The 72,089-nt window shown below is 36.1% G+C and overlaps 5 protein-coding genes across 5 annotated transcripts; 3 read left to right on the plus strand and 2 right to left on the minus strand.

Moving 5' to 3' along the window:
* Positions 1-458: 458 nt before the first annotated feature.
* Positions 459-9,226, minus strand: LOC109103122 (mitochondrial dicarboxylate carrier-like). The gene is made up of 11 exons (XM_042719512.1): positions 8,818-9,226; positions 6,158-6,277; positions 5,115-5,229; positions 3,799-3,847; positions 3,667-3,708; positions 3,546-3,589; positions 3,393-3,463; positions 3,050-3,142; positions 2,262-2,339; positions 2,105-2,161; positions 459-2,009 (listed from the first exon to the last, which is right to left on the minus strand). The coding sequence occupies exons 1-11, from the start codon at positions 8,905-8,907 to the stop codon at positions 1,908-1,910; spliced, it is 861 nt and encodes a 286-aa protein (XP_042575446.1). The 5' UTR covers positions 8,908-9,226; the 3' UTR covers positions 459-1,907.
* Positions 9,227-9,785: 559 nt separating this feature from the next.
* On the minus strand, positions 9,786-17,553 carry LOC122136450 (claudin-9-like). The gene is made up of 3 exons (XM_042719513.1): positions 17,467-17,553; positions 12,653-12,755; positions 9,786-11,728 (listed from the first exon to the last, which is right to left on the minus strand). Exon 3 carries the CDS (start codon positions 11,697-11,699, stop codon positions 11,046-11,048), a length of 654 nt encoding a protein of 217 aa, XP_042575447.1. The 5' UTR covers positions 11,700-11,728; positions 12,653-12,755; positions 17,467-17,553; the 3' UTR covers positions 9,786-11,045.
* Positions 14,521-18,147, plus strand: LOC109103124 (GTPase IMAP family member 3-like). Its single transcript, XM_042721136.1, has 3 exons — positions 14,521-14,565; positions 14,697-14,770; positions 17,234-18,147. The coding sequence occupies exons 2-3, from the start codon at positions 14,752-14,754 to the stop codon at positions 18,145-18,147; spliced, it is 933 nt and encodes a 310-aa protein (XP_042577070.1). The 5' UTR covers positions 14,521-14,565; positions 14,697-14,751.
* Positions 18,148-18,203: 56 nt separating this feature from the next.
* On the plus strand, positions 18,204-19,128 carry LOC122136451 (GTPase IMAP family member 9-like). The gene is made up of 2 exons (XM_042719514.1): positions 18,204-18,214; positions 18,317-19,128. Exon 2 carries the CDS (start codon positions 18,379-18,381, stop codon positions 18,721-18,723), a length of 345 nt encoding a protein of 114 aa, XP_042575448.1. The 5' UTR covers positions 18,204-18,214; positions 18,317-18,378; the 3' UTR covers positions 18,724-19,128.
* Positions 19,129-24,175: 5,047 nt separating this feature from the next.
* Positions 24,176-26,600, plus strand: LOC122136709 (GTPase IMAP family member 8-like; the record flags this gene model as incomplete). Its single annotated transcript, XM_042721137.1, has 2 exons — positions 24,176-25,052; positions 25,142-26,600. Coding segments are annotated over 2 exons (1,767 nt in total), but the record flags the coding sequence as incomplete, so codon positions are not given.
* Positions 26,601-72,089: the final 45,489 nt, after the last annotated feature.

Raw genomic sequence — 72,089 nt, forward strand, 5'->3', positions numbered from 1 at the left:
AGACATGTGCTGCAGTACTTTGGAGGTTTCGATCCGCACCAGTCACGTGATTGTAACCTGTGAAGCATTAACACATGAACGAAGAGATCCATGCCATTAACTTCCGGTTTGCTGCCCGGGACAAGTCAAGTCAAGTCACACTATTTGTACAGTGCTTTACAGTAGACCTACTGATTGTGTCAAAGCAGCTTTACAGTGTCAAACAGGAAAATAGCTTGTCAATAATGCTGTCAAGATCAGCCGCTTCAGACCTGTTACTGTCAGCTATTTTCAATGAAAAACAGTGCAAACCTGCTCAAAAAGTGCCTAAATGTCCACTGCATGGGTGTAACATATGCACACATTTCTTGTTTACTTCGAAACTCCTAATGTAAAAATTGCATGCTATAACCTGATCTTCTTGTGTTAGTACTTTTATTTCCATAAATTTTCACTTTAGACAAAATAATGAGACACAATTGCAGTTTAGACCAGTTTTATAGCTCACTTAGTTTAATATTTGCATTTTTCTCGAGACAGAGAGCAGCTCAATTCCATTCAGTTCAAGCATTTGATTTTCAAAAACCCTAAATTTCAATTAATAACCCTAAATTCCATTTTCAAACCCTAAATTACAAATACATTTCTATTATAAAAAACTGTTCGTACCCACATCTGCAAACCCTCGATGCACACAAGCTGCTCTGCGCTTTCACGCATGCGCACACATTCACTGCACGAGCGCGCCCTCTGCTGGACACCGATAGAGAAGGCTCCTCCAGTGTTCAATTTCATTCTTAGTGTAAAATCATCAAAAAAAGCCAGTTTTTAAGCATATACCAATATGGTAATTTACCAACTTAATCTAAAATATTAAGTTAAACTAAATTTGTGATAAATATTGTGTTATTACATGATTAGTTCAGGATAAATCCAGATATTCAGGACCCAACCACAAACAATTACTACTGAAGTCATTTGTGCAACTTATTCACTAAATGCCCTTATTACCTCAACACTAAAACAACTACAGTTGTATTTGCAGAAATTACAATAGATCAAGCATTATTCCAGTCACAGATGAGGCAAGGGTCCATGAGGTTTCCAGCAGAAATATTACAGAAAGAACATAAATATCACGAAAAAAAAATGAAAGTACAGCACCAAGTACAGAAGTCTGACTCATCTTTCACACTGCAAATACACTATTGAATCCACATCAGTCTGTTGTTTAATGTTTTGTTTTTCTTCTATGATGCTCCTCATTTTGGATTTAAAAGTAAAACTTGGTTGTATTCTGTCCCCTCATAAGTGCTGTGAATCAAATCTAGAAAATAGTCGAAGATACAGTATTTGTACAATTAAAACAGTTTAACACAATACATGCAGACTGAACGTAACCATTTAAAAACCTTAAAGCAGTATGGACCGTTCTGTTTGTGTGCATCTTGTGTCTTAAAGAAATAGTTCACACAGCAAAAACAATCTGTTAGAATTTACTCACCCTAACAAATCAGTTTAATCGAACAGTATTCAGAGGAAAACAAAAACACATGTTCAGCATAGAGAACACTGTCCAGGTTTAGAACAACGTGCAGGTGAGTAAACGAGTGAACTATTCCTTTAAAACATCTCGTCATGTTGCAAAAGAAGGATTTAAGAACAGCTTAATAATCAGAATCATTAATTCATGAACTAGAAAACACATCTATCCTGATAGACAACATCTATAATCTACAGCTCACCCTGAAGAGATGAGCGTACAGTCGTTCCTCTCCGGACGGGTTTGGCCCTCGGATAGTGATCAGTCATCTTTCGTTATGATGTATGCAGCATTGTGTGTAGTGTGAGATTTTCCAGAAATAATATTGTGGAAGCGAGTGCAGCTTGGAGAGGAGGCCAAAGGGACAAGGTCAAGAGGTCAAAGTTCAGCTGACCACCCGGATGCCGAAGTATTTCTTCAGCTGCTCCAGGAAGACGAACGTCAGGATCGTGTGAGGGATCAAGCGGATCCCGGCCGGAACTAAACCCTGTCGTGTGATTGGACGTCAGAAACATTGCCAAAATCATCAGTAATGAAAAAGAACATTTTATTAAAAAAAGTAAAATAAAGCAAATCTGGTACCTTGTAGAAGGCTAGTGGTCCCAGTCTGGCAGTTTCAGTCAGGCAGTGGATCACACCCTAATATACAAACATGAATTAGACAAATGAGCAATAAAAATGAGACAATGATCGGAGAGAGAGAGAGAGAGAGAGAGAGAGAGAGAGAGAGGAAACTCACTCTGTATTCTCCTTTAGAGTTCATTAATCTTGTCTTTATTACATCCAGCGGCTGGCAGAGGAATGTCGCACAACCTCCCTAAAGAGAGAAAGTCACGACATAAAAATTGATATTTAAATAAATTATATATTTTTTTAAAACATGAATAATGAAATTAAAATATCCATACATATTACATATATATATATATATTATATATAATATATATATATATATATATATATATATATATATATATATATATATATATATATATAAAACATTTACTATATGTACATATGTTATATATTTATTGATGACAAATGTAAATATAAATAAAAAAAATGTAAAACTATAAAATAAATAAATATAATTATATAAAATATAAAATATATATATATATATATATATATATATACACAGTTACATGATTTTTTTTTTTTTTTTTTACAGATGTTATATAAAATAAAATGTGTTGGCATAAAATGTAATATATATAAAAATTATAAAATATTTTGTAAATAATTATATAAAACATATGTTTTATAATATATAGAAAATGTATTTTATATATATATATATATATATATATATATATATATATATATATATAGATATATATATATATATATATATATATATAAATAAATAATTAAAATGCAAAACAGCTACACTTAAGTAAATATTAAGTAATTGCCAACAAATAATTACATATAAAGAAAGGTATTTTACTAATCAATAAAAACTAGTTGTCTAAGAAGGTAAGAAGAATTTTCTGTGATCGGCCAATCAGAGGCTTCGGTACTCACAGCGATGAAGCTGGACAGGAAGTGTGTGAGTATATTATCTCCCATGAGTCCTGTGCCCAACACCAGCTGCTTGGCCTGATCATAACATGCCAGCTGACACAAAGAGACACGCTCAGGATCATCTCATAATCATAAACACCTTCTGACAGATGCCTTCAGGGGTTTATTTATCAGTGTGTGTGGGAATCAACCCAGCTCCTGACAGAACATCTGGAGTTTTTACACATTTTATGCGCTTACTCTGGTGTAAGCTCATAGATCATTAAAAAAAAAACAATCTGATAATTTGATTAGCCATAATATTTAATAAATTGCAAACTAAATCAACAATCCTGCCCCTCACCTGTCCGACAGTGACCAGGGCTCCTCTGCTGGACGCCATAGTGGCTCCTGAGAACAGCTTCCTGGTTCCCTCTGAGAGAAACACATGTTCAGAGAGACACATGCAAACATCTGCAGAAGAGAATGACTGTGAGAGATCCCGAAATGTCTTCACCTTCCCGCCAGACCCTGAAGAGTCCGTCCAGCGCGTGTTTATAGCTGCGAGAGACACAGTTATGATTCAGATTAATCAGGTTAGGAGCGTCCGGAGGGATTTTAGATCTAGACTCACTCACTTTCTCCTCTGATCTGCAGGAAGCTTCATGTCATTCTGCATCCTGTGGAGATCAACAACACGAAACGCTCACACTCGGACAGATGAGACAGAAAAACAAACACGGCAGTAACACAAACCCCGCGATACACACCGAACGTTCACCATATCTGCCGGAGTCCCGATGAAACCGCCGGTGAAGCCTGTGGAGTACAGCGCAAAAGGTTTTTATCAATTTATGCATTCAACTTTAAATCATTAATTAAAATAAAATAGGTAAAACAACTAAAACTGATAAAAAAGAAAAAAAAAAAAGTAATTATTTAAAAAAAAATAAATAAATAAAACTTATATAGACAGCTTCACAAAGAAATAAATGAATTGTGACTTTTTATCACAATTCATGTTTTTTTTTCTTGCAGTTCTTAAAAATATGAGTTTTGAGAAAAAAAAACTCTGTTTACATATAAACGCGCAATTCTGAGAAAAAATTGATAACTGAAATATATAAACTGAGAATTGCATATAACATTAACTAACAATTCTGAGTTTACATCTTGCAATTCTGTTTTTGTAATAAAAAATATATGTAATTAAAAATGAAAAGGTAATCACACCTTTGTATCTAATAATATTTCTTGGAATTGCAAGTTTATATCTCAGAATTCAGATTTTTTTTTTCCTCAGAATTGAAGGTTATTTCTTGCAATTTCTGAAAAAAGTGAACTTTTTTTTTTATTTTTTATTCCATGTCAGAAAAAAAGTCTCTATTCTAGGGATGCACAATATTGGATTTTTGCCGATATCCGATATGCAAATATATTCCAACACATTTTGGCCGATATATTTCATTCTGTTTGTAAACACCACCAAGTGTCTCCTGTGCAGAAATTATAAGCAAATTATTTTAAATTTTGTTTTGTTTCTAACAAGAACCTAACACATTCTCAGTTTAAATGTCGAGATTCAAAACAGTGAATCTAATCATCATTCAGGCAAAACCGCTTCAAGAATGAGCCACACTGCTGACGTGAGCTAATCGCTAGCACACCTTGAGCACATGTGAGTTAATGTATTCCTCTTATCGGAAAGACATATCACCATAATTTTCATATCAGGCCGATGCCGATATTTACATTTAAAGCCATTATCGGCCGATTCCGATATTGGTCCGATAATATTGTGCATCCCTACTCCATTCATATGAATAAAGAGAGAGCACACAACAAAATTATTTAAAGTTTAACTAAAATAAAATAAAAATTGTAAAAAAAATAAAAAAAGAAAAAAAATAATAAATAAATAAAAAAATCATATGTAAAATGTCCAACACTACAGTTAATGCAGGTTGTCTAAATAAGTTTCATAGGCCGTTATTATGCTGTAAATCTAACTATGACACGGTCACATGACGCATGTTGTCATAAGGCTACTGGCGATATCCTGGTCTGTAACGCTGTGTGTTTTTACCTCCAAACGCGCCCAGCAGGACTTTCTGATAGAAAGGCATTGGTCCCTGACCGCCGCTGCCCATCATGTCTCTGACCGTCTCATAGATGGCAAACCTGGTGAGAGAATACGACATCTGCAGAGACACAGAGAGATTCATTAGCATTATATGCCTATTTCATCATCTTTGGTGTTCACATCTGACCCTAAACAATGTTTAGCCAGTACACACTAACAATCTTAATCTCACACTTAACCACGAGAGACGGACTTTAACCGAAGATCGGCTGTTTCGTGTGTTTCTGATATATTCAGGGCTGTATATTAACTGACAGTTAAAAAAAATTAAAAAAAACCATGTGCAATGCAACACTTTGCCTCACAATGTCCACTTTCAAAAAAGAAAACTGCTGTAAAATTGCTGAAGTAAGGTTTGTTTCTATTAAATGCATCACAGCTTCTGTCTTTCATGCTGTTACACAAAATCAAATGCCATTCATTTTCTAGAATAACTTTTAACCAGCTGCATTTGAGATACACTCGATTAATATTATTTCTTTGGAGAATATGTCCACCTATTTTTGTCTCATTTTGTAAAATACTGAAAGCTGTTTATTCGAACAAATTAAGTCTACAATAGTGGAAACATTTTCTGCATTGTCATGGTGAATGTGTTCATTTAGTCAGTTCTGCAGATCAGTTTCAATGTGTCATCTATGCAGTTTGGCAGCTTTTGTTTCCTTAGCATTGTGAGTTAAAGTGTGACAATGCATTTTCACCAATTAAACAATGTGGATCCGTTTGTGTCCGCTTCTTCACGACTCTCATGCTCAAAGCATGCATGACACAGCGGCAGATCCTGATCACATGACCTCTCTCTCGAAGCGAAAACCAGCATTAATTCAAGACAAAGTCTATAAGTGGGAAAGTGGCTTATTTCATAAATGTTGTTTGGTTGTCGTTGTGGAACAGAAGATCTTTCCAGAGCCGCTGCTGTGTAAATCACAGCTCATTACTCGCAGGATTCCCAGACACACTAAACTGATCTGAGATCAGGATCTGACCTGTCTGCAGAGCGAAGCGCTGAGGCCGTTGTAAAGCGCCAGCACACCGTCGTTCTTCACCACGTGCATCGCCATGCCAACCATCCTCATCTTCACCTCCTGCTGTGTCTGCAGGTGCACCTGTTCAACAACATCATCATCAATTCTATTATTATAACATCATCATACCAGCAATGAGAGAACATCTACAACAACTATTCAAAGGTGAGATTTTATAATGTTTAAGAGTCTCTTCTGCTCACCAAGGCTGCATTTATTTGATCAAAAAATACAGTAAAAGCAGTAAATATTATGAAATATTACTACAATTTAACAATTGTTTTCTATGTGATTATATGTTCAAATGTAATTTATTTTTGTGATCAAAGCTGAATTTTCAGCATCATTGCTCTAGTCTTTAGTGTAACATGATCCGTCAGAAATCATTCTAATAGGCTGATTTGCTGCTCAAGAAACATTTCCTATTATTATCAATGTTGAAAACAGTTGTGCTGCACAATATTTCTGTGGAAACCGGGATGCATTTTATTTTTCAGGATTCACAGATGAATAGAAAGTTCAAAAGAACAGCATTTATTTGAAATGGAAAACCTTTTGTAACATTATAAATGTCTTCAATGTCAATGTTGATCAACTCATGCAGCCTTGATGAGTAAGTGTGTGTAAAATTTGATTATACTATGTTCACTTGAGCATTAAATACATGTTGCAACATGCAACAGTTTGTAACAAAAGCTTAACGTTGACACAACACACACACACACACACTCTGCTGCTCTGTGGGATGTCTGCACAGAGGCCAACGATCTTATCACCAGCACGCCAACAATTTAGGCCAACAATAACTTCACATGTCTTTCTGTTCAAAGAGTGTAAATATTTAATAATGCAGCGCTGCGTGTGTAACTCTGTCTGGACTCACGCGGCTCTCGCGGTCTCTCATTAAACACACAGATCTCTGGAGGCCAGCCGGGTCACCTTCATGTCAAGCAGCACTTCAGAAGTGTTTTTGGCTTCAGTCAGTGTGTGTCTCTGTGTGTGTGTGTGTGTGTGGTTTTATGCCGCTTATCTCTGTTTTTTTGTTTTGGTTTTAGTGGCGAGCAGACGAAGCGGAGATAATTTGGCCTGTTATCACAGATAAACATGAGAGCACAGAGAAGCAAAGGGGACAAGCGTCTCAGCGATCAGAGCACTGATTGTTTAGTAGCTCATTCTTTTAATTCATTCATTCGTGTCTCATTCACTGCTAGAGCGTTCAGCCCACCTGATACTCGTCTTTCTGAAACTTTTGGGAGAAAAACTAAGTACAACTACACTCTTAAGAGCAGAAGAGCACTGAAGGACAAACAGAGACACAAAACACAAGTCAAAGGTAGTCAAAGTCCACCAAACCGGACTCAACTGGACACACACACACACACAGATGGCAGACATGTGCTGATCGCACACGTGTGTAACTCATGAGGAATCTGGACTAAAGCATGAACGGACTGCCAGCTCTCTCTCACATACACACATACTTTGATGATAGTGAACTGATTTCCTCTCCCACAGAGCAGCACAGAACCAGCTGATCCTAAAATACCACTGGCCTTTAATATAAACAACCACATGCAGGACATTTACAACCTTTCATTTAGAGGATGCATATAACACTTAACTATAACCCAACCAGCTCTATTATAAGACCAAATGACTGTATTTGTTTCTGTGAACTAGAACAAAGTTCTGGTTTGTAGAGTCCCTCAGTGTATTTTCAGGACTTTAGAAAGTGACCTCTGTCCTGTTAGAATGTGATTACACACTCATTCAATTGGTTTAGTTATTTAGGACATCACATGAGGCTGTGAAACTCTGTCCCAAACCAGATCACAAACTAGTATTCAATTATAGGCTTGTCAATGGAACACACTTCTTTCAAGGATTTGTATGCAGATAATAAAATGGTATAATTTTATTCTCCTGGATGTATAATATTCATTATAATTTAACAAGGCTGTTAGTGCACTTTTGAAAGGACAAACTACTTATCTGATTTATCACGTTAAAATATTCACCATAATTTGGAACAGACCAACTTATTTAAAGTAATATTATGCAGAATGGCCAAAAATATTCAGTAGCCTACAATTTCACGAGCTATTCTGTGCAGTAATATTAGGTTGATGTTATCAAAATTGTCAAATTCAAGAAATCTGACAAAATATTCATCACATTTTGACATGGCTGTCGGTAGATTTTGGAACAGCCATGCATTTTAAGGATTATTGTGTTGATATTGTGGAGTTGTATTTTAAGGATTATTTATTTTTAGCATAAAATATTCATTACAATTTGACAGGACTGTCAGGAGGTTTTGAAATTGAGAAATTACAAGCATTGTTAGTTTAATAGTGTTAAATTGGGCGAATATTATCGGAATCATCGGTCTGGCCGATATATTGCTCTCTCACTAATCATGAGAGCAATACTGCAATAAAAGAGCAGCCTGTAACATGTGTATGAATTGTCCAAATGAGGAACTTTTCCTTCTTTCTGCTTACTCAAACCCAAACACAAGTCATGTGCTGTGCTCTGGAGGCTGAGGATGAAGATGAGGCCGCTGATCGGTCACCAGCAATCCACTCAAACATCAGCCACCGAGAGCGCGCGCGTCTCACCTTGACCAGGTCCAGCGGGTGCGTGCAGCAGGCGGCTCCGCACGACGCGATCCCACCGAAATACCAGCGCGACATCCGTTTCTCCGTCATCTCTCCGGTTACCTTTAATTTCTCTCGCTGTCTGTCTGGTTGCACGCGACGCGCTCTATCCTGACCTGCACGTTGCGCACTGCGCGTGTGGAGGATCTCGCTAATCTACCGGTGATTCCGAAGAGCGCGAGACATCCTAAGTGCGTGGCGTGCGCGACCGGGGCGCGCGGACAAACAAAGTTCACGAGCAGCCAATTGCTCGCGCGGAATCTGGAACGGCCTCCCGGTGCGTCGGATCCACCTCCTATTGACACACACACACACACATCACAATGAACACAAAAAGAGAAAATCGAGCATCTAAATGCTCGGCGTTCATTGAGAAGGAGCTCTGGACTCTTAAAGAGACAGTAGCTGCAGTGATACTAGACAGAGAGCGCGGAATTACTGCACTGCCACTTTAAGACCAAACACTTCCTCATTCTTGCGCAACTCCAGAAGCGACACATTTGAGCTGTTGGGTAAAATGTTTAGATAGACTATAAACGTTTGTTCTTGAGACGTGTAGCCTGCTTATATTCTTATCCAACTGACTGAATGAGTATCTCTTTATAATGTCCATTTATGATGTATAATAAACATATATCATATCTAAATAATCTATATATATATAAAAAACATAAATATAAATAACAATAACGACAATAAAAAGTAGGTATATCCATTAATATTATCTATATGGCCCTATATCTATTTTTTTGCTTTTAAGGTGTTGAAACCATCCTCAAAACAACTTCAAAGTGATACATCCATAAACTAGTCAATAATTAATAATTATCTTTTAATATTTAACTGATGGGACTTTCTTTTTGTGATAGTGTTGTAGTTATCGTAAGAAACAGAGATTGAGAAATCTTTTTTTTTTTTTTTTTTTCGATGCCGTAGAAGAATCATTTTTGTTCATCAAAGAACCTTTCAGTTAACAGTACTTTCAAAAAAACGATTTTTTCATAATATAAAGAACCTGTTGGAACCTCATGGAACCATCAACAACAATAAAGAACCTTTATTTTTGAGAGGGTGGGATCCTGGAGGCTTGGGTTTGACTGTCTTCTTGTGGACTGTTGCAGTAATACAGCTACTGTGGCTGAATCATCTAGTCACTTCTTAGTAATTTCCCCCCTTAAAGCACCAGGGGTAACATGCCTGTAGGGGTCACTAATGTCTCTGAAGTACCGATGTTGATGAATTCCTCCTCCTCTTACGGTCTGTTTTCATGCAGGGCTTCTGAAGGAGTTCTGTGGGACACGAGATCATATTCCACACGTCCTCCAGCATGATGACATCATCAGAGCGACAGTGGACACTCTGTTTATTGTCCCTGTCCTGTGTTCTGCTATTGTGTCATGTGATCCCTGCCAACGTGTTAATGCACGCATGCAATGCATGTCCAGTCAACACACATCAACATGCAGTCAACCTACATTATTCTATTACATTTATTAGACAAATAATGCACCATAACACATCAGTAAATAAATCACATGAGATATAATCTTTCATTATACTGAGAATTGAAAAAAGACAAAAACAATATGTGAGGAAGTGATACAACAACAAAATCAGAGTAACCTAATTAATGACCTTCGTATAGCACATACAAAATCCTTCAGAAAGTCTTGGAAATTAATGATAGATTCAGATTTCTTAGTCCAATTGGCCTTTCTATAAATAAAAAACAATGTCATTTACCTTCATGTTGTTCTAAACCAATGTTATTTTGTTCTTGTAAACATAAGTAGAAATTATGAAAAAGCATCAGACAGCTCTTTTCCAGATGAAGACAAACTGTCAAGTTCCAATTTTAAAAGTGTCATAAGAGTATCATAACATCATCTATAACTGTTTCTGTGTGTTGTGAGCTGTACTGTATGTCTATGATGCACCACCTATGGGAGACCAAATACAAATGTCCATGAGAATGGATCAAAAAGAGCTGATTAAAAATCAAATCTAATAAAAAAAGCTATAATTATGCAAAATTCTCCTTTTGCGTTCCACAGAAAAAAAAAAAAAAAAAAAAAACATACAGTTTTTGCACATGACAGTGAGTAAATGATAATATTCCTGCATTTCTGCAGATTAAAGGAGAGCACTTGGACACGTTTTTTTTTCAGGCTGATGTCTTTTACGCTCTCTTACACAAAGACCTTCTCCGGTTTGCTCTCTGCTGTGGACGGAGGGTTTCCTTTGGCGCCTTTTCCGAAAACAGGCACGGCTGGAACTCCAGGGGAGGCGGAGCCTAAATACAGCAAAGCCCCGCCCACCAGCAGCAGCACGGTCACGCCCCATCCCAGGTAGAGCGCCGGTCCGAGTTCACGTTTAAGTGGCGCGGCGATATTTGGGTCGTAGAAATCGCGTATCACGACATACGCGGTCCAACACACCGGCAAAAGGAAGAAAAACGCAGCCGCGAGGAACAGTGCTGCACCGACCAGTACCAGCCGAGCTTTGGTCTCGTGCGCGTCACCCAGGCAGCGCGTGCACTTGAGCCCGGTCACGCTGAGCATGAGTGCCAGCAGACACAGGAGCAGCGACAGCACGCACAGGGTGCGGCACATCTGGGCGGAGCCTGAGAGGGCGAGGCCGGAGTCATAGACTTTACACTGCAGGCGGCCCAACTGTGACAGACACGTCATCCACAGCCCCTCCCACAGCACCTGAGACACCACCAGCTCATCCCCCACGAACGCTGACACACGCCACCAGGGGGCGACGCAGACCAGGATCCCGAACGCCCAGCCTGCCACGCCCAGGACCAGACCCATCACCTGAAGACCCGTGTTTGCCATGACTGATCGCCAACCGATGTTTATTCACTCTGGAGAAGACAATGCAGTTTTCAGCACAGGAATGATTGACTGATAGATTTTTTTTTTTTTTTTTGCATCCAGATTAGGTATGGAAAACAGTTGCAGTTTTCAGCACAGGAATGATTGATTGATTGATCGATTGATTGATTTTTATTTTTATTTTTATTTTACATCCTCTGTTAGGTTTGGAATTGAGTTTTTATGTTAATTAATTAATGTGATAAAAATAATATATATATATATATATATATATATATATTTAATATTTGAAATATTTATTTTATTTATTTATATAATGCACATTTATACAGTGATCTACAAAGAAATGAATAAACAATAAATTCTTAGTTTATTGCCTTACTGTTAAGTTTTCATCAATTTAGTTAATTATTTTCATAATAACAATAAAATTGTCCAACATCACTACTGTTATAAATATTTGAATTTAATAATTAGAAACTTTTTTAATGAATAGAATCAAAATTATTTTTGCATAATTATTATTAACTAGGGTGATTATTTCTATTAATTACAAACATCATAGCCACTAACTTTATTACAGAATTTTAAAAGTATGAATTTCACTATGACGGTTAAATAAGAAACTGCTTAATTAAACTACTACTGCTCAGTAACACCTAAAGTTCCATTAGTTAACACTAGTTAATGCATTAACTATCAATAATACATTTATTTCAATGTTGATGTCACATTTGTTAATGTCAGTTAATAAAATAAAACATTGTTAATTCATGTTATATTAAAAAATATTAATAGATACTGATTTAATTATAAATTGTTAATTTATTTTATTTTAAAAAATATTAATAGATACATATATATATATATATATATATATATATATATATAAACACTTCAGAGGTATAATTCAAAGAAAGGATTTTGCAAGATGAAGTTTCTTCAGTACTTACAGTGTCTGAGGACCGTCTGTGTGAGTGCTGTGCTGTTGTTGGACTCTCATCTTTGTTTGTAGAAACACTCTCTTTGTTCTCACATGTGGGAGTAAATCAGCATCTGAGTGCCAGAAAATATCATCTCATAATTATGTCCACACACACACACACACACACATGAACACACACAGCATAAATACAGCACGCACTTATGCAAACACCCACACACACAGAGACAGTCATGCAAACATGCACACTACAGATACATACAGTATACTGTATATTCATTAGAAAGCCACATAGCAACTCATAGACACAAATATGTTTTTCTGTTCACACCAAAGCAGTAGGTGGCAGTATGGAGTCATAGAGACTATCCAGCAAATTCAAAACTATTATCATTGTAGGAACTAACTGTAAAAGTTGTATACGTGACCTTTTTCAATCACATTCACATGCAGCTCAAAATTATTCTGATTATCAATCTTAAATATTTAGATGCCAATTTATCACTATTCACTTGTAACCCCCAAAAAAACTAGAATCTGTTGCTGAAATTTTATCTTACAGTGTTGTTGTGCTTGTTTAGGTGGCTCGCGATGAAAATAAAACTGTATTTAGTCCACTTTCTCTCTAAACGATGACTGATTTGCACACACACAGACACGAACACACACACACACACACACACACAAACCACACACACAATCAGAGCTGTAAGAAATACATTTACAGTTACAAATTACAATTTCAAATATTGATTGAAAAGAAAAATACTTCTTATCTCTAAAGTTTATGATCTAGTATTTTGCAGAGTTGGACGCAAGCAACTAACATTACAATGAGTTTGTACAGAGCAGTCGTTCAGTTTAGAATTGTAACGCACATTTTCTAACTGAACTAAATGATTTTTACTAAATGATTTAATTTAAAATGAAATAGCAAAAATTCCTGGGTATGAAAAGAAGGCATGTTTAAAACACAAAAGCATTTAGAGCTCCAGCTAATGACATGATCTGTTTCACAGGTGATTCTCAGGATCTGAGGACTGGGCTGCTGCTGGAAATGCAGCACTGAAATCTGTTACCAGTAAAGCTTTAATGGGAAGAAGGAGCAAGAAATCAAGTTTCAGTTAAAGCAACTGTTTTTCCTTGAATTATCAGTTTCATAATCATTCTAATGCTACACTGACTTCTTATGAGGTGAATGGCTTGCTTCTATGCCACGCTGTTTCTTTTCAATACATGAAAAATGTAAACAGAAAACATTTGGCTGAATTCATGACTGACAACCACATTCAGATCATCCGCACTGAGAGCATTATCAGCCCTGACAACATGATGAGAAGTGTGGATCTACAGCCTAACAGACCTCAGACGATTTACAAAAAACTAGTGTACCATCGAGAAACTAAAAAAAGAATATAAAAGAGAGAAAGAAAACAGGATATATTTTGTTACAGTTTGTTCAGTGTGTGTACAGTTTTGTTACAGTATGTGCTCATACATCTGTTCTCACAAAGTTAACTGACCTGAAAAACTACAAATAAGCATCCATTATTAAATCTATTCACAGTATTGATGTTTTGGAGTATTGTATTGGGGTTGACTGCTCATCTATTTGAAATAGGTCAGCTAGAATATTTTAAACTTACTTGTGAAAGGGTTAAAGAAGAGAAAATACATCTTATCTTTGAAGATTTATGTTATATTATTTCAAGATGCAACTGAATTCAATGCAACTTTGAATTCCAATGATTTTTTTTTTTTTTATATGTTTCATTTGTTTTTCTCCTCATTTGTATATGTATTTCTGTCTGTTTTTGGGAGATACAGAATTATTCTACCTTTGGTCTGATACATGACCTTTGAAACAGACTAATCTGACAAAGCACTGACAGACAACTAGACCAAAGGTCCAAGCAAACATTGGTAAGCCACAGACAAAAAAACAAAACAAAACACAGTTTTCTTTACTTTCAGGTGTCAGAATGCAGCCACTGGGCTGTCAGAAATTGTTTGGATTATGTTTGGAGTCAGTGTAGACACACTTCTTGTGTTAGTTTCACACAGACAAAGATGGCGGGACTGTGAACGACAAACAGAAACTGCGACATAATGGCACCAGCATATAAAGGTCAGTCTAATATAATACTCACAGGTTACAGCTAGTTTAATATCATTCGGAGAAATGAATTATGTACTGTGCTTTCTGCTTACGGTAGTTGACTGCACTAAGCAGAAATCAGAAAGTAAATCTAAGAAGTCTAAGCAAACATAGGTAGGTCACGGACAAACAAACATACAGCAGTTCTGCAAGTTATTCTTTCAGGTGTCACAATGGGTGACGCTGGCATTTGAGGAAGTGTAGACACATTTCTTGTTCCAGGTTCACACGGACAAATACGGAGAGACTTTGAATGACAAAAACAAACGGCAAGATACATAATGGCATCAGCATATAAAGGTCAGTCTAAATGAAATAACCTGATTTGATACTCACAGAATACAGATAGATACCATACTGATGAAATGAATTTTATACTGTGCTTTCAGTTTCTGGTAGTTGACAGCACTAAGCAAATCAGAATGTAAATAGTGAAGCTAATCTTCAGTAGTACTGAGTGGCCATGTTACAACCTTCATTGAGTACATTTAGAATGTGAATGTCTCTTAATACCTTTTCTAAAATATAGTATACAAGTCCAGAGTATCATGTTTAACATACAGTGTGATGTTATAATAGTGAGGTTATGTCCTCTGTATTCTGTGTCAAGTTGAATGGCCATGCTTAAACAAAAGGAATGTGACCCAGCTGGTCAAATGTTGTTTTACCGCCATGCACACTATGTGTACTCACACGCCACTAACCTGAAAAGTTAAAAATAACAATCCATTATATAATCTATTTAGAACTGACACTATTGATGTGTCTGTGTATTATATTGGTGTTTACAGGGATGTAAATGTTGGCTGCTCCTCTTTATGTGGCAGCTTGAAGATGGTGAACAATTAAAAATTTTATTTATAATTTTTACTTTTTGGATTGTTGTTGTTGGTTTTGATTATTTAGTTTAATGTATGAATTGTATCTCTAATTAAACAGAATTTATTAGGAACCATAAATCATATAGTACTGTAAGTATTTTAGAATGTCATTCTATAACTAAAGGGCACTTTTTCTGAAATTACATGGTATGTATGACACACAGATCTTTATCGGATTTCCATGCTTTTCAGTGTAAGCATAACTTACAGCTGTACGTACGTGTAGGTAAACGGAAACAATGTGCAACAATATTATGATATATTTAGTAAGTTGCCTATTATTGTAATAACACATCGGAATATAAGTATATGATGCAGTATATTTTTACACCATGTACTGGGTACTTATTGTATTATTACGAGATATATATTACATGACTGATACAAATAGTAAACTGTAGTATACTACAGTAGGCTATAATTTATTAATTATAGTAAAGTTTAAAACCACCAGTCTTTATAAAATGTTACCACAGTTTACTTAAGAATATATGCTATAGTATTTACTAGTGTTTCTTTATGTGGGATCATGGAGATTATAAAGTATGGGGAAATGATGTAACGAGTTTCTGGTATGATTTAGTTTAGAAATTTCCATATGAAAATTCACCTGATGAAAGAGCATTGCATTTGGTCATCTCAGCAGCGAGTCCGTCAGCAGCATTGTACCGTCGAGGTGCAATACAGTGGAAAACTATGTAAGTTACAGCTGTAAGTTATGCTTACACTGAAAATTCCGATCTGTGTGTCATACATACCATGTAATTTCAGAAAAGGTGCCCTTTAGTTATAAAATACTTTAGCAGGTTATTTCCCCCTTATTCCCCAAACGTTGCATATTGTTCCCTTACACCTACGAGTGTGGAGGTACTCTACAAATAGGTACGCTGTGAATTCTGTTTAATTACGCGGTACATTGCAGGCTGTAATCTAAAGCGTTACCGAAATGCTTCAAGTAGTGATACAGTTAATACAGCTAGCTAGCAGTTGGCTAGTCAACTAGTTGGTAGTTGTTTGGATAGTTAGTAGCTAATTAGTTTTAGCTAGTTAACAAGTTAATTTGCTAGTTTCAGTTTAGCTAGCTAGTTAACTAGCTGCCTAGTCAGTTGGTTGGATAGTTAACTATTTAGTTGGTTGGACTAACTTGTTTTTCACACATTTGTATGTGTATTTCTACCTTTTCGTCTACTTGAGACATAATTGTTTCACCTAAACAAATTACTTGTTAGTTAGTTGTTACTTATTTAGTTAACAAGCAATTTTAGTTAGTTAAATAGCTGGCTAGTTAACTATTTAGCTAGTTAGTTGGTTGGATAGTTAAACTAGTTCTTTGGTTGCATAGTTAATTACCTTGTCAGTTTTTGCTTTTTATCAAGACAGTTAAGTTTATATATTTAGATTAGTTAATTAGTTTTAGTTTAGCCGTCCCTTCTGTGTGAACACTGACACAGCACATGAGTGAATACATGTCCCTGGTTAAATTACAAAGAGAATACCTGGGAATAAAAAGCATCTAGAGCTCCAGGTAATGACATGATCTGTTTGCCTGCAGGTGATTCACAGGAGCTGAGGATTGTGCTGCTGGGAGTCTCTGGAGCTGGAAAGAGTTCAACAGCAAATGCAATACTGGGTCGAGAGGCATTTAAAGAGAGCAGAACCAGAGAGAGTGAGAAACAGACAGGAAGAGTAGAAGACAGAAACATCTCCATCATCGACACACCAGGATTCTTCAACACTCAACTGACCGATGAAGAGATGAAGAATGAGATGATGAAGAGTATGTACCTCTGTTATCCTGGTCCTCATCTGTTCCTGCTCGTCATCAACCTGAAGACCTTCAGAGAGGAGCAGAGGAACCTCGTGGAGCAAGTTCAGGAGAACTTTGGAGCTCAGGCTTTGAAGTTCACAATGGTGCTGTTTGTTGGTAGAGAAAAAATTCCAAATAGACAATGGAAGCTCCTTATGGATAGTAGAAGGTTTCAGGAGCTAGTCAGTCACTGCAGAGGACAATATCATGCATTCAACAGTAAAAATGACATTACTCCAACCCACATCACAAAACTTCTAGAGAGGATTGATGAAATCATCAAACAGAATGATGGCCAGCATTACGACATTGACATTTATTTAAGAGCTCCAATAAAGTGCAGAAAAGGAAAGATGAAAAAAGAGAGAGAAATAAAAGTTCAAGAGACGAAACAAGAGCAGATACAAATAGCACGGGATACGATTCACATGCACCCTGTAAAGGAAAAGGGCACAAGAAATGTTGTGACTAAAAAGAAAGATTTTATTTCTCATGTGACAAAAATTGAGAGAACTGAATTATATGTAGACAGACACTCTCGAGATCCACAAGAACAGAAGAATGATGAAGAAGAGGTGGTCAAAACATCAGCAAAAGCACTGAGAAACTGCTTTGAACACAAGGGAGAAACAAATACAGTCCAGAAACCAGAAGAATAAGAAGGAGGAAGTGTGTGTGGAAGGAAGAAAAGACAGAGAGAGAAAGAAATACATCCAACCCAAATAGGTGAGAACAGTTTATTACACTTTTCCCAAATATCATGACACACTTCTGAAAAATTAAACTTTTGTCTTATTTTTTTCTGTTCTAAAACTATCTGGGCCTCAGTCTCAGAGTGCATCCAGAGCAGACACACAAAACCTGCTCAGTGCACAGATCTCAGGATCGTGATGGTGGGGAAAACTGGAGCTGGAAAAAGTGCAACTGGAAACACCATCCTGGGACAGAAAACATTTGAAGAAGAACTTTCTACTGAATCTGTGACTGTGAAATGCCAACAGCATCAGCAGACAGTAGAAGGTCGAAGCATCTCAGTGATAGACACTCCAGGACTGTTTGATACGTCAATCAGTGAAGAACGACTGAAGCATGAATTAGTGAAGTGTGTAGAAATGTCTGTTCCTGGTCCTCATGCGTTTCTGCTGGTCATCAGACTGGACGTGAGATTCACAGAAGAAGAGAAAAACACAGTTAAATGGATTCAGAAGAACTTTGGAGAAGAAGCTGCACGTTAACCATCGTTCTGTTTCACTAGAGGTGATCAGTTAAAAACATCCATAGAGGAGTTTCTAATCAAAAACAAGCAGATTGGAGAGCTAGTTGAACAGTGTAAAGAACGTTATCATGTGTTCAATAACACAAAAGAAGAAAATCGATCACAGGTCACTGAACTGCTGGAGAAGATCCACAGAATGGTGAAGGAGAACGGAGGAGAGCATTACACAAATGAGATGTACCAGGAAGCTCAGCGAAAAATAGAGGAAGAAGAGAAGAGGAAGAGAGAAGAAGAGGAGAGACAGAAGTTGGAAGAGCAGGAAAAGATAAGAGAAGAGGAAAGAAATAGGCTGAAAAAGGTGGCCTTAACAGGTGTAGTAGTTGGTGCAGGAGCAGCAGTTGTAGTTGGTGGAGGGACACTTGGTCTATTTGGAGCAGCAGCTGCAGGAGGTGCAGCTCTGACCTCTGTTGTTAAAGGAGAGACACTATCTGAAGCTGTAATGGCAGGAGCAGCAGCTGCTGGAAATGCAGCACTGAAATCTGTTACTAGTGGAGCATCAATACCTGCAGCTTTAATGGGAGCGACGAGCAAGAAATCAAGTTTCTTTTAAAGCAACTCATTTTCCTAGAAACATCAGTTTAATCATTTTAATGCTACACTGACTTCTTATGAGGTGAATGGCTTCTTTTTCTTTTGCCATGCTCTTAAAATGTAAACATACAAATGACTTATATAATGAATTTATGAATTCATGTTTAAACAAAATAAATAAAAAAGCCATTACTTCACTAGCCAGCTAGACTTGAATGATCACATATTCTGCTCAGTTACCAGAAATACAATGCATGTGATGTAATTTCCAGCTGCTAGTGCACTTGATGCGTCCACTTGTTGTTTCATTCTTACAGGAGAAACACTTGCACTGGGAGCATTATCAGACAACATGATGAGAAGCTGTAGATTTTCCAACCTAACAGTCTTCAGGAGATTTACAAAAAAAAAACTTGTATAAATGGTATCAACAAGAAAATAAAACCAGAATATATTATATCATGTTCCAGTAAGAAAGTGTTTAGTGAATGTGGTGCACAGTAGATTTGAGACTCAGTCTTACGCAATCACTTGTGACTTGATAGTTTAAACATGTGGCACGTTGTTCTCTTTGCATTAAAATAATATTATTTATTAATTAATCATATTTTGAGTATTGTAATGTGATCAAATTGATTGTCATCCAATTATTTCTGTAATCAGCATGTATTGTATGAAAGCATAACATATAAGATAAATACATCTTGAGGTTAACTGAAATTTTTTTATAATTGTCCTCATTTTCCTTCTTGGGCTTTAGCTTTTCTAAGATTAAAAAATGACTTCCTGCAAAAACAAAGGTCATTTACTTAACTTCATATTTTCTAAACCTGTTTGAGTTTCTTTTCTCCATGGAAGGCAAAAGGAGATATTTTTCATGACTATCCAAGCAGCTCTTTTTCATTTATCAAAGGATATATATATATATATATATATATTACAGGCCTATGGTTTTCTGAGTTCAAACACTGAGCAAACCTTACTCTAGGTAACTTCTGAGGTAAGAGACTGCACATACTCAAGAGGCCTCGATCAAAAACCTACTTTGGCATGTTCTTTATACTGGCAGGTGTCAGATATTCAGCCAATGGGTGGAGATGACTGATTTTTTTTTTATTTTGTTTTAAGTATGAAGCAGTATAGCCACTTCCAGTTTTGCTCATTTGAGTTTAGAAAGTCAGAAGGAAGAGACTCTAGACGACGAAACTGCAAGAGACACAATGGCATCAAAACATAAAGGTTAGTCTGAAAAAAACTAATATGAACAGCCAGTTTAATACAATTTTGAGAATTGAATTATGCTGTGTTTTTGGTATCTGACCACACCAAGGCCTTTAAGGTTATGAGAAAGTTACAGGCAGGTGAGTTTGATCAAGGTTGGAGTTGAACTGCAGGAAGGTGGACGTCGAGGGCCAGAGCTGAGAACCCCTGCATTAGTGTATATAGTATACTGAATAAAATATGATATGATGTTGCCAAAATAATGGTGACGCTATGTCTTTTGTGTGAAGCTTGAACAACCATTTCTAATTAAAAGGAATGTGACAGAGCCTGTTAGCTGCTAAAAAAAATGTTGTTTTAACCTCTCTCATAATTAGTCACTGTTAACTAACCTGAAAACCTAAAACAAAAAGTAAACAGGGCTCTAAGAATTGGCAGCTTACATACTGCCCAACCCTACCAGCTGGTCTTAGTTACACTAAAACCAATCATCCATCACTAAATAAATTCAGTGCTGATAAACTTACCACTGTTTCATAGACAAGGCTTAAGTCTAGTCCCAGACTAAAATGCATGGCTGGACTGTTTTAACTGAAAGGAACTTGCACAGACTGATCTTAAAATATGTTGGTGCCATTGTTTTGTCTCAAGATGCACACAAGTAATGTTATTTTCTGAGGCATGTTTATTAAAGGTACTTATGGTGCACTTGAAGTTTTGAAAATTGAGCTGCTAGCAAAAACTTAAGAGATTTAGGCAGGACAGAGGGGCTGCTGCTGTATATATTTGAGTGGCTCCTCCCGTAACAGATGTAATCTCACTCCAAACTTTTGATAAAACTTGAGAGCCCTGGTTGTTAGTTAGCAGTATGTTACTTTGCTAGTTGTTAGTCAGCAGTATGTTAGTTGTTAGTTAGCAGTGTTAGTCAGCTGTTTACTAGTCTTGCTATCCCATCTGTGAATACTGATACAGGTAGAGCACTGGATGGAGAACAATTTCGCTCAGACTGTTTCAAGATACAAAGCAAAATATCTTGACAAAATGCACTAGTGAACAAGTGTTTCTAGTGAAATAGCAAAAGATATCTGGGACTGAAAAACTGGCATGTTAGAATCAAAGAAGCATCTAAGAACTTAATGACATGATCTGTTTGCCTGCAGGTGATTCACAGGAGCTGAGGATTGTGCTGCTGGGAGTCTCTGGAGCTGGAAAGAGTTCAACAGCAAATGCAATACTGGGTCGAGAGGCATTTAAAGAGAGCAGAACCAGAGAGAGTGAGAAACAGACAGGAAGAGTAGAAGACAGAAACATCTCCATCATCGACACGCCAGGATTCTTCAAAGGAGATATTTTCATGACTATCCAAGCAGCTCTTTTTCATTTATCAAAGGATTTATATATATTGCAGCCTATGGTTTTCTGAGTTCAAACACTGAGCAAACCTTACTCTAGTTAACTTCTGAGGTAAGAGACTGCACCTACTCAAGAGGCCTCGATCAACAGCATACTTTGGCACGTTCTTTATACTGGCAGGTGTCAAATAGTCAGCCAATGGGTGGAGATGACTGATTTTTTATTTTATTTTTTTATTTTTTTTTAAGTATGATGCAGTAGAGCCACTTCCAGTTTTGCTCATTTGAGTTTAGAAAGTCAGAAGGAAGAGACTCTAAACGACGAAACTGCAAGAGACATAATGGCATCAAAACATAAAGGTTAGTCTGAAAAAACCTAATATGAACAGCCAGTTTAATACAGTTTTGAGAAATGAATTATACTGTTTTTTTTGGTATCTGACCACACCAAGGCCTTTAAGGTTATGAGAAAGTTACAGACAGGTGAGTTTGATCAAGGTTGGAGTTGAACTGCAGGAAGGTGGACGTCGAGGGCCAGAGCTGAGAACCCCTGCATTAGTGTATATAGTATACTGAATAGAATATGATATGATGTTGCCAAAATAATGGTGAGGCTAAGTCTTTTGTGTGGAGCTTGAACAACCATCTCTAATTAAAAGGAATGTGACAGAGCCTGTTAGCTGCTAAAACATGTTGTTTTAACCTCTCTCATAATTACTCACTGTTAACTAACCTGAAAACCTAAAACAAAAAGTAAACAGGGCTCTAAGAATTGACAGCTTACTTACTGCACAACCCTACCAGCTGGTCTTAGTTACACTAAAACCAATCATCCATCACTAAATAAATTCAGTGCTGATAAACTTACCCTGCTTCACAGACAAGGCTTAAGTCTAGTCCCAGACTAAAATGCATGGCTGGATTGTTTTAACTGAAAGAAACTTGCACAGACTGATCTTAAAATATGTTGATGCCATTGTTTTGTCTCAAGATGCACACAAGTAATGTTATTTTCTGAGGCATGTTTATTAAAGGTACTTATGGTGCACTTGAAGTTTGGAAAATTGAGCTGCTAGCAAAAACTTAAGAGATTTAGGCAGGGCAGAGGGGCCGCTGCTGTATATATTTGAGTGGCTCCTCCCCTAACAGATGTAATCTCACTCCAAACTTTTGATAAAACTTGAGAGCCCTGGTTGTTAGTTAGCAGCATGTTACTTTGCTAGTTGTTTGTCAGCAGTAAGTTAGTTGTTAGTTAGCTGTGTTAGTTAGCTGTTTACTAGTCTTGCTATCCCAGAGGTGGGACTTTCACGTCACAAGCAAGTCTTCAAGTCATATCCCAAGTCCTCAAAGGGTTAAAGTTAATGAGATAATTAAGTGACTAATTAAATGATGATTGTGCATTGGTTATGAACACCTGCTGTTAACAATCAACATCACTGAAGAAAAGAGAAACACAAGAACTACAACTGACTTTAAGCACAGCCTTGGATGAAATCAATTGGAAGAAAAAAAAAAAAAAAAAAAACGTTTCCACCATAATTGTGGTCAGTATTTGCTTCAGTTGTGCTCTTGAGCCTTTTAAGAGTTTTGATAAATTTGCTTCAAAGCAAGTGCACTACTGTTTTACAACAAACATTTGTGTAATGCTGAAACAAATCTTGAACTAGCAGGTAACTTATGCTTTTGATGACTGTTTGATCTTGATTTAAATTTATTTAAAAAAAAAAAAAGTGATTTTTATTATGCAAATGTCACCTTAATATTTCAATATTAAGAAACATAATTGTTTAGGATTAGGCATTATTATGAACATTTATCATATGATCCTCAATAGTGGTGACAAATAATTATTCATACTGCAGTGCATTATGGGAGTTTTTCATGTAGTGCAATATGAAGCATTTTGTTGATTGTCACCATTGTAGATATTCAAATGCTGGTTCTTGATATCTGTGTGTCAAAAAGCACTGGAGTTCTAATTGTTGTATGTGCTACACAGATTTAGAATTCATTCTCTGTAAATATTAGAGTAGTACTTTTTATGTGTGTTGTAATTTCACTGGGATGATTATTCTTAACCTAAACTTATGAAAAAAAAAACATTATTTTGAATATAATCGTATATATCACTGATCTCTCTTCTCTACAACATCACATACAAAAAAGCATCTAAGAACTTAATGACATGATCTGTTTGCCTGCAGGTGATTCACAGGAGCTGAGGATTGTGCTGCTGGGAGTCTCTGGAGCTGGAAAGAGTTCAACAGCAAATGCAATACTGGGTCGAGAGGCATTTAAAGAGAGCAGCAGACCAGAGAGAGTGAGAAACAGACAGGAAGAGTAGAAGACAGAAACATCTCCATCATCGACACGCCAGGATTCTTCAACTCTCAACTGACCGATGAAGAGATGAAGAATGAGATGATGAAGAGTATGTACCTCTGTTATCCTGGTCCTCATCTGTTCCTGCTCGTCATCAACCTGAAGACCTTCAGAGAGGAGCAGAGGAACCTCGTGGAGCAAATTCAGGAGAACTTTGGAGCTCAGGCTTTGAAGTTCACAATGGTGCTGTTTGTTGGTAGAGAACAAATGTCGAAAAGAGAGCTGACAGTCTTTACATTTACTCTAAAGTTTCAGGAACTAGTCAGGCACTGCCAAAGTAAATATCATGTGATCAACAGTAAAAATGAGACAAATCAAACTCACATCACAGAGCTTCTAGAGAAGATTGATGAAATCATCAAACAGAATAATGACCAGCATTATGATAATGAGATTTACTTACAGTATCCAACAAAGAAAGAAAGTAATAAACAAGGAAAGAAGAAGGACAGAACAAATGTGCAAGAGACAAAACAACAGCAGGTAATAGTACAGGACGTGATACGCAACTACCCTGTAAAGGAAAAGGACACAACAAATGTTGTGACTGAAAAGAAAGATTTTATTTCTCATGTGACAAAAACTGAGAGAACTGAATTATATGTAGACAGACACTCTAGAGATCCACAAGAAAAGAAAAATAATGAAGAAGAGGTGGTCAAACCATCAGCAAAATCACTGAGAAACTACTTTGAACACAAGGGAGAAACAAATACAGTCCAGAAACCAGAAAAATACAGAAGAAGAAAATGTGACCAGAAGAAACAACAGACAGAGACAGAACAACATCCAACCCAAACAGGTAAGAACAGTTTATTACACTTTCCCCAAATAACATGACACACTTCTGAAAAACTAAATTAAACTTATTTACTTGTTTATCAGACTCAGTCTCAGAGTGCATCCAGAGCAGACACACAAAACCTGCTCAGTGCACAGATCTCAGGATCGTGATGGTGGGGAAAACTGGAGCTGGAAAGAGTGCAACTGGAAACACCATCCTGGGACAGAAAACATTTAAAGAAGAACTTTCTACTGAATCTGTGACTGTGAAATGCCAACAGCATCAGCAGACAGTAGAAGGTCGAATCATCTCAGTGATAGACACTCCAGGACTGTTTGATACGTCAATCAGTGAAGAACAACTGAAGAATGAATTAGTGAAGTGTGTAGAAATGTCTGTTCCTGGTCCTCACGTGTTTCTGCTGGTCATTAGACTGGACGTGAGATTCACAGATGAAGAGAAAAACACAGTCAAATGGATTCAGAAGAACTTTGGAGAAGAAGCTGCACGTTACACCATCGTTCTGTTCACTAGAGGAGATCAGTTAAAAACATCCATAGAGGAGTTTCTAATCAAAAACAAGCAGATTCAAGAGCTAGCTGAACAGTGTAAAGAACGTTATCATGTGTTCAATAACGCAAAAGAAGAAAATCGATCACAGGTCACTGAACTGCTGGAGAAGATCCACAGAATGGTGAAGGAGAACGGAGGAGAGCATTACACAAATGAGATGTACCAGGAAGCTCAGCGAAAAATAAGGCTGAAAAAGGTTAAAGATGCAGCATTAGTGGGAACAGCTGTAGCAGCAGGTGTAGGAGCAGCAGTTGTAGGAGGTGCAATGTTGATTGCTGCTCCTAATCAAGTGGCTCTACGTGCAGCTGTAATGACAGGAACAGCTGCTGGAGCTGCTGCAATGGCTGCTGCTAATGGAACACCACTATCTGAAGCTATAATCAAAGAATTTAAAGCAGTATATGAGCCCAAGAAGGAGAAATGAAATGCTAAAAACTACATTAAAGGAAGGGATGCCAACCTTTGAGTTCAGTTTGGAGTGAGAAAGGTATCGAGTATATTGAGTTCTGGTCATTTTGAACCAGAGAAGATCTATTTCTTAAAAATGCTAATAACTGTTTTCACATTGGACTTATACCTACTGACTATGTTCACACAGGGTATAACAACTTCTCCCCAACATTTTTGTGAATCAACCCCCTTCCCCTAAATATTGGACTTTTTGTCATCTTATTTTCTTTCAGTTAGCACAGATTTGTATCTCTTTTTTGAACTGATTCAGGAGAGTTTTGAAGCTCAAGCCATGAGGTTCACAATTGTTCTGTTTATTGGAAGAGAAAAAAATATTAAATTAAAATTTAGTAGAAAATTTCTGGATCTAGTTAGTCACTGCATGAATAGCTATTATGTGATCAACAGTGTTTCTTCCCAGTTAGATTTGTAGGGGCAAAAGGGGAGTAACATTTTAAAGTAAAGGTTTGAACCATTCTCAGTTCCAGCACTCAGTACACAAAGTAAGATGCCAGTAAATGTACAGGTGCATCTCAATTTTTTTTTCTAACTTATTTCAAAAAGTGAAACTTTCGTACATTCTAGATCCATTACATGTAAAGTAAAACATTTCAAAAGTTTTTTGTTTTAATTTTGATGATGAAAGTCAAAAATCCAGTATCTCAAAATTTTAGAATATTTCCTGAGATCATCCAAAAAAGGATATGCAAAACATAAAAGTTCAAGTTATGTAATGTTATGTTTAATATGTTCATTCATGCACTCAGTACTTGGTCGCGGCTCCTTTAGCACAAACTCCAGCATCAGTGAGGAATGGCATGGAAGCGATCAGCCTGTGGCTCTGCTGAGGAACTATTGAGCCTTCAGCTTGATTGTTGGATTGACTGTTTCTCATCTTTCTCTTGAAATTATCCCATAGATTCCACATGGGCTTCAGGTCAGGCATGTTGGCTGGCCAATCAAGCACAGTAATATCATGGTCAGCAAACCACTTGGAAATGGTTTTGGCACTGTGTGCAGGTGCTAAAGTCCTGTTGGAAAATGAAATCAGCATCTCCATAAAGCTTGTCAGCAGATAGAAGCATAAAGTGCTCCAAAATCTTCTGGTAGATGGCTGCATTGACTTTGGACTTGATAAAAGACCAACGCCAGCAGACATCACAGCACCCCAAATCATCACTGACATCAGAAACTTCACACTGGACTTCAAGCAGCTTGGATTCTGTGCCTCTCCAGTCTTCCTCCAGATTCCAGACCTTGATTTCCAAATGAAATGCAAAAAAAATATATTTTATCTGAAAAGAGGACTTTGGACCACCGAGCAACAGTTCATAAAAATAAATAAATAAATAAATAAATAAATAAATAATAATACTTAAACAGCTACAATAACTACAAGAGGGCTACTTAAAATCAGAGCAGCTGAGCATAGCTTTTGTTGGCAGGTATGTGAAGTACAGAATATATATAATTGTTTTACTCCATAAAATGCAAGCATATGATGATTAGATGAAATAAAAATCATACACTATCTTATAATATTCTGCTAAGAGCTGTAAATGTGACAAAAGTAACTACTTTTTATGTACTATGTTGAGAAAAGATGGTCAGAAAAGGAGGTCAAGTCAATTTTATTTGTAAAGTGCTTTTCAAACAATGCACGTTGTTTCAAAGCAGCTTTACAGAAAATCATGATGTTAATGTTTATAATATCTTAATGTCTTCATGTCTGTTAGCAGATTAGAGCTGGAGGATGGTAATATAGATACATTTTGCAATAATACAAGCAATCAAGCTGTTGAGATTTGCTATATTACATACTGTATGGCCCTATATGTGAGTGAACTATATGTATGCAGATTTGGTAATTACAGTATATCTATCTATTTATACCCCACGTCATTTCCCTGTATAAATGCATTTGGACCTCTTTAGACTCATTAAACTCTTTGAAAACATTTGGCTGAATTCACATTTCTTATGATACCCAGATGCATTTACTGATTACGTTCACACAGTTATTTAAGAGAAAGACAAGGACAAAAGTAACAAATGAACTACTGCGCACGTGTGATCTGAGCAATGAGTCGGATTTGAGCAGTAATGCAGTGTGAACACAGACCATACTGACCTTTTATAAACCCAACACAGGTGTTTTTTCATGAAAGTGCAGACATGCTTAAAATGAGCTTCAGCTCTAGCAATGTCTAGCAATTTCACGTCTAAATTTAGACCTATAAAACTACACTCTCAGAAAAAAAAAAGGTACAAAAGCTGTCACTAGGACGGTCCCTTTTTAAAAAGCACAGCTTTGTACCTAAAGAGTCCATACTGGTACCTTAAAGGTACAAATTAGTACCTAAAGTGTACATATTAGTACCTAAAATGTACAAAAGTGTGCCTTTTGAAAAGGTAACACCTCTGTGACAGCTTACCTTTTTTTTCTGAGAGTGTATGCAGGCCAGAGTGAGTGTATTGAATAGTTTCAGTTTCAACACTCTGCAGCTAAGACAGAAGAGGGTGCCAGCATTGACGTGCATTGCTTGTTTTTAGACTGGTTAGTGAAGTAAATGACAAGTGACACGAGAACGGTGGTGGAAAAGAGAGACACGCGTAAAAGCTTCAAAGTCAGAAACGACTGTTGGAAGAGCAACAGGAATGGCAGATCCGTGTCTCCAAACAAGTATAATTGAGACGGCTGGAGCTTCAAGTGCCATTGGGCTTCCAGTGCTTCTACTGGGAGTCAGCTTTGCACTCGCTTACGGTGCACTGGGGGGAACCGACCTCTCCCTGGTTTTTAGGGGGCTTCAGTGCGTTGGCATCTTCAGAGGCGGTTTGGCTGTGATCACATTAGCGGCTCTCGGGAGGATGGCGGCGGCTGAAGCGGTGAAGGTCGCCGGGGTTGACGGTGTGGCTGCCGGAGCTTTAGCAGCAGCTGCTGGTGTGACTCTATCTGCGTTTATATCAGCGATTGTAGCTGCGTTAACAGCCCAGAGTATAAGAGCAAGACTGGAGACAGCTGTCAACAACTTCATCACCTGCATGATCCGTACAGAAGGATGGATTCGTCTGTTTGCGATGGGAATGTCATTGTTGTTTGGGCAAAAAAACAGAAATAGAGGACTGGAAGAGGATGCAGATTCTGAGGTGAATAGTGAGGACGAAAATGAGAGAGAAAGAAAGAAAAGAAGAAGAAGAAAAAGAAAAATAAGAAAAAACACTGACTTCTTTAAAGAACACCATTTAGAGATCACATATGGAGAGTTTCATGACTTTGTTCAAATGTATTTTTAAGTGTGAACACTATAGATGACAATCTTGAAGGTGGTTTTGACTGTTATCTTGCTTTCCTTCGCTGTCTTTAACTTCAGTTTAATATGTAAACTACAATGCTTCACATGCAGAATTAAGATGGATGTCTTGTTTCTTCAAACTAAGATCAACTTTCACAAACTAAATAACCGTTTAATCAAAACATGATGGTTCAAACTACTGAAGTGTCTTCTATTGACTACATATCCAACTCAAGATATAGAATTATTGAAAAACATGTTAAATACATCATACAACTCTGTTTTTCTTCACATTTCTGTAGCATTTATTTGAGCACACATTTATCATATTTATGAAGGCCATTTCATGATTATGGTGTTGAAATATTTTAACTTGAAATAGATTGATTGCACTGTTTCTGTTCATAGAATTACATTTAATTTGATTACATTTCTAAAATTTCCATAAAATTTCTCAGGATGCCACAACTGAAACCGCTGTATGTTCTTTACTCTACAGTATATAATAAACAGCCAGTGGCTGGTGTTGCATGCTAATTAGAGTGAAGCAGATTTAATTTGTCTTATTCAGATCATACAATCAGACAAAAGCGAGAAAATTAATGACAAGATCAAACTGGTAGAGACATAATGGCATCGTCATATAAAGGTCAGTGTAAATTAAATAACCAGTTATGATATTTATAGCTAGTTTCATAGAATACTAATATTTATATTTTTACAGTGTGCTTTTTGTTTCTGGTATTGAAAGCACTCAAAGATAAAACAAAGTAAAAAGGGAAGGAACGCCTTATTAGTACTTAATGGTCTGAATTTTATACTGCATCATAATGTTAGCATAAAAGTTCAAAGTATGATGTTGCCAACACAATGAAAGTCCTGTAGCTCAGCTGGTAAAGGACACTGCTGTGGGTTTGATTACAAAGTAACAAATACAGGCAAAATGAATTCCCTGCATGGACTGTAAATTACTTTGGATTAAATGACCTGCTTAATGCAAAAAAAAAAAATGAGCATGTGTTGTCCATCTCCAGTTTAAACAACCTTTTCACAATGCTTTAATACAGTATATATATAGTTTAGTGTTTAATGTTCCTCATTAAATAATTTCATTTAGACTGTGTGTAAATAATAGCTGGTGCGTCTCAGTGAGAGTTTCACTCTGTAACCCTGATGTTGAATTACTGTGCATGTTTTATTTTTTTTTTTTTTACAAGGGTTTTTTGGGAAATTTTTTTTTTTGTTTTTTTGTTTTATGTGTTTTTTTTTATGTGACACTTTTTGAATATTGTTGGCTGACAAATAGCTAACTTCAGTTATGATTAACAACACATTGCTGGATCCTTGTGTATCTAATCTCTATGGTTTTGCATTAAGTTCTTTATTTGTGTTCCCTTCATATACACTGTAAAAAATTGTTGTAAAAAGCAGCCATATTCTGACAGTAACATGTTTTTTCATTATAACAATAAAAAAAAAAAAGTATTTTGGGAAAAATTTATTGTTTTCAAGAAAGTAGCCTTCTCCAGTGCCCTGAATTAACAGTGTTCAGATTTGACACTCAGAGACTGTTTCAAATCACACCCTACACCAGGGATCGTCAAATCTGGACCACGAGATCCACTTTCCTGCAGAGTTTAGCTCTAACCCTAATCAAACACACCTGAGCATGCTAATCAATGTCTTTGGGATCATTAGAAAATCACAGGCAGGTGACTTTGATTGGGGTTGGAGCTAAACTCTGGAGCGTATTGGATCTCCAGGGCAAGATTTGAGGAACCCTGCCCTACACCCTCATTCACTATTCCCTATTCCCTACATGAGTTTACTAATACAGTCCACCTGACAGAGAGAATGACAACTAATGAGTGAATTCAGACACTGATGAACAGCTGCTGTTAACGAACAGAATCACTGAAGAAAAGAGAAAAATGTAACTACAACTGATAATCAGCCACAGCCTCAGATGAAATCAACTGAATCAGAAAGCAAATCTGCAACCGGTGAAGTGGGAAGGTGTTGTGTCCTGAAGAGGTGGTGTCCGCCTTAGCCCTGCAACGTAAGTGTGAACACTCACTTAAAAAGGTTTCAAGTAATAATCGTACTGAGCTTAGGAGAGCACCTGCCCAAGTTGTGTTATAACCCAATGAATGAGGGGCTCACGCAGTCCAGGGATTAACGGGAGTCCAAACCACTGACGACTTTACTTTTTAACGTTGTTCATGACAGGGAAAATATAGTTGGCCAGCCAAAAACCGGCCATCCCGACGCGGGTTTCCGGGAATGGAAAAACAGCAGCTTGGACAGGCTGCTAACATTTCTTGTGGGGGGGCCCACGGTAAGGATGAGGCGACAGAGGTTTCAGTTTTGGTTGAGCGATGCTTATAGGCGGAAGCAGTATTTTGATTGTAATATGGAGGGGAGGACGAGAAAGTCAGAGAGTTTGTATTTACGTTAGACTGCCAGGGACGAGGAACGTACTGTTGAACATCGTTGTAGTTCCTGGGCTTAGTCAACTCGATGGTTAGCTGCATTCTCTTGCGTGTAATATCTCACTTCAAAGTTATCTGGTACTGGGAGCTGTTAACAGACAAAGGATGTGAATTAAAATAGGGACATGAATAAATTCATGAGCATCTCACAATCTGAGGTTACTGTCAGGTCTTGTTACAAAAATGATTTTAGCATGCATCAAATTCTGTAATTATGAAACATAGAATTCGACATATTTCAATGCTTTAAAATAGACTGAGAGCCGAAGTGATATTAAATGCTAGTCTTATAGGAAGGTTATCAGATGAATCGTGACCCAGAACTAAGAAGCAAGAGGAAACATGAACACGTGCAATGTGTTTTATTGTATTAATGGTAAATTTTTGTTTTATATAATCAAAGTGCAGAGCTCCCAAGACAAAGAGCCCAATAGCAATCTGTAAGGTTCACGCAACATCCAGAGGGGGGGCGTGAACACCTATAAATCAATGTAGATGACAGTTGTTCACTCATTTACTGCAGGACTTTCACATTTCACCATTAATGCAGTGTTAGAGGAAGCCTATTGCAACATATCAAATATATAATAATCGTTCACGAGACTCACCAGTATATAGAATATGTAAGTCTTTTGTTTTCTGTAGTCACATCTTTATCAACTATCAGCTTTCACTCTCTGCACAACCCAACCGACAGGCGTCCCCTGGAATGAAAAGACACGCGATTTCGTTAAGAGATGCGAAGGGAACTCAGAGACCAAACAACAATGCAGCTGTTAGAGGGTGTGAGATTACAACACACATCTGACACCTCCGCTGCGCTGTGCTGATGATTTGCTTTTGCGAAGATCGGAGGGGGGTGGTCAGTCATTGACATCCAGAACCTCGTATAGCGAAACCGCCAAACACGTTTTTTTGTCGGGCTGAAATGGAAAATGAAGACTCTATAGTCAAGAATTTATTTGCTGAATTTTTATTTCTATAATTGGTTGTCTTATTTAGCATGATTTATGATGTGTATTGTTTTAAATGAAACATAGGGCCCCTCTTAACGCAGGAAAACTGAATAACACAAGCCTCTGCAGACTAGAAAACATAAAACATAAAAAGAAGCTTTTGACTGTCTTTATAATTAACATATATATAACATGCAATATTTATCTATCACTATCTATAGGCATTTGGATCAGACTGAGGCGTTGGAACAAACCATCTTTATTTCCGCAGCAATCTCAGTGGTTTTGATGGTCCGTACAGTAAGCGGTTAAGGTGGCTCCATCAAAGTCTAAACCAGCCCACAGATTTCATAGCAACAGTACGCGAGATGAGGCTACCAGAACCAGACGAACATCCGGGAGCTGATGTATTAGTGATAATCTCTATAATCTCCTGTAAGCCATTATCAAATACACATTTAAATACAGACTCTAATGCCACACTTTAAAATATAGACACACTAGATCATGTTTTGCATTATGACTCTTATGATACTATTTCAGTTATTGGGTCGTTTTTCTAAATTTACAATAATTCAAAACTAAATTTTAAAAGTAAGTTAAAAATGATATATTATATTATATTGAAATATTTTTATTTTATTTATAAAATCTTAGGTTCTATATAGACTCATCGGTCCACTTAAACAGTTACACCTCTGTAAACCTAAATCAACAACAATAATTGGTTTCTGGGTTAAAAAGCAGCACTACTTAGTAAAATTCAGCAGCAACACCAGTGTTTATATTCAGTATATTGAAAAATCAAGACAAATTGAGCATTATTCATTTAAAAATTGTGTCGAAAAAAGCTGAAACAGTGGCATTGCTCAGCTGCTGTTCTTAAATCTTTACTTCTATCGTTTGTTGCCCTCAGCAGTAAATCAGAGTTACTGAAACTTGACATAATTCAAATACTAAAATCTCATTTTACCCCTGTACAAATAAAAAAAGTTTTAAAAACTGATAGATAGATAGATAGATAGATAAGATAGATAGATAGATAGATAGATAGATAGATAGATTATATAATCAACTGACTTACCATAGAGCGCTCGCTTACACTGTCGACATGAAGACACAGCTAAAAATAATTACAAACAGAGAATAAGGCCATATTTTCAGTGCAGCTTGTATCGTGAAGTCTGGCAGTAAATAGAATGACTATCCCTTGGTGTAATATATATATGTATCTTTCTGAGGCTGTTTAATCTATTATTTTTAACTGTTTTATGCCATAAACAGGTTATGGCCTCTACTGTAATCAGGTATCAAAGGTGCCTGATTAGAGGCCAATAATGCAAGATTGACAGCATACGGGACGGAGTGACTGGAAAGAAGATATATATATACTGTCCAGCAACAAACTTCATACACTGTGCTTTATGTCTTTCGTATCACTCTACGCTCTCTTTCTTGTCACATAATGGAATAATTTTTAAAGTCAAATCAGCTATTTCACAGCAATTTTATCAATGCATTTGTGAAATAATAAGAAGAATAAAGAACAGTCAACTGCTCATTATAGTAAAATAAACCCCTTTAGGGGTGATACAAGTTTGTGTCACTGGGATGTGACCATCCTGTTCAGGCTTTATTTTGCAATAATGAACAGTTAGTATTTCCTTCCTCAAGGAATTTTTCCTTCCTTAATCAATTAAATACGAGAACACCTTCATGCTGGAGTTTGGCCTAGCCCAACTGAAACATGCTGTAAAGATCCCCGACAACGATTAATGATTCACACCCTGATACTGCTGGGAACTCGATGAGCATTTTTACAATATATGCCTTTATTCTACGGTTTCTACTGCCAACCACGGTAAGAGGGCCTAATCTTATCACTGCTTATTAGTTATGCATCCTTGTTCATCAGAACTAATACTCAGTGTTGAGAAGGTTACTTGCAAAATAATAATAATAGCTTTTTTTTTTTTTTTTTTTTTATTTTTAGTTTTTTTTTTTTTTTTTTTTTTATTTTTAGTTTTAGTAAATGTAATTTTTTTTTTTTCTTTATTTGCTTTTTTTTTTTTTTTTTTTTTTTTTTTTTTTTTTTTTTTTTTTTTTTTACCTTTTCCCCCCACACACTTTTTTTTTTTTTTTTTTTTTTGGTCACAGCATACAAGTCAACCTTTTTAAATGACAATAGGACAGTGGCGATTTCTTAAATTACTACAAGTATAATGACCTAACATACATACTGTTTCTCCTGTTTAAAACCACAAGTACCACCGATCTGCTCTGCATCACGCACATGAAAGAACATGACTCTGTGAGAAAAGATTCCACTAATATCATTTATAAAATCAATATGATTGTTTTATATATATATATATATAGATATATATATTAAAATATTATATATATATATATATATAATATATAAAGTATATACTATATATATATATGATAACAAAGTAAAACACGCTATTTTAGTGTTTCCCTGCCTTAAAACACTATAGCCAATATACTTATATATATATATATATATATATATATATATATAATATATATTAGAATATAGATATAGACGATAGAATATAGATATATATAGATCTCTATATAATTCTATGCTCAAGAAAGAAGAAAAATGCATTTTCATGCCCCAGAAAATACATTTAGAAATACATTTTGGTATATTGAATGCCGAGATACCAAAGAAGAAACCTCCGTATAGTTAAAAAATATCTTTCATTGCGCTACACTGTGTGTTGCCACATTATTCAGATATAGTTTCGACATACCACAGTATATTGCAATTGTTTTAATTGCGAAAGCTGGGATTACGAAAGACTCCACACGTTAATATTGTATGTTGTTTATTAGGAAGTAAGTGGCTTATTAAGAAAGACTCCACGTTATATTGTAGTTGTTTTAAGCATTTATGAGCCAAATATTTATAGCAGATATAAGCTAAGAAAGAAATGAAACATGTTAGATAAGGCTTTGCTGTTTTTTTTTTTTAAAGAAAAAAAGGATGTAGGCTGTAGAATGTCCTGTGATTGCTAAACGTCAGCCGCAGAGAGGCATCAAAGAAGAAAGTCCTGCAGAGCTAGCCTTCTCATGAGTGAGCTTCCTAAGGGAATTTCCAGCACCATATGACATCACAAGACATTGCCGAATACACCTGCTGTCTATAAGGGACTGAAGTGCAATGCAGAAAACCAGATGCTGGTTCTGTTGAACAGCTTCTCAGGTGCCAGCGGCCTTGCCATTGATGCCTCTAAACAACCGAGCTTGCAAATTCTAGATCTTTGTTTTTACATTAGTATTTTGTTTGTAACATATTTATATATACAATAAACTTAACTATAACTAAGAAGCTCACCTGCCAAAAGCACTCTGATTCTAAACTTGTGCAGAACAGACCACCGGTAGAAGTCTTCTGTGATCTATTTTGTATGTAAATGTGTATTCTTATGAGATAGGACAGAACTTGACTTGGCTTTACCTAACCCTCGGTAGAAGAATAAATCAAATACGTAAAAGGCTATAGGAAATTCAGCACCATGAAAGAGATATATCTATATATATATATATATATATATATATATATATATATAATTATATATACTATATAGATATATATATAGAGTTGAACAATCATATTGCAAAATTTACTGATTGTCCATCATCTAAGCAGAATGATCTGAAACTTGGTAAAGAAAAACTGCATACACATGTGCATGCCCTCACGACTAGAAATGACTGATTAACTATGCGTGATGAGATGTTTTTAGAGATGGTATCTGATCCATAGATTCTGCTGAAAAGAAATATGAGCCACGCCACGTTTCCCTTACTAAAATTTTAAATTCAAATTCAAATATTAATGAATCTATGAAGATCTCTCGTATCCAGTTCTCTTATCAGAGACATTTCATTACAACATACTTTTGCTTTCTAGCGCGAATAGTACACTAATAATATCTAATAATATTATCACCCTTATTTTATCATCGGCGTAATTCCCGTATCAGTTTTAAAACTCAAGAACTCCAGCCTGGCTAACATATTGATCATTATGGTGTTCTTTCTTTTCTCAGCTCTCTCTACATGACCTTGCATTACTACTCCCAGCCACTGATTTCGTTGAACTTATGAGATTGTTTTAAAAATGTAGTTATTAAATTGCGTTGTTTGTTGTTTTTGTTAACTTCACTTCAAAAGAGTATTAAATAATACAGAAAATCTGTATATCAGTGATGTCTGATTTGATTATTGAGGACACAATACATCAGTAAGTAGATCGGGTCTTCTGCTTCAAATGGGAATGGCATTGATATCTGGGGCTGCGGGCACAAAGAAAGAAATAGAGGAGCCGAAACACATGAAAAAAATAACGGCTAAGAATGAGGAAGCGAAGGATATACTGAGGTGATAGTGGGACAAATCGAGAGCAAAAGAAAGAAGGAGATTAAGAGGAGATAAAAGAAACAGTGACTTATTATTTAAAGAACACATTCCCAGACGATCAGTTTTAGGACTTCCCTGTGTATTTATAAGTGATGGACACTAGATGGCGGTTACACTACACTAGATTGACTATCTTGAAGGCTGGTTTTTATGATAGGCTGTTCAAGACATATTTCAAACTTATACTCTCGCACACACTACAAAGTACTCTCTCATACTCTAACACTAATATACTGGCTCTCACACACTATCAAACTCTCTGTCGTACACTAACACTACTATACTGTCTCACACACACTCTCACATCAAAACTCTCGTACACTAACACTTTATATAACCTGACCCCCTTACAGCCCCCTTTCTAGAAATGCAATTGAGGAATGGCTTTCAGCGTGGCGGTCGAAAGTATATGATCGGCAACCACACCCACATGCACTCTTCTGCAAGCAATGGATGCAGGCATGCGGAGACAACGGAGGTGGGATCAATCCAAGGGTGGATTCGGCACACAAGGTGATATTTTCCCCGATGCCTAGGCCCGCGGACGACACGCCTGTGATGTTGACGAGGTCTTGTGGCCAGATCCGAACAGAAGGCGGGACTCCATAAGCCCCCCCAGCCAGTCCCCCACCACAGACGCACACACACAGAACAAGTATATGTTTTTTTTTCCACCAATAGCAATTTATCCAGTAATTGTTTTTTTTTTTTTTTTTTTTTTTTTACTTTTTTTTTGTTGCTAAATTTGATGATTTGTGATTCTATTTTCTTTCTGTAAGGATGATTGTTTTTTTTTTTTTTTTTTGTAAAAACTCTTGTTTGATTACTGCAGAAATTCTACTTTTGAGTTTTACAGAAGACTGCGTCTGAGAAAATGACAATAAAAGCCCATCAGTGTGTTGCTGGTGATATGAAAGAGTAATTCAAATAGTGCTTGTGTGTATGGTTTTGTTGCAAGAATTTCATTTTTAGAAAGGAGTGTTAAGTTTTGATTGCAGTGTTTCATTTTGGCATTGATGTGAGTTGTTAATCTCCAAATGCTGTCTGATTGGCTTGTTTGTACAGTTTTGACATAATAAGCCAAATTCTGCAAAATGTGTGTAAGCAATAGGCAAAAACTGTAATTTCATATTTAGTAATATTCGCTTTTTTTATTTTTGTAATGGGGAGTTACTACTTCCTTATCCGATTTGAGGAAGCACTGCCTCCATTGCCTACTAGGAGATAATATCTGTTTGATTACATTTAAATATCTTCACCTTATACAATTTATAATTTTACTTACAGTTTACTTGGCTTTATTGCCATATTTATGTTATTTAGTTAAATCATGAGTTTATTATTTATTTAGTGTACCAGCATGTACATTGAGAAAAAAAGGATGGAGATGTCAATCATCATACTAGTCACCTATCTCTGAAATTAGAAAACTTTATTACTTTATTTTCTTCTTCTTTTTCCCTATAACCTAAGAAAAAAAAAGTGAAAAATATTTTGTATTTGCTAAAATATTTCTTAAGAATAATTAGAATTGTTGTGAAAATAATATTCTTAAAAATCATCGTAAATATCCTCCTAAAGGGGTCATATTATGCTGCTTAAAATATTTTTTTTTGTGTGTATTTGGTGTAATGAAATGTGTTTATTTGGTTTAAGGTTCAAAAAACACATTATTTTCCACATAATGTACATTATTGTTTCTACTCTACACCCTGCCTTCTGAAACGTGTAGATTTTTACAAAGCTCATCGTTCTGAAAAGCGAGGTGTGCTGTGATTGGCCAGCTATCCAACACATTGTGATTTCGTTCTGCCCCTCAACATATACCGTTATGGCGTGTTAGAACACCGGCATGATAAGACAAAAACAATAAAACCCATTACAAACGAGGCAGTTGTTGCATCCAGTGGGGACATAATTACTGATTATAATGACTTATACTGCCTTTTTACGCGTTGCGTTGCATATCACGCCGCGTTAACATAAAACCATTTCTGCATTTGTGATCGAAGAAACAACAAACAACAAGTGCTACTCTACACTGCTCAAAATTCACGTTTGAATCATCATTGGCAAATCCTTTACATATGTAAACCTACTTACATGCTGTGAGTCAGAAGCGCCAGACTGTCCTTGAACAGAGTGAGGAATGGCCAGCGGCTTGAATGAGCGGCAGCCAGTGGCTATAATGAGGAATGGCCGGCGGATTCGACGAAGGAGTGGCCGGGGGTTGAGGCAACCACATGTGACGACCCCGGGTTGGACTCCGCTTCGTCCATGGTGAGCGCAAAGTTTATGTATTTCTTCAGCAACCAGCACAGATCAGCTCTAGGCATGACAAAGTGGATATCATGCTCTTTTGGAAGACCAAACAAAGTAGTTTCGCTTTCACAATGAAACTCACAGCTTCTCCATGAAATGGTGTTGGCGGCAATAGCGAGAATAAAAGGTATGCCTTCTTTCTTTGCGTGAACATTTGGGCGGCGTTTTGCAAATCTTCCGCAGTGTTAGAACTAGCCATTTCGGGGGGGCGTGGACAAGTCTTAACTTTTATAAAGAATATCTCTTTGTATTTGAGACTTTAGTCTTTGCAACTTTACAGATCTTCTTTATGCACCAAGAGCTTGTAACACTCCTTAGAGAAAGGAAAAAAATTTAAATCGCATCATATGACCCCTTTAAAGTTAGATTTACAATTAGTCTCAAATCCCCAAAGGTAAGATGTTCAATTAATTTACTGGGCTATTTCTAATTAATTGTGGTAATTAAGTGTTGAGGGAAGATGCCCCATAAATGTGCATTTACTTTTATGTAAGACCACCCCATCTTTAGAAATGATTAAAAGCTATTTAATAGACTTACATTAAAATGCAATGGCATGTGCTCAGTTTCAAGTGAATAGTGTGATTCTACATATGAATCATGTATAATAATTTCCGTGTCTGTTACATCAGGGCAAACGGACTCTATAATTGAGCCAATTGGGAATTAACTTCAATGAGTGGAATCTGGTCGAGGCAGAATGTAAGGATTTTTAAGCAAATTGTAGCCATGCGAGAGTTGATTGGCTAGACACGCCTGCTGATTCAGTCCAATTTAATGCTAATCACACAGTGATCACACAGATAAATACTTCAAAAGATCTGAGAAAGTTTCCAAATCAGCTCTCTGGTTCAAACGGATCCTGCTTTAATCCTGCTAGATAAGCTATGGATTCTAACAACAGCAAAGGAGGATGTAGCTATTGCAAGGCCAAACTGCCAATAATAACTGCACATGCAAGTGTCATAAAAATATCCCCAAAACTACACTTCAAGCGACAGCTATACGGGTGGCTCAAGTGGCAGCTAGAGGGGTGGCTCAAGTGGTTGCTAAAGAGACTATGGAACCTGATCATACTCCCCTTGAAGTAGAAGATCCTGACTGCTGTGATGATGGATGTTTTTGTGGAATATGGAGCTGTATTGTGGAAGCATTTTCTTGCTGGTGAGTATCATTAGCTTTACAATGTCTCTTTTGCTCCCATTTCATAATTTTCCTTCACGGATTGGATCCAAATTTTATTTTAAAATGTGTAAAAAAAAAAAAATAATAATATAATAAATTAAAAAAAAATACAAAAGTATTTTTCCAGTGTATTTGGAAGCATCACAAATGTTGATATTGGATGTTTTATAGTGAATCTTTTTTTTTCTTCTTCTTCTTCTTCTTCTTCCATGTAGTCTTGAGTAAACAGGTTTCTGAAGATGATGCAGTCATTCAACATCCTCCAACACAACCAACAGCACTACAAACTACAATCAACATCAGGACATCTTTAGTCTCATTATGAAACGATTGTTAAACATCATAAAGCAAGTGAATTCTGTACATAAATACAGTTCCAGCCAGAAGATCAAAATGAACTAAATATCAAGTCAATGAAAATAAATTATTTCCATAGATTATTGATTTACAAATGAAGATTTAAGGGGTAGGAGTATATAAGTTTTACTTCTTCCTACTCCGTTTTGTACATGTAAATCGTTTTCTTTTTTGTTTTGTTTTGTATTTTAATTGTATTTACATGTTCAAAATAAAGAAAGAAAGAAAGAACGAACGAAAGAAAATGACCATCTATCTATCTATCTATCTATCTATCTATCTATCTATCTATCTATCTATCTATCTATCTATCTATCTATCTATCTATCTATCTGTCTATCTCAGAGTTTAATTTTGAATAGCTGCCTAGGGCTATGCAACATATGATCAATGTGTAGACACAATTAATTTGTCTAACTTCTTTGGTGGTGAAATAATAAAGACAGGTCAAAAACCTGTTGAGGAAGATATTCAACATGTCTGTCAAGTCATCCCAGTCTGTGAACGTCCCTTAAACGTCCCTTTTCATAGTTTCTGTAACATCTGAGTTTTTCATTTTCTACCTTCAAAAAACATTTATTTACTCATTTAATTGATTCATTCACTGATCAGTCGTTTTATATTATTTTTTCCATTGATGTTTAATCATTGTGTGGTTTCAATTAATATTTGACCACATTTAAGAGAATGTCTCCATTTTGAATCTTTAACATCACAGAATGATGTTGTGAAGCAGTAATTTTACTTTGGTTTTGGGATAATAACACCTGTTGGATTTGTGTTGTACAGTAAAATCTAATTATATTTCAGGCTTACTTAAAAAAAAAAAACAATGCTAGTTAGTATAGTTTGTATAGTACACTTGTAAACTAAAAAAGAACTGTAGGGAGTACTTGATAATTTACTTTATTTTTAATCTTGCCTTATATAGCTACTCAGAATGACTAACTCCCAGAGTGCATTGAGGCATTAATAATTATGTAATTGTTTACTGTTGTTTTTTTTTTTTTGTCAATTTTATTTGCTGTCTAAGTAGTAGTAGCACAACAAAAGAGCAAATGAAATAGTTATTGTTACAATTTCTAATAATAAAACGGAATTGTTACAATTGTTGTGTTTTGCGTGCTGAATGTTGAAGTTTGTGTTTGACTCAAGCATGGTCTATTGCAAGATATTGCCACAAATATTATAAAAACAAAGTATTCACAAAGTATTTATGAATAACAATTGAATTGCAAAATATTATTAATCAACATGACAAATGCAATAGCGAATTATTTAATTAGAAGTTAAGTCACCTATTAACAGCAACTTATATATTATGTCCCTTTCTTTGAAAGCAAATGACTGTGATTTCTTGTTGCATCAATAGGAAGAGAAGTATAACAATTCAAATGAAGTTCCACAATTCAACATTCAAGATGACTTTGGGAAACAAGTGAATGCAACTAAAGAGAGAAATGCAGACGTGGAGGAAATGAGTACAAAGTCTATTAAGAATCGCCCCACCTCAAAAACTATTTCCTTCTCTTCTTCTTCTGTTGTTTTGTTGCACATTGGCAATATATTAGTGCACTGCTGCCTCTCACTGGTGTATTAAAGGGGTCTATGATGCTTTTTTAAAGATAATTATTTGTGTATTTGGGGTGTAACAGAATATGTTGACATGCTTTAAAATAATTAATGTTCAAAAAACACATTATTGTTTACAAATACTTTACATTATTGTAGGTCCTCTATCCCAAACTCTCTCAAACGGGTCATTTTCTACAAAGTCCCTCCTTTCTGACAACCGGAGTCTGCTCTGATTGCCAACTGACGACCCAGTTGTGATTGGCTGAACACCGCAATCTCAGGAAAATGTAATGCCCCTTTCCATAATTAGAGCTTCAACTTTCAAAATAAATGTAAAAACAGTTAATAATGTCCTTAGTTTTACCATCAGTTCAAGCTTGAAAGGAGAACAGAGTTGCGTGACAGACACAGTGATGAAAGCTCTTATATATTTGCAGTATACAAGCCACAGACGAGTGCACTGCTGCCTCTCACTGTGTGACCCTGTCTCTCTCTCTCTCAATAGTATGTTCCTGCACAACCGGAGGCTGCAGTTTCAGGACCGCAGATCTAGGACCGCAGTTCTAGGACCCTAGACATGCAAAACTCCGCATTTCAACAGTCAACAGCAAATACTGAAACTTAAAACAAAACATACTTACAGTAGGTTACTCAGAAGCGCCAGATTGTTGTAGCAAAGTCAGAATGACCTCCTCTTCTAGCTTCACGAAACGGTCATCTATAAAATGCGTTCCTGTTCTGTTGTAAGTAATCTTAAAGATTCCTAAATGCATCTCCTTTGGAAGGCCAAATAAAGTGCTTTTGCCTTCTCCTAGATACATACAGCATCTCTGGACATGGCTGCTTCAACACTAACTGTGGTTACTGAAACCACGCCTTCTTTCTTTGCGTGAACATTTGGGCTGCATTACGCAAATATTTCTACATAGTGACGTAGAGATGTGGGGGCGTGTTTGAATGAGTCGTTTCAGGGGGGCGTAGCAGAGTCTTAACTTTGATATAGAATATCTCTTTGGTTTTGAGACTTTAGTCTTTGCAACTTCACAGATCTTCTTTATTCACCAAGAGCTTGTAACACTCCAAAGAGAAAGGAACATTTGAAATCGCATCATATGACCCCTTTAATTTCATTGGTTCCTTTGTGGCTACTTGAATATTTTAAGTAAGCTTGACTCAAAGCAGTAAGTTGTTTTATTCGCCTTGAAATTAGCTAACTTAATAAAAGTAAAGGCACAACAAACTAAGTAAATATAATTAATTAAGGTAATCTATTGGATTTTACAGTGTGGTCAAAAAGTCAGATTTTGTTTGGCTGTTGTAACTGAGTTATAGGAGACAGACAAGCAAAAAGAAAAAAAAAAAAAGTATTGTTTTTCCTGAATCACTGAGTTAATCTTGCATTATTGATTATAGCAGTCCTATGATTCTTCAGTATAGGATTTCCAGCATTTTCAATACAATCTGATGGGTTTCTTAAAAGTTGTTTGTTCAAAAGTCTTTGAAAAGTGTCTTATATTTAGACACGCAAACATCAATCTGTGAATCTCAACAACGGTGACAATTAAAAAAGCATGTTGCAGTGCATTTTTCTTGGTGCCACCTATCAAAATTCATCCATGGCTCCCATGATTCATTGCAGCATGAATAAATTATTAGCTGAATTGTCTTAGTAATTTTCTTTTATTCTTACTATTTTATTTTTGTTTTTTATTTTACTTTGTAGTTTTTTTATGTTTAGACTTGTAGTTGTTTTTCTGAAATGTTTGTCACCGTTGTTGAGATTCCTACACTGATTCTTGATGTATGTGTGTAAAAATTCAAGGGTCGAGAGTGTGACTAAAGCAAATGTTGACCACTATAATGGTGATCTAAAAATTGTGATTTTTGTCTTTGGTGATTCTGCTTGTTAATATCTGTTGTCTTTATTAATGATCAATCATCACTCAAATAATCACTTGAGTATTTTATTAACTTTAACTCTGCTTCAGTGTTAATTTAACACTCTTGTTTTAACACTTTCACACTCTTGAGTGTTTTCTCATATGTACTCCCGGGAGAGTTCATTTCACTATGGATTTTTTGCTGTGAACTAAGATTAATCAATAAATTCTGCTCATTTTATTCTAAAGACCACCCAATTTGCCCAATGATGGAAGCCAATGGTGTGGGTGAAGATATAAAGTGTGTAGGTCTTTTACTTGCGCTTTTGCAAAATTCACTTAATTTATCAGGATTTAGGTTTAATTTTAGTCTAGCTTTGTTTAATCTGACTCCAGTTTCAAGTGATCATTAAATTTAGGCTGTATTTCTAAATAAAAACTGAGCACAAATATTGATTATGTAGAAGCATGTTGGAATTGTTCTGCAAACTGGTTAAGCAGGACATCTGGAAAGTTTCTGTTGGTTATTTGGTTGGTTAAGGAACTCAGCCCCATAATTATCATATACAGTACAAAGAAAAACAAAAACAATTATCCTATAAAGGAAAACATAAATCCATACACACCCCATACGCACCTTTTTTTTCCTGTAAATCAGAGCTATTCACAGCACTGTTTCTGTTTCGCCCAAGGTGACCCAAGACATGAAGATAATGCATAACTATAAAGGGAAGGTTAGTTTGGATTGTTAATTTGGTTTATGTTCAGTGGCAGCATCCCCCGAAGGATTTCTTAATGATATTCCTGTTTTTTGATATTTGATATTCCTGTTTTTTGATATTGATATTCCTGTTGATATTCCAGTGTCACTTTCATTAACATTGAAAAATAAACATTAAAAACCTTAAAATAATAATAATAATAATAATAATAATAATAATAATAATAATAATAAAATGTTCCTAATATGTTGGGGGGGGGCAATTAGGCGCGATTAGGTACAGTGCGCATTAGCGTTCATTTTAAGTTGTATCAACAGCTAACACGATGGAGGACTATTTAATACCAAGTGAAAAGACCACAAATTGCAGACATTTTGCAGAATAGCTCAGAATAACACAAGTCGACAGTCACAGGCCCTTACACTAGTGTGTCTTCCTTTTAAAATGGCATTTTAAAAAGAAAACGATCATTGTCTACACTTGCGTTTTCACTGCAACGTTCTCGGTCTACACTACACAACCGAAAACGCATGACACACGACCATTCATACAGGTACCACCATAGATATATATATACATATCTATGGATTCAACAATGTGCATGATATTATTGTTTACACGGTTGTCAAGGATGCGCAGAGTGAACGTGGGCAGCCATGCCACACTGGTGTAAACATAGTCTCAGTCTGAAGTTCAGGATGGAGGCTCTGTTATCACACAGAGTAGCAACTATTAAAAATTTTATGAATTGTCAGCACTTTATCTACTGTAAAAAAAGAAAAAGAAAAAATTTGAATTTACAATGTTTTCCTGCCAGTTGGAGTAATAATAATAATAATTATTATTGTTATAATTATTGTGTCATATTTGCCAGTTGGCATTAAAAGCTATATTACTTATAATAACAGTGGTATATGAGAAGTTTAATAATACAGAAAAAAGGTAAAATGTGCCTTTTTAAAAACTGCTGTATAAAAAGCACAAGGTGGCTGAATTTACATGCTTAGCTGAAGCTTAGGCTTCCATTACTTTCTCTCAATTTAAATTGTTTTTTTAGCACCCTTTTCCTGTGAAAATGTTTTTGTGATTTGATTTATTCAAAAAAATTATTATACATTATTTGTTATTGTGTATAGAATCATGTTCCTGCTCAAGAAAATATGAGTCGCTGTGGAAGGTGAAAGAGTTTATTGGTAGGGTAAGGGGTGTGCTGGAGAGCAGAGCCTTCGAGTAACACTGAAGCAGTGTTAAAGTTAATGAGATAATTATGTGATTAATTAAGTGATTGAGCATTAGTGATGAACAGCTGCTGTTAACAAACAGAATCACTGAAGAAAAGAGAAACACAAGAACTACAACTGACTTCAGCCATAGCCTTAGATGAAATCAACTGAAATAAAAGACAACATAAAATCTCTAAAGATCTCAGCAGAGGAGGATTAAACAACTCCACAAACAGCATCACCAACTTCACACATTACTAAACAGTTTGAATTTTTGTTTGTCATGCGTCTAAAAATGTATTTTTTAAGAATTAACAGAGATTTAGATGTTAATGTTTATTGAAAAAACACAATATGAAGTCACCATTGTGGAGATAAGTGTTTACTTTAGTTTGGCTCATGACCCTTGACTTTTCAGCAAAGGTTTTTCTCTGGTTGCTATAACTGAGTTTATGAAACCCATTTTTTATGGTAAGAAAAAACAGCAGAAAATGTTCAGATTATAATAACCATTTTTGGGGATTTTTCATTGTCATGTGGTAGCCATGATCACTGATGTCAACAGTGGTAATATAGTTTGATATTGATTAAAACAACATTTTAAATAAATAATATGAAGAGCTTTAAAAACACTTCACACACCAGTTAAGAACATCTGTACAATTTAAACACATAGACATCAAAAATCAGCAAAGGAATCTCAACAATGGTGATGATCATCAGACAGATTCATGCTGCATTGCATTCTGGGTGCACCAATCATAACTCATCCATGGCTCCCAGCATGCATTGCAACATGAATAAATTATGCAGCTGCATTTTTAGTTTTGTTATTTTTTTGTTGTGACTTAAAACTCATATAAAAATTATCTGAATATTTTGTCACCATTGCTGAGATTCACATGCTGATTCATCATGTCTATGATCGCCAGAATCAAAACTTCCTTATGAGCCATATTTATACAAGTCGTTTATACATTTTAGTGGTGGAAATTATGATTCTTTCAAGAGATTTGTTCATTTTCAGTTCGTTCACCAAAGTGATTCGTTCAGTGACCATTTCTTCATATTACACAAAATACGCCAGCAGGTGGCGAAAAAGAGTGTCTTATGTGTTGTCTTAAGGCAACGAACGTTCACGAACGATAAGATCTCTCGATTTCGTTCAGACTCATATGAAACTCGTTCAGTGAAGGGCGTATTAGTTCACTACATTCAACAAATCACATGCTTAGTCACATCTCATACTCGAAGGCTATTGGCTCGAGGTTGAGTAACTCTTTGACAGGATGAAACAGTTCACAGAGCTACGGTTCATCGAGCTGCGCATGCGCTGCTAATAGGCGCCGCGCTGCTGTGGAGGGAGGAATGTCAGTGAACGAGAAATATGAGTCAGTGGATTACATGAACGAGAACGAGTCGTTCACCTAAAAGATTCGTTCAAAAAGAACGATTCGTTCACGAACGACACATCACTAATAAATTTTTTCTCACATTTATATAACTGCAACAACATTGAAAACATGAAAGCACTACAGTTTTGGACAAACTGCAATCAGATACATGCCTTTACCATAAATACCTTGCCATTACATACATGTTCAATACACAAAATTGAGACAGCCAAAGAGAAACTTCAATTTAAAAAATCAAGTGTCAAGATGCAACTAACGCAACCACTATTCACAAAAATGGTAAGTTGAAGAAAGGTGCATGAAGCTGGTGATGCTGTTTGTGGAGATGATTAATCATTTTCTGCTGAGATTTTGAGAGATTTGATGTCTTCTTTTATTTCAGTTGATTTAATCTAAGGCTGTTGCTGAAATCATTTGTAGTTCTTGTTTCTCTTTTCTTCAGTGATTCTGCTTTTTAACAGCAGCTGTTCATCACTAATGCTCAATCACTTAATTATCTCATTAACTTTAACACTGCTTCAGTGTTACTTTAACACTCTTTTAGAGTGGGACCATATATACTCAGAGCAGTGTTAATTTAACACTCGGGAATTTACTATGTAACTGTTTGAAGCAATCAGTTTCAAGAGGAATTCTGAGATGACCGTGGCTTGCTGTACTGTCTCTGGCTGTGTGGGGCTCTTAAAGCAAATAATTGTGGTCTTTTTTTCTAAATATCCAGTTGTAGGGTGAAGATCACGACCATATACCATGCCTCCTGCAAAATTACATAAAATATATATATATATATATATTTATAAATCAGTCATAAAGTGGGGACTGGACCTCATTGCCAGTCTATGATTATCTTCTAATCATAATGTGTCAGCACAACTTACATATCCATGCCCCTCAATATTTTTCATACAAGGAAACTGGTAAATCTCCTTTTTGATCTCAGCTGTTGGGCTTTACAAAGAAACAAGTGATTATCATTTAATACTTCTACTCACTTTTCCCCTAACCTCTCCATCAAATGAGTAACAATCAACTGCACCATCTGACGTCGCTCCTTTAGGCTTAAGTGTTTGTCCCTTCCTAAGGATACTATTAATGCTAATACTCCAGATTTTTTGAGTATTTCTTGTATATTCTGCAAAAAGAAGAATGTACAGACACACAAACATAATAAAATAATTGCCTAGAATTCAAATTTAAGTGTAGCACAAGTCGTAAATTACAAATGCGGAGTTGCTTGTTGTTCCCGTTTAACAGATTTCCACTATTGTCTCAGCTGGTGTTGGTGGTTCATTCCTTACAGGTTGATTGGGACATTATTGATTGTTGATGAGGCTATGGCCCAGAGACTGTTCAAAGGAAAAAAAAAAACATGGAGTAAATATCAAGCATTGTTATCAACAATGACTAAAAATTACAGTTATGTGTACCTGTATAAAAGATTCTTCAGTGTATCTATGGAGAATTTGTCTCACACTTCCCAATTCTCGTACATGTGCATTTACCCAACACAGCTTCTCACTGGACTAAGCTGGTGTGAGCTGCCGCTGCACTACATACTGGACCGAGAAGTTAAATGGTCCGTGTGGTTCAAATGAACTCCATTGGCTCATTTAGGATTTGCCATATAGAAATGTTTTTGTTTACACGGTCGTCACTATAATCACTAGTGTGACCTAACTGTCAGAACGGGTCTGGAAGCCTCCATTAACTAAAATAATATTGCCAACAACTTAAACCTGGCGTAATGGTAGATTATTTATTACATTACTTATGTATGCCTATATGCATTTCACCACACATCACTAACGTTGAGCCACTGTAATACATCTTAAAACAGTCTTGTTGGTCTTTCTGTCAATTTTTAAATTACTTTATTACTGCTAGTGACCTAACTGAGACAGCTATTAATTTACAATTGAGCTCATTCTCCAGAGTACTGACTAAAGGGAACAGTATACTGTCATAACCCTGGTTCTCTGAAACAGAGTGGAAAGATCCACCTGTGGGTAGGGCATCCGTACCTGACCTCTGCAGAAGCATCCAATTGCACCAAGTCTGGCTAGACAGACAGAAGCATGTAGCCAATGCTCGGTAAGACTCACCCCCTTACCTGAGATTATATAAGGCCTGCATGCGTTGCTGTCCTCCAGTAAGTATATTCACTTCTCATGTGGCAAGTGGGGCAAAGCTAGATCACTCCACTCAATGTTTCGGAGAATCGGGGTTACGACAGTAGCCCAATTGTTCTCTTTCACAATCTCGTGTTAGAGATCCACCTATGGGAGAGACATGGACAGCTCTCTGATTGCACAATACACTCACAGTTAGGTTTTGCACACCAGAGAAGGATGGTCATCCCAAGGAGGCCTGACACATCCCATTATCATACACATGACAGGTATTTAAAAAAAAAAACACATGCTTGGTGACATGAATGTGTATGGTCTTTGTTTTTTTTCTACAAGGTGTAAATTGGAAATGAAAATGGGATGTAACAAGGAGGGGCTACAAAGACCCCACTCCTAAAACAGAATGTGCTACCGAGGTTGTGGTGACATCCAGTCGGTAGTAACACACAAACGTGTGGTGGGGAGAAACCCAGATGGCGGCAGAGCAGATATCCTGCAATGACACTCTCCTGAACAAAGCCCAAGAGTTGGCTAAACCTCTTGTAGAGTGAGCTCTGATGGTCTCCTGGGGGTTGTACTCCCATATTGATTCATATAACAAAGCTATAGCCTCTACAAGCCAATGTGAGAGGCGTTGCTTCGATATGGGACTCCCCCTGTGAGGGGGTACCCATGAAATAAAGAGCTGGTCACTCTTCCTAAAATAATAGGTCATGGGCATACATGTCCTTAAGGCACGAACAGGCACAGAGCATTCAGCCTCTGATCCTCTGTAGAGGAAAAAGGAGGAGGCTGAAAAGTGGTCAGCTCCAACACCTCTGGTGTGAAACTGGATTAGGATTAATGAAAACCTTATCCCCACTAAGAGAGAATTTAATACATGAGGAATGCACCAAGAATGCATGTAGCTCACTGACACATTTAGCTGATGCGAAGGTAAAGAGCAAAGCCGTCTTGAAAGACAGGAGCTTTAGGGAAATACTTCCCAGGGGCTCAAAAGGATATTGCAACAGAGCCTCCACCACCATGGAGAGGTCCCATTCAGAAACAGTTCTCCTGCTGTCTGGCAAGGAATGACTGGCACCCTTCATAAATCTGCAGATTAGAAGATGCTGTCCGACTGTTGAGCCCTTAAAGCCCACATGACAGGCAGAAATAGCTGCCAGGTAGACCTTAATTGTGGAAAAAGACCTGCCTTTATCCATAAGGTCTTGTAAGAAACACAAAATATCACAAATAAACTCCTGGGAGAGTTAATTTAAAACTGGGCTTTTTGCTGTGTAACTGAATATAAAACTTTAGCTATATGCTGTGGGACCTTCATTTTAGGGATCAAATAGTTTTTGTGGCTCCACTTGAATTTTATTCAGTGGGAAAGGGGCCAAAATGGCTCTTTTGATGTTTAAGGTTGCGGATCCCTGGTTTAAATGATCAGCCTTCGGGGGTCTCCTCAAAATGCGGGGCCCCAGGCAAGTGCCTGCTACAGAGACTCATATTATCTTTAGCATAAACATGACCCTGTACATGAGACAAATAATTTATAATATATTTTTTAAGTGAATCACAAGTTTATAAACATTTCCTCAAATGTAGAAAAATGTTTTGTTACTTATAGTGTTGCTTTCGTCAACGAAAATTATGACTAAATATCGTCGTCAACGAACCTTTATCATGTGACGAAAACAAGACGCAACGTAAATGCTGGTCATGTGACGATGACTAAAATTAAGTGTATAATGTAATATCGTTGACGAATAACAGTGAGACTAAATGTGGTTTACAAAATAAAAACTATGCTAAAATTTCTCTTAATTTTCGTTGACCAAAAAGAGATGAAACAAAGTAACGAAATGTTTTTTATTTATTGTTTATTGTTTATTATTTTTTTTTTTTATTTTTTATTTTTTCTGTTTCTTGTTTCTCAGTGGGGAGAGACGTCAATTGTTAATTTCTCAAGTCTCGCGGGATTTATTAGACGACAACAAACAAAGTTACGTGGGATTTATACTTTCTCCTGGCTCCACTGACTGCAAGCGCACCTTCCCAAATGGACGAGGCTTTTATACTTGTCGCGTTCACCGTTGTACTATTCTTTGAAACGACAGGGGAGCAATGAGGAGTAATTGTCCTCTAAAACCGTCGAGAATCACCGGTGAGAAGAAGTCATTTGCCAGTACAAGTCTTGTGATGAATGAGTTGATGAATTAATAATTTCTTTATGTACAAACTTAAAACAATCTTAAACTACTGGCTGTATTACGCATCAAACACAAGACAACTTTAAGCAAATAGTGTATAATTAATATCTAAATGAATTCTAATTCTATTTTATACAATAAAAATAAAATGTACTTCAAATAAGAAGCCTTGTACAAACTATGCAAACATTTTATTTCCAAAAAAAAAAAAAAATCTGTCAAAAAGCACCTGATGGAGTTTGAACTTCACATTAAACTGCTTCTGTTTCACACAAACGTCGACACAGATGTGCATGTTTGGCTAGAATCGCCCTGAACTCATGCATGCTCGGATGTGGAGCTATGCGGAAAGTTACAAAAAATGCTGTGCACTCCGGCAGACGAATAGTTCGCGCGCACTCAAAGCTGAACTTCCAGCAACACCGCAATGATTTCATATTTTCCGCACTCACCCAAGCGAAATTGGGGACGCATCGAGTATAAATCAACCTTGACACACAGAAAAGGGACCAATGGCCGGCCAGCCGGGGTTCGTCTTTGGGAGAAAAATGAGCAGATTATTATTATTATTATTGTTGTTGTTTTTATTTATTTTATTTAAATTTCTGTGTGTACGTCTAACATGTTTGGTTGGTAAAAAAAAATGTAAATTCAAATCAGAGAGTCTTACGTGTCTGGAATGGATGTATTCTTGAGTCTATAAGGTAGCAATAATATAATAAGACAACCTTGTTTGAAATGGGTTTGGCTAAAAGAAAATTTTGGTTTCGTCTATACTTGTAGGTACTTGTACTATATTGACTGGGTTAAATAGAATTGCATTACTACAAAGAGATTTAAATACCATTTTCATTGACTAAAACTAGACTAAATGTCATCAGTTTTCGTCGACTATAACTAGACTAGATTAAAAAGAGCATGAACGTGACTAAAACGAATAAAAACTAAAATGACAGCTTCACACAAAGACTAGACTAAGACTAAAATTAAAACAGGCCGCCGAAAACAACACTAGTTACTAACATAAACCAAACAAAGAATCCAAACTAACCTTCCCTTTACAGTTATGTATTATCTTCATGTCACCTAGGGTGAAACAGAAACACAGTGCTGGGAAGAGCTCTGATTTACAGGAAAAGACCATGGCAGGGGTGTGTATGGGTTTATGTTTTCCTTTGTATAGGATAATTACAGGGATGAGTTCCTTTATGCAGCAGAAACTTTCTAGATCTCCTGCTTAACCAGTTTGCAGAACAATACTAACTTCCTTCTACATGTAAGCAGTAAACTGCTGCAGTGTGAGATCTGCTGTAACACGTTGTTAAAGACATCCAAACACTAAAAACTGATTTAAATGATTCTGTGAAAAGTGCTATAAACATGATTGATTTGATATAATTCAGGTTATATATTAATTATTATTTACATGTGTATTGTTTTCAGTTGTGGAAAGCAGTAAACAAAAGTAATGCCAAATTAGTTCTTTTTTTTTTTTTTTTTTTTTTTTCCTTCATAATGAATGTTTCTTTGGCACATTTGACAGTTTTTAATTACTTTGGCTCAATTTTCAAAACACCTTTTCCCTTTAAACAAGATGTTCAGACCTCCGAAGAATTGGTTTTCTTGCACACACTAGACTTAAATTTCTGGTAATACTTTATAATAACTTTCATTAACAAATCACAAACAAATATTAGATAATCAATGTTCGCTTTAGCTGGGTTCTTAACCCATAGCTTCTTGTATTATATCTCTTTCTATATCATTGCATGTGGTTGTTTTAAAACATAAAAATCAGTGCTGTTCAGCAAGCTTTCAGCTATTTTAAAAGATAACCAATCATGAAGTATTTTAATCACAATTAAAATAACATTTCTTTTGTTTGTTTTTTTATTTACATTTAGATTACATCCCTGTAAAACTACCGCATATAAACAGGGTTCTATGTGGACACACAGAGACATCAAGAACCAGCATATGAATCTCAACAATGGTGAAAATCAACAAAACACTTCATACAGCAATGCATGCTGGGTAACACCATAGTAAAAACTCCCATCATGCACTGCAGTATGAAAAATTGTCACCACTGTTGAGGATCCTATGATAAGTGTTCATGTCTTAAAGTCTGTTTCAAGATTTCTACTAAGTATTTTTAATATTGAGATATTATGGTGGTATTTGTTCAACATTTGTTTTTTTTGTCATCATTGCAGAAGGCTATATGACAACAATACAAAATATAGCATTTTTATAATGAAACTACTGTAATCACAGTAATAGATAGTGTATAGTGTTTTATTGTATTGAAAAACAGTATCTTACCCGTATATTATTTGCTATGACTTCACAGCAATTAGTTGTCAGGAATTTTCTGTAAAATTACAATACATTTTTACCACTGCAGTTGTGAGATCAGCTAATACCAGCATGACCAGTTTAGGCTGGTTTTAGCTGTTTTAGCAGGGTCTCCTTTAAAACAATTGAAAATAATTGCTAGCATTAGAAAAAAAATATATATATATATATATATATATATATATATATATATATATATATATACTTGGGTGGATACACACCTAATTTATTTTTAATTAAGTGATTCCCATGAGTACCACTATAGAGCAGCAGTGGGTCAGACAGCAACAAATGCAGCTACAATAACTGTTAATTGTGTAACTGTTACAAATAAAGAAGCCATTACAAATGTTTTAACAGAGAGCAGAAAACACTGTCTTTTTCTTATGTTGATGTCAAAAATCAGTATTTTGCTGCAAATTCGGCCACAACCATAAAACAGGAGGGGTAACACGAAAAGGCTTGATTCAATAAGGGAAAAAAAATATTACAAAATAAACATAAGCATAACAAAAAATTAACATTAAAGGTGGGAGGAAAATTAGTGAGGAAAAAGAAGAAAACAAAAACTAAGGTGAGAGCAGCCGAACTGCTGTAGCAGTCTCCCCCACACTCAGGTATGGCGATGAGACGTGATGTATCCAAACTCTCAGGCAGTCCACAGGTGTATGGAATTGGCCCCTAATGAAAGGCAAGAAACACATGACAAAACCGCCCCCTAGAGGACAGGCAAATCATTACAAGCAGAAAAAAAAATACTACATGAATATGTAACACCACCCATTATTAGGTAGAAATGTCTTAAAAACTCATCCTGAAAAGCCATGAAAAAAGAAAATACAACATTAAACACAGGTTCACATACAGTGAAGTTCATGGTTTGTGGAGAGCACAATGTGTTTGTGAATATCTGATGCCTTGAGCATAAAAACAAATCAACAATTGACAAGATATTTACCAAACACTCAAAGGAGAAAAACAGAAATTCAGTGCAGTTTATGGTGGTAATCAATTACAGGGTATTACTCATGTTTAATCAGAGGTTTGTTTTAACAAATGTATTTTAAATATATATATGCTAACATATTTGTGTAAATATATTTTCAGGCCATTTTTTATTTTATTTTTTTGAAAATATTTTAAATAAAAAATATTTTTCAAAGCATTTTAAACATATATATTTTGACCTCTGTTTCAGTCCAAGTCTGAAAAAAGAAAAACTGCAATGGATGCTGGGAGCCATGAATGTGATTTGTATGCTGGCATGAAACATCACCATTAATTTATTTATTTTTTTATTTAAACTACTTTAATGCAGGTATTTAGTTGTTATAAAAGCTGGTTTTCTGAAAACAACTGCAAAAGAAGCAAACTGAAACAAAGAATGATCTCCATGATGGTGATTAAAAAAAAAAAAAAAAAAAAAAAAAAAAAACTTTTCAATAATACATTGACATCTAAACCTCTTAATTCTCAGTAAGAACTTCTGTAGACGTGTGACAAGAAATAAAGTCAATCTGGTTAGTAATAATTGAAGCTGGTAATGCTGTTTGTGGAGTTGTTTAATCAGATCTTGACAAATTTAAAGTCTTGTATCTTCAGTTCATCTAAGGCTGTGGTTGAATAAAGTTGTAGTATTGTGTCCTTTTTTTTCTTTCTTTCAGTGCTTGTTCACAGCAGGTGTTTGAATGATTGATTGTTTCAGGAACATCATACTAACCTTTAAATAACATCCTACTAACATTAAGGAAACTGTATATCTTTATTTTCTTGGAATGTTACAAATCAACGTTCCTAGAATGCTGAATTTTAAAGCAAACTTAAGTTGAAAGAAAGTTTGAGGAGCATCATACCTTTTAAAAATGTTCCTCTAATGTTTTATGTTCCCAGAACCAACACCAACACCCAAAACCAATATTTGGAGAATGTTCTTATAACAAAATTCTGTTAGCTTGGAAAGTACCAATTTTGATGCTATCCCACAATGCCATGCGGTGGCTGTAAAATACTGCTTCTACAGTGTACTTTACAATAATACTACAGGACTGTCCATCAATTTCCCATCATGCATTTGCATTTACAATAAAAACATGAATGCAATGCCTTGTAAAATGTATTGTAAAAATTACATCAATTGCTAACAGTGTGGTTTATCAGGCTGGTTTTAGAGGGGTTTTGACGACACTTTTAGCTGGTCAGGCTGGCTGGTCTTACCTGTATTTTTTAGACTATGTAATATTTGCCATAATAATAATAATAATATCCCTGCTGCTGCTGTTTGCGGAGTTGTTTAATCCTCCTCTGCTGAGATCTTGAGAGATTTAATATCTTCTTTTATTTCAGTTGATTTCTTCTTCACCTGTGGCTGAAGTCAGTTGTAGTTCTTGTGTTTCTCTTTTCTTCAGTGATTCTGCTTGTTAACAGCAGCTGTTCATCACTAATGCTCAATCAGCACTTAATTAATCACCAAATTATCTCATTAACTTTAACTCCACTTCATTGTTACTTTAACACTCTTGTAGAGTGGGACAAAATGTGTTCTGAATAGAGTTAATTTAACACTCAGATTTTGAAGTGTAATACTTATTTTCAAGTAATTGAGCTTTTTAAAGTATTATTTCTTGTATTAAAACAATCACTGTCACTGTCCTCACTGTGGCCATCACATTAAATATTTCAGAGAACAAAAATAAAAGTTTCCATTTTGATTCTAATGGAAATGAGGTGTAATGGAGATCCCATCTCTGACAGAGCAGCAGACTGACAGTTTGAAGATCTTAAGAGTTTACATCATGATCTAAAGCCAGAGACACACTGCACGATTTTCGGCTGTCCCAGACGAAAGATGGGCATCGTGAAACAATCGTGGCAATTTCTGTGATCGTGGCTCCTAATTGGTGGTCCTATGTTGTACAGTGAGAGAGGTTCAAAGACAGCCGTTGTCATGTGACCAAAGATAGCCTACGATAATATTCTGGCAGTGTCAGAAATTCAGCATGATCATCGCACAGTTGTGTTTGCAGGTTGTGACCCACATTTACTGACCAACCAGTAAACATGCGACATGAAATCAACGCGACATGGCGCTAAAACATAAAACTGCTTACTTGAAGCTCTTATTCCGTCCTCTTTTTCGCCACTTCCACTTTTTTCAGCACACATAAAACCTACACCTGCCAATGCGTGATCCAGTATGCCCTTTTTGTTTACCACTAGCGCATGCTAATGACTTTTATTCCTCTATAGAAACGTGCGTCGTAGCCTACGAGTCAATAGCTGTCATCAACGTACAGTCTACATGCATGTCTTACCCAAATTTATTAGATCCACGTCGCACAGTGTGACCAGCGATGATCTTATTGTATTGCTAATATTGTTGTTTATTTTGTAGGATTATTATGATGATGTAGTTATTAATGATTATTGGTGTTGATGTACACACAATGAGGTTTGGTACGTAGCTCAGTTTTGAAGTCACGTTTTGGAAGTTATTGGATAAAACTTTTTAAAACTATAGTTTACTGAACAAACTATGGCTTTGTATTAATAATAATAATAATAATAATAATAATAATAATAATAATAATAATAATAATAATAATAATAATAAAAGAGTCTGTGTTACTGCTGCAACAACAACAACAATAAAAAATAGTCTGTCTTACTGCTGCAACAGTTTATGTGTGCCTATCATATATATTTCGGAAATTTAGACAGGATTTGGCTGTATTTAACCCAATGTCTCAGTTTTAACCCAATAAAGTGGACTGTGATGGCTGCTGTAACATTGGCAGTGGCTAAATATTGAACATTAGTCAGTCTATGAACATTTTACAAGTTTAATTTTATACATGGATTCACTTTACCAATAAAGTCTGTGTCCTTCATTCCTGTAAATACATTTTGCTGTTTATATATATTGTATGAGGCATCTGAATATTTAAAGTGCAGTACAATGTTTTAAAGTAATCAACTGTAAAATGGGCCTTTAAAGAAGAAACAGTCAATTTATTTGGAGCTTTCTGAGCTCAACAAAACAGTAAAGTTAGTTATAAACTGCATGATTTCATACAAATCAACTGCATGATTTCATACAAAAAAAAATTTTTTCTTTACCATGTACACATGAAATAGTTTTCAGGAGTTTTATTTTTCAATTGCCATCATTTACATCAAAATAACAAAAATTACGACTTTATTCAGGATTGTCTTCTCTTCCGGGTCTGTTGTGAACGCGACTGCTGTGACTGTTGACGTACGACGCTGCTGACGTGTTCTCTTGTGCACCCAATAACAAATAAGACCCGGGAAGAGAAGAAAAATCCTGAATAAAGTCATAATTTTTGTTATTTTTGGACCAAAATGTATTTTCGATGCTTCAATAAATTCTAACGGACCTCTGATGTCACATGGACTACTTTGATGATGTTTTTATTACCTTTCTGGACGTGGACAGTATACCGTACATACATTTCCATGGAGGGACAGAAAGCTCTCGGGACTAAATCTAAAATATCTTAAACTGTGTTCCGAAGATGAACGGAGGGTCTTACGGGTTTGGAACGACATGAGGGTGAGTCATTAATGACATAATTTTAATATTTGGCTGAACTAACCCTTTAAACATTTTTCGAAACATTTGGGATAATGTAAGTACACAAGTCAGAAAAATATATAACACTGTTCTAGTGGTTTTTGGATATTTTAATAAAAAAACGTACATATTGTGCCTTTAAAACAAACAAACAAACAAAACGTTTAAACAAGACTAAATAAAACAGTTCAGTAGTGAACAGCTTTACATTCAAAGTATTAACAGCTAAAATAAGACACTCGAATAACATGCTTTTCAGAAAGGATATGAAAGTATGACATTTATTATCCAAAAACAAAGACTCTGTTATAAAAATCACTTCTATATAATGGCACTTGAGCAGTTTTTATTACTTTCTAAACATGATGCTGTGGTCCTCAGTGTTGTTTGTGTGTATGATAATGGCACTTCACTCATTTCCTGAACATGATATTGTGGTCCTCAGTGTTTTTATGGGACACTTTCAATGTTGTTGGGTTTGCAAGTTAACCTCTGAAACTCAATGGAACCAGAATGAGTTTGTTTATAATAAACAGATATGAAAAAAGCAGCTTTGGAGACTAGATTGCATTTTAAGAAATAAATATGTATGCTTTTCTTCCATGGAGACACTTAAAAAAAAAAAAAAAAAAAATAAAAAAAAAAAAAAGGAAATTGATTCTAAACTCTGATGTTGGCTTAAGAAACCCAAGCCTTACATTTTGAAGTAGTTTTAAAAGCTTGGAGCATCAAAGGCATTCTATATTGGTTTAAATTAGAATTTTACAGGTTTAGTGTTTGAATAGTTTTGGCTCATTTCAACATTCCGTCACAAGATAACAGAATTAACAGATTAAACAAACTGCCTCTGACATTCTTTTCTTAAAGTCACAGATTACCACAATGAAAACAGGACCTCAATGAAAGCATCCAGATCACACATGTAAATTGAGTAAATGTCTGACCTCATTATTGAGGGACACAGTAGATCAGGAAGATGAAGGTTCCCTGCTGGGAGTTCAAGATCAGGAAGAGGATCTCCAGCACCTTACTGCTATTAGTGAAGAAACCCAGAATCCAGGAGCAACCAAGAACCACACACTGAGCCAGTGTTTTTAAACACCATGATCCTGCAGAAAAAAAAAAAAAAAAAACAGAGAAAGAAAGAGAGTTAATGTGTCTTTATTGACTATGTGGTTTTTCTATAGAGCAATTAAAATCCTAATGTTACTTGGTTTGTTTCATCTGTGAAACTTCAGCATTGAGAGTTTTGAGTGCTGAGATCAGACTGATGACGATCTTGATGAAAGAGAGAATCATGTTTAACTGCAAAGTAGAAGAGTAATTAATCACCGTTTTCCTTTTAATATTAAAGTGATAAGAAATAAGAAATGCATTTACTGCTAGTAGGACACAAACAGGACCCAGAAAACTCCAGATGAAGCCTTTATCCATTTTAATCCAGCATCTGAAAAAATCAATATAATAACTGAATGAATTTGTCAGAAATACTATTTCAGGTGCTTAAATCGTTTTGCATGAAAATGATCCAACCTGTTTTTGTTTATTTTATCAGATAGCAGAAATGTCAAAAAATCCCAGAGCTGCTTTTACTTTCCTTCTAATCAAATGGAACTTAAAAAACTACAACAACAACTCACTCTTCGCTGCCGTAGCCTTCAGGAACCAGACCGACAGACACACACACCACAACCAGAGCAACCAGATATCCAATCACACACAGGAATCCACTGCTAAGCACCTCCCTCTTTTTGGAGCGGATCTGTGATAGGTTCTTCACACAGATGAAGAGCAGCACAGCTTCAATGAACATCCACACAAAGCCGGAGAGAGAAGAGGAAGTGCAGAAGTCCTGAGATTCATGGCACAACCAAACACCTGGAGACATGAGAGACAGTTATGATGATTCTCAGTGAGGCTGTGCTGAGCTGTAGGGCTCCTTCATCCCATTCTCACCTGCAGAGGCCGTATGAGGCTCAGGAACTGCTGTGTGAGCAGAAAACAGAAGGTGAGCCAACAGAAGACTGACGCAGATGTTGATTCGAGCCACATTATTCACTCCAGGACTCCACTGACAAAGGGCAAAGGTCAACAGGGCCAAAACTGAAGAAACCCCAGCCCCACGATCACACACACCAAATTCAACAGATCCAGCAGTGAGTCGCTCTGAGAAAACATGTCAGAGAACATGAGTGCCAAATCTGTGCTTTTCTTCAGTGTTCACTAGAAATGTTCTGTACCTCTGGTGGGTGGTGGTTTGCATGATGAGAGCGAATGTGGACAGATGATCACAGGAAACACACAGTGTAGCTGCTGTTGGTCTTTAAAAACAGAACAACCATCTACAATCCACTCGCTGATATTCCAGTACACACAGGACAGAGAATCGTTGGGATCAAACTCCTGAAAAAAAAAAAAAAAAAAAGAAAGTATCAGAACACTGAATATTAGATGTTTTCAGATGTTCATCAGTGCTCTGATAAAACAAAAGCACATTTCAGTCTCTCACTCTGATGTGTTTGAGGGTGAAGTTTGACTGGTTTAGTTAGTTTAGTGTTGGTGGTTTTGGGAAGAGTAGCTGAGATCACAGTGGACATCATGGTTTTAATCGTGTCCTTTGGTGTGTTGAAGAAGTCTGGCTTCAGTAGATTCTCCATCATGTTGTAACTCATGAAAGCCACAGCAGCTGATTCTGTGTGACAGAAACAGAAACTATGCAATGCAATACCATGTAAAAACAACAATAAATGTGATTTACTGGTAATAGTATGCTGTCTCTATGATTTTTTATTTTTTATTTATCTGACATACTTTCATTGTTGTTCCTGGTCATCCCAATGAGATCGATGTCCACAGAAGAATTTGTCGTGTCGAGTCGAGGGATTTTCTCTAAGGTGACCTGTGGTCCAACCATGAAGACTTGACCCTCTGATTAAACACAAATAAGCATTTATGTGCTATAGCAATTCATATTTATTTATTTATTTTTCATTATTTTCAATGAGAATCCAATTCAGTCATTCAATTTGCACACAAGACAAAGATTTTAATCATTGACTATTGTTGGGTTTTCATCTCTAATGTAATTTAACCCTTCAGGTTCAATTTTAATCTGTTAACTGCGTAAATGTAAATGAAAGAACTTATAATTTCTTAGGTCACCTGTGGTCAAAGCTCAGATATGTATACGGTGTACTCAAGTGCTCAAATGCTCCAATCCTCAAATGTCCAAAATGTCCTTAAAATCAAACACTGAAAAAACTGGCCAGCTTAAATTGCACTTATTTTTTTTTATTATTTTTATTTTTTTACTGTTAATTGTTTTATGCTCCAAGGCAGCCAATATTCTCAAAAACACATTGAGGTCTTCACAAACCATTAACTTTTCACTGTAATTGAACCTGTGTTTAATGTCATAGTTTTTTTTTCTTTCTTTTTTGACAACCTATCCATGTCTATATGACAGGATTTATGCCCTCTCAGATACTGTAGGTTTTTAACTCTATACAGTTAAATTAAATTTAATTCATTACTGCAGCTGCATTTGCTGCTTTCTGACCAACTGCTGGTCTCTATACTAAATAAAGTTTAAATAGAGTTTAATTATTAATAATAATTGTGTCTCCACTTACCAACAGCAGCAAGAGTAAAACTGACACTGTCACTTGTGTCCACCGGCTTCACCAATGTAGAAATGAGTTTCTCGCTGGCTTTTAACAGACGGTTTCCATAAGAGGCTAGATCAGCTGCATTTACTGATGATGATGATGACTCTAAATGTCTTCTCCGAAGTGTTGACACAAAGTGGCCATATTCAAAATGTTTTGCACAGTCTAATTTGATTAGGAAAAAACAGTTAGTGTGCATATAAATGCCAACAGAGCCCATGCTGCCACGTCAATCATTATGTAACCAAACAAAGATTATTTATTATTTTGTAATTTTTCTCTTGAAGACGTACTTCCAAAGGAAGCTCTTGAGCTGTAATGTTCTCAATCTGCTCAAGAAGATTTTGAAAACATCCTCCAAATGTCTGACTCTGAAATCACAATTGATCTTTAGTATGGTAAATAAGACTGTGCTAATTATGTTTTGCAATATTAATAGTAAACAAAAGTGCACATAACCATCAGCAATAAACAGAAAAGCGCATTCATATTTTTGAATATGTGCCACATTCTTAGTTGCATGCTCTCTGCACCATAATTGATAGAACTGAGTCCAACTCTGAAAACTTAGATTTCAAAATCTCAACTTACGTTGCATCTTTCCTGCTGCGTCATGTCATATTTATTACTGCAATGACACAAAACATCATGAAGGCAATAATCAAACCAAACAGAAAAAAAAAGAAAAACAAGGGTCAAAAATAAATGACTGTTGTAGTGGTTGTTGTGGGGAAAAAAAATATGAAGTTTAATGTGAAAAGAAAACATGAAAACTAAATTCTCATCACAGTCAACCATATGAGCAAATTGAGCAAAAAATAATTTCTCTTAATATCCATAAGCATATGAATTGTGCACTGAATCTCATGAAATAATGTCTGCTCTGTGGATCAAGTGATATTTTACAGCTTTTTTTAAGCTTGAAGAAGGTCACCATTCACTGCCATTAATGCTGCTAACATTGCTCAGTGCTCAAGAAATAATGACTGTACATTTTTATCCCTCATTGACAAAAACACACTCACACACCTGTTAATTTCTACAGATCCACAAACATTCAGACAAAACACAATTTAATAGAAGAAACATCAGACTACATTACCAGCTGAGCTCGTCTCTGGTTTGACTGTTAAAAAAAATGGCACTGATGTTAGTAACAGCTGAAAAATAATGACTGATAAATACCTATCAACAATGACATAAATAATACAAAAGACTCATGTAATTGTTAATTACCTGCACAGTAGACTGCATCGTTGACAGTTGGGACTAAACCAGCTCCTAGACATAATAATTTCCTGGACAGGCTTTGACTTTAATGGGGTAAGACCCGTAATAGCAGCAGTAATTGTCCCAGTGACCGCACACATCTCGAGTGACTACTCCATCCTCAACTGTTGGGTGTCCACCACGAATCCACAGTGGGATAATAGTACCACAGCTATAGATTTCAACACACGTGTCTGGGATCTGAGTGCTCACAGTGTTAATGAAGAGACGATACCAGCCGCTCCAGGTGACAGACCGGTCGAACTTGTAGGAGTTTGGTGGGCGAACTGCTGTGGCTCTCCATGGTTCATCCAGCACAGTGTAGTTGTGTGCAGGGGTCAACAGAGGGATAAACCTGTTATGAAAAAATAAATAAATAAAAACAAAAATAAAACATATATAAAAATATATAATGAACATTGCTTGAATGTAATCCACCACTGAACGGAGCTAAATAATGAAGAGTATCTTGAAATTAGTATCTTGCTAACTTGCTTGACTCATATTTGATTGACTCCAAAACAGTGGTGGATGAAAAGCCACACTTTAGTAAAAGTACAGATATCTTACCAGAAATGACTGTGATAGAAGTTAAAGTCACCACGACAGTAGAATTACTTGAGCACAAAGTTTTTAAAGTATGTGATATTTATTGTTTTAACATAAATAACACAAGATACTCTTTCTTCCATAATGTATCTTTGGGTAAGCATAAGAGGAACTTCATCCGGTACTTACGTATAGTCACTCCACTTTAATTCCAACATAAGAAAACATTTCTGGAATCTGCATTTGAAGTGGCATTTAAATGCATTTACAAAAGCTTTTGATGGTTGTAACGAGTGAGTCACTGAATAATTCATTCAACCGATTCGTTCAAAAATCTAATTTATTCAGTAAGAAAACACTGTCCTGTGTGTTACTCAGAGGAGCAAAACAGTGCTGTTGATCTTTGTTTTGGAACTAGTTTTTGCTTGCAAAAATTGAGCAACAACAGACAATATTGCGTCTAAAATGTAAGCCACTTAATCCTAACTTTATTAATCTTGTATAAAATCAATATTACATATGTCATCATGCTGATATCTGGAGAAAAATGGTACTCTTTGTGTGATATAGATTAACTATATTAAATTATATAAATATAAAAGACATACAGAGGCATTTTTGCTGCCTACAACTTCAAGAATGCCTTGAATTTTGATGATTCGAAATGCGTTTTAGTAAACTAAATCACGTAGTGTATGTGTGCACTCTCTGTGTGTTTTTGTGATATACTCGCGCATCAAAACAACACATATTATTACAGAAGATACACTATATCACACACCCCAACCTTGAATTGAGTGGAAAATGAAATTATCCGCGGTTGTGCAAGAACTTGTTTGCACATGTGCAAAGGTTTTTTTATAACTCAGACCACTGATTCATCAAACCTGATTTCTTGCAGTCTGTGTTCTTCTGAATTTATTTTGTAGTAAGTAATGAATATGATTTGGGTAAATGTAACCGAGTAATACATGTTATTTAAGTAATGTATTATGTTTAACAAAGTATGAATATGATTTGGGTAAATGATGTAGTGGAGTAAATAGTTAAAGTTAAGAACTGTAACGAAACCTAAGTACTGTAACCAAGTATTATTACTTAGCTCCCAACATCTATTCTGTAGTAAAAGATCAGCACATAAATCAGGCCAGAGAATAAGCCAAGATGGTATAAATTGACCAGTGGGATGGTCCGCTTGCTGTGGACGGCTGTAGAGATGGTTGTTAATGCTGCTAACATCTGAAAAGTTTAGATGAATAGTGATTCATGAACAAGACACAAATATCATGACCGTGTAGAAAGAGCTACATGTGAATATAATCACCTGCCACAGTATGCTGCATCACAGTGAGTTGGGACTAACCAGTTCAGAGACTAATAATTTCCTGGACATGCTTTGACTTTAATGGGGAAAAGACCTGATATAGCAGCAGAAAATCACCCCATTGAGCGCAGGCCTCTCGAGTGACAACTCCATCCTCAATTCTTGGGTGTCCATCAGGTATCCCCAGTGCAGTATAAGTGCCACAGCCATATGGTATAATACATGACTCTGGGATATGAGCGCTCAGACCGTTAATGAAGAGACGATACCAGCCGCTCCAGCTGACATGCTGGTCACACTTCATGACTGAACCAAGTATATTACTGGTGTCCCTCTCCAAGGTTCATCCAGTATAGTGTAGTTGTAGCAAGGATCGACAAATGAGCTGTTATGAAAATATTTATATCTCTTTTAATGTGGCATTAATAAAATAACTAATCTTGAGTTATATAGTTTATGAACATTACTAGCATGAACATGCTAATGAACATTGCACATGCTGTATCCTTCAGAAATGCAGACAGTATTACTAGAATCACCAGAAACGTTGATTATATTCTACTAGACATGTCTGTACATATAGTTTAAAACACCACGCACAATACATTACCAGCTGTGGTTGTCTCTTGTGTGACAGTTGTACAGGCCGAGACATCTGGAAAAATTATAATGATACAAATTAATTAAAATGATTAGAAATGGAGCTTGTTTAATAGCAGACAAGTGACCAAGCACATTTAAAAAAATAAAATAAAAATAAAAACAGCCTTGACAGGCTTTTAATTTAAGGGACTGTTAGAAATAAATATTCTGCCATCTTTTATTCACCCAAATCAGTATGACTTTACATTTTAGATGATTTTTTCCACATAATTAAAGTGAAAGAGGATTGAAGCTGCCAAGGCTTTTCTGACTAAAACAACAAAAGAAGCGCTACAAAAGTAGCTCTTATGAATGGAAACTTTTTCTTGAAATCATAAACCTAAAACAGACCTGAACTTTTGAAACGACTATACCAAAAACACTACAAAAGGCACTTCAACTGCAGTAAAGAAAATTGCATATCCAATGTCACTTACGTCAAAAATGCTGTCAGTGCACTATTATTATAGTCCTACAACTTTTTCAGTCCATTCCAGAGCTTCGGAGGAGGAGACGATTAATTAATTAAATTTCTTGTATATGGCTTCAGATGACATGGAATATATCACACAAGTCTTATGGACTACTACTGGGATGTCATTCAAAGACGTGTAAACGTAACTGACATTGACATGTGACTACAGTTACACTGTTAAAAATCCTGTAAAAAACGCCAAATTTTGAAAGTAACATTCTGTTTTCCATTAAAACAGGCTGCATTCTGGGTAATATTTGTCATGTGTTCGAAGGAAAGTAGCCTTGCTTGCTAAGATATCGTTAATTAAGCAACAATCACAACCTACAGCAGGGGTGCCAAACCCTGATCCTGGCGGATCGACGTGTCCTGGCAAAGTTTGCATGCTCCAACCCTCAATGATCAAACACCACCTGAAGCAACTGTAAGGTCTTCAGGCTAACTTTACAACAATTTTAAAGGCAGTGTGTGTTTGATTGGGTTGAAGAATAAATCAAATGGCAGGATCAGATCGATCGAGTCAGGAGCAGGATGGGCACCCATGCCCTACAGCCCCAATTCACGTCTTCACCCTACCAGAGTTTACTAATATATTCCCCCTGAACAGATGCGAGAGCACCAGCTAATGAGTGGAATTCCAGACAATAGAGCGACCAGCTGCTTGGGGTAAGCCAGCGCAAAGTAAAGCACTGGAAGGAAAAGAGAAACGAAACAGGACAAACAACCAGAAACTACAATCTGACTTCATCCACAGCCTTAGATGAAATTCAACTTGCGATTTAAAGATTTAAACAATGTCAGAAGCATAACAGCTTTTACAGCTCCATTCAGTTACTAACGCAGACTGAGCGTTAGTTTGTGTCAGACAGTCTACAGCCGATCTTTAGTTGAGAATAACAAAACAGTGTAAATGATGCTGTTTTATTGTTGTTTCGTTTTATTCGAGTTATGTATTGTGGAGATGATGTGTTGTTGGCGTTGGCTAGATGCTCCTGACCCTTGGACTTTTAAAAACATATCAGCATTTGTGTTATTGTACTAAAACCTTTTTTGTTAAGATACCATTGTTATAGTAAAAATGTTTGGGGGATGATGGTCAAGTGATGTTGCTGTTGTTTGAGAAGCCATAATCTGTACTACGCTTTTAAAAGTTTTGAGGAAATTATCTGATTGACCGGCTTCGAGTGTTGAATATAGTTTTGTGATTTGCTTGCGCCAGTGGGGCGGTATGCTGCATAATATTAACGAATTTAAAAAACATTTCCATGTTTAAAAAATTTTTTTGGAATACCATGCCATATCTATTTAAAACAAAAACCTCAGAGAGGACAAACAAGAAATCGAGCATATGAATCTCGATCAAATGGTGATCAATCAAACATCTTCATTATGCAATGCATGCGTGGTACCACCCATTACTCCCAGCATGCATTGCAGCCCATGATAGAGTTATAACTGACACAACTTGATCCCATTGTTTCCTTGGATTCTTACTATGTTTTTATTTTTGCTTTTTGGGTTTGGCTTTAGAGCAATGTTTTGTGATGTTAAGAACTGATCTGTTTATATATTTTTTAGATTGTCACCATTGTTAAGATTATGTACGTGATTATCGATTTTGTCAGTGTTCAGTCTAAATTACAATAAAACTTTTAATGAGTGTTTCAAATGAGTGTTGAGTTTTAACAGTTGTCATAATCATTGCTTGATAGTGCTCTTTTTCTGTTTTGGCAAACAATTATTAGTATGAGAAGACCGACACCAGATAAAAATTCAGTGAATCTGGAAGCAGAGGGGACAATGCTAGGAAACAACAATGCAGGTTTTTTTTTTTTTTTTTTTTGATTTAATTATTTTGTGCCAGTTACACAAACATGTTCCCGAAGAAACACGTATGCTTACAGCAGTAAAAGCTAAACGTTAATTATTGAAAAGTCAAGGTTCAAGAGCCCCCAAACGAAATGTGAACACCCGATCCAATCATGGTAGTGAACAAAAAGATAGAAGAAAAAACATCTAAACGTTTGTAACGTCAGTAGTAAGATCTTCTGTAGATTGTTTCACAGGGAAATAATAAGTCCTCTGGTTAATAATGAGGCTGCACAGATGAAGCTGTTGTGAGCTGTGTTGGTTTAATTCCCGAATTCGTGTAGTTTAGCTTAAATGCCTCTTCAAGTGCAGTTGATTTCAATGTTAAGGGCTGTGTTTTGAAAATTGGACTCTTTAGACTGTGGTTTCTCTATTTCATTCACTATTTCCGTTTTGGTAATAGGGACCGGTGGTTCCTCACTATGATGCTCTGAACGATTCATCTATATTAATGAACAGGAATTGGTTTCTCATTAACTTATATGATTCAGTGTTAATCGTCTAACACTCTGTAGTGTGGACATTATAAGTGTTCACATTTTTTAAAAATGACAGGATTTTTGTGGCTGTTTGGGTTTAAAGCGTTAAAGATATAAAAATGACGAAAAAGAAAAAACAGCATGAAAGTTAAGGCTTTTAACGAGCCAATAAACTGTAATTAATTACTGGGCCACCGAACTGTAGTGTTTAAATACAGTAACTGCTGGCAACCAGAGCTGCCAGTAGATACCGTTATTCAAGGGCAAAACAGCCAATATACTGTAAAACGTAAACAGTCTGGGTCCGTGTCCGTTTTTGATAGTTTGTTTGTTCATTTGAAAACACAAAAACAAAAAAATAAGGAGAAGACCACCTAGATTTTTAGGTGTTTTTGTCGTTTCAAACCAAAAACACAAGCCGAGAGAAACGGTTTAAAAACAGAGCCGTTCTCCCGTTGTTGGTTCTGAATCACCAAAAAAAACAGAAAAATCGACAAAACCCAAAATCCAAAATAACGGTCCGATTTGGTTTTTTGAAATCCTTTTTCCATTTTTTCGTTTTTTGAAGGTCTACATTGAAATACAAGACAGGTGGCCACGTGACCCCGGAAGTACTAGTAAATATGGCCTAATCAAAATAAAAGCCAAGGTTTTAGAACGGTCATAATATGCAGCGCTAACGTTATACCAGAGTAACGTTTAGAAGAAGAAAAATCAATTAATAATAGCCTTATTAAACCTGGACCGGAATAAAATATGTTAGCAACAGTAGTTTATTACAGCTATTTAAGATATCGTATCGTGCCTATCCAGACATCACCAGTCACGTTTAATGAGGCGCATTGTTCCTGGCTCATTACAGTTGGTAATATAGGTTACCTAAGAACTTATTGTGTGTGCAGGAGTTGTTACTGTTAGCGCTATATTATATAATTAAAATTTATATTTAATGTGGTTTCCACCGTAATGGATCCCTGTTCCCCCTTTCTATCAGCAGGTGGCATAGATGTAAATGACTGACTGTATGGTGTCTTTGGTAACTGTTTTTAAATCAAGACTTACTGATACAGATGTAATTTATTGTTGTTCATTTTATTTTGTTTTGATTTTATTTTGCCTAGTTATCATCCTCATCATCATTCACCCCAGCCCAGAGTTAAACCTGCTTCTGTTTTAACCTGATTATAACACTGCTATCAGGCTTCTTATAGCAGCTCAGACAACAAACTCCACATCAGACATGTGCCTAATCCTAATGTAGGCCAATCTGGCCAAAAAGAATTGTGTTTACCAGTATGCTATATACTGTGTGAATCTTTCTTCTCTATACACATTCCAGTTTGTATAACATACAAAACTAACCCGATTGTGTCATGCAAGGTGAAGAGAATCCATACAAGTCTTGAAACTTTATTAGCACATACATGCTTTCAAGGGCATTACATGTACAATCAATGGCTGCAGAACATTTGTTAAGCCCTAAGGTAAGAACATTTTACAAGGTCCTCAAAGAGAAAACCCCAAAAAACATAATTACTAATTACTAAAAACAGGCAGTCAACGCTGATTACATCAGCAATAACTGCAACAAAACGTTTCCAGTAACTTTTGATACGTCCTGCTTATTGACTTGGACAAATCTTTGCCCATTCCTCTGTACAGAACAGCTTCAGCTCTTGGATGTTGGTGGGTTCACCTCACATGAGCTGCTTGCTTCCTCATCCTTCCACAACATTTCAATCATTTTAAGCTCATAACTTTTGACTCTGCCTTTCCAAAACATTCACTTTATTCTTCTTTAAGGTAGGTGGGTATATTTTTGTCACAATATAATATATATAATAGTATAAAAGTATAAATTGAGTTTGTAACTCCCTTCTGGTACATAGCAGACATTATCAGGCTAATATAGAAGCAATTATAAAAATGGTAAAACAGAAGATAATAAACTATGATCAGTGGAGCAGTGCTCAGGATGAACTATAGTTTAAGAGTCTGATAGCTTGGGGGGGGGGGAAAGTTGCTCTGCAGTCTGTTGGTGCGGCAGCAGCAGAAACTTCTATATCTCTTCCCAGAAGGCAGCAGGATGAACAGGCTGTGGGCTGGGGGGGGTACTGTCCTGTTTGTATCCTTTTGGCTCTGGGTACCAGTGATCTTCTGAGCAGTTTTAATCTCCCGCTGCAGAGTGAGCCTCCGGTCCTGGGCCGTGCACATCCCAATTTGTGATGTTTCCAGTCAGGTGATCACCACCCATTTGCTGATGTAACGTGTCACACTGATGATGTATAATCGTCAAGGCTCTCCTTGGTGGTGACCTCATCTGTCCATACTTTGAATGTCCTTACTTATGATCAGACTTGCAGGCACTGTCTTTATATTTCAATGTTAACATAAAAATGTTTTCGAATGGCATCAAATTAAAGAAATGAGAATGTGTCTGTACACCTAGTCTGTGTGTCTTAATCAGCATAAGCATTCAACTTTTGTTTGCTTTCAGTCCCTCTGACTGCAGGCTCAATATATCATTTGGACTGTGGACTGCAATGACAGATATCACAATAGATGATGGAGAAGTGAACTGTGCATCACTATGCTTACATGAA

This window comes from Cyprinus carpio, chromosome B3 (assembly GCF_018340385.1).
Source record: "Cyprinus carpio isolate SPL01 chromosome B3, ASM1834038v1, whole genome shotgun sequence".
Taxonomy (NCBI): domain Eukaryota; kingdom Metazoa; phylum Chordata; class Actinopteri; order Cypriniformes; family Cyprinidae; genus Cyprinus; species Cyprinus carpio.

Bases quoted from the DNA above. Each gene is read 5' to 3' on its own strand.
- LOC109103122 (XM_042719512.1), bottom strand. From the start codon at position 8,907: ATGACGGAGAAACGGATGTCGCGCTGGTATTTCGGTGGGATCGCGTCG. The intron at 3,848-5,114 runs GTAAAAACACAC...TGTACTCCACAG, and splicing joins CCTGCTGGGCGCGTTTGGAG to GCTTCACCGGCGGTTTCATC. The intron at 3,709-3,798 runs GTGTGTATCGCG...TGATCTCCACAG, and splicing joins GCAGATATGGTGAACGTTCG to GATGCAGAATGACATGAAGC.
- LOC122136450 (XM_042719513.1), bottom strand. From the start codon at position 11,699: ATGGCAAACACGGGTCTTCAGGTGATGGGTCTGGTCCTGGGCGTGGCA.
- LOC122136451 (XM_042719514.1), top strand. From the start codon at position 18,379: ATGGTGGGGAAAACTGGAGCTGGAAAAAGTGCAACTGGAAACACCATC.